Source organism: Papilio xuthus, unplaced genomic scaffold (genome assembly GCF_000836235.2).
Source record: "Papilio xuthus unplaced genomic scaffold, Pxut_1.1 DF824992.1, whole genome shotgun sequence".
NCBI classification, from domain to species: Eukaryota; Metazoa; Arthropoda; class Insecta; order Lepidoptera; family Papilionidae; genus Papilio; species Papilio xuthus.
The window spans coordinates 2553144-2612264 of record NW_013533657.1 but is presented as its reverse complement, the minus strand read 5'-3'; the positions used below and the strand labels follow the sequence as shown (position 1 = coordinate 2612264).

Sequence of the window (59121 nt, the reverse complement as noted above, 5' to 3'; positions counted from 1 at the left end):
TTTTTCCTGAAAAACCGAATAAAATAAACGGACACAAGTGACTCGTGTTTGCGCGCGCGCGGTAACATCCATAGCGCGGTAATATGTGCATAGTTGTTTACGTTTAATTTATGTTAGTGGACTAATCCAGGAAGAGAGCTCTGTTTTAAAATTCACTAAATTAATATAAACACAACATTTTTGAAATGTAATTCCTAGATTTGTATAATGATCGTGCATTATCGAAATCTTTGCAGTTAATGCCGAGTAATAAATTAACATTACTGATATATATATGCAAATATGACAGACACGGTGTAAATGTATGCATTACTACTCTTTACAATTACGGTGTAAGGGACGCCCATCCTCGTAGTAATATGAGTTTGGTAATGAAAGGCAAATAACAAGCGAGGTCGCCCGGCGCCGCTCACGGCTGGTTAACCGGCGCTTCAACATACTCCGCGCCCTCTTTGATCTCTGACAATCAGATACGGAATACCAAATGATATAGATGTGTAATTTATTACTACGTCTAATACTATTCCTCGTATACTTAAGTCGCAATTGGTATGTTACTTATTAAACTTATGCTTATATATAAAACAAGCTGTCGCCTGCGACTCTGTCCGCGCGGTATTAAAAAAAAACTTAATCAGTAGCCTATGTGTTCTTCCAGTCTATGTTCTACATCTATGCCAAATTTCAGCGAAATCCTTACAGTTGTTCTGGAGATACCTTCAAACAAACATACATCCATCCATCTAAATATTCGCATTTATAATATTAGTAAGATGTACCTATAACTTTACATTATTAAATATACCTTCAAGAAGCAAGCATACTATTTCCTTAAAGGCCGGCAAAATATCTGCGGTTCCTCTGGTGTTGCAGATGTCCATGGGTGTCGTTGATCACCTTGGTGTTCCCTCCGCTCGTTTGCCCCCTTTTCTTATGTATAAAAAAAAATACAAATGTCTATGAAAAATTCCATTTAAAGCAATAAAATAGTCTCAAATAAATCTGTCATTTTCGAATTTAAGTCCTCATGGATATTATTGGTAAAGTGACCAACGTTTCGCTGTTTCTGGCAACATAGCCTATCTATTCAAAGAAAATTCATAAATAATGTTAGCATATTAATAATGCCATATTAAATATATCATATCTTTTCTCAGAGTCAATATTGGGAGTTGCGAAGGCTTGTTACAGAAAAACATGAATATTTTATATTGTATTCGCTTGATCTGACACCCCGGCTCCTTCTGCCCTAGCAACTGATTGTGCGTGCTCTTTTGGTGCGGAAGTCACTTTGATGGTGCCTTTTTGTTATCACTAAATCAAAGTAACTCCTGCGAACGCACCGACTGTAAACTTTTGTATCGATATTGTAAAATGTACTTTATTTGCTGAAATTTATTGCTCTATTATTGGAATAAGTTACGCTTTTTTTAAATAACGATGTTTGTTACTTATATACATAAGTTCGCTCTATACTTATGAATTATTTCTTTGTGAATATGGTGTTTATAAAAGAAAATTATTTATTTTAACCACTGTACGACTAATTCACTAATTAAACTTTTCTTTGTTTTCAGATATTAATCCTCGATATGGCATCACTAAACACAGAAACCGAATTTCATTTAGATAATTACAAATATTACTACGGATTTAATACGAAACGACTTATTGAAATTATGTGACGGACGCTTGTTTATTTTGAAACTTTTGTTTTTTCTCGAGTGATGTATTAGTGAAAATTTTCAAGTGACTTGAGTAACATTAGACGATGCATCTGTCGAGTGAAGTGAGTTCGACAACTAATGGACTTGGGCACGAAGCGCCGTCTTCGAGTTACGGTGGTAGTGGTCTACCAAGTCAGCCACTGACAGCTGAGTTGCTTGCTGAGAGAACTTTGGAAGGACTACTTGCAGATCATCCTGGCGAACTTGTTAAGACTGGCTGTCCACATGTTGTAAGTACCCTATTTTTGATGATGTTTTTAGTCTGTCCCCTAAATATAACCATTACAATATTTGCTTTATATTCTTTTCTTTTTAAATTTTGACACAACGTGCAACTTTGGGGTTAACGCTGAGTTATCGTGGTACGGTATTACACACGAGTTTTTATTACTTTTTATAACACTTTAAGAATTTTAAAACCGATCTTTTTTGTAGGTGTGTACAGTTCTACCACCGCACTGGCGGTCGAACAAGACGTTACCGGTCGCCTTCAAAGTGGTGGCGTTGGGCGATGTGGGCGACGGCACGCTGGTCACAGTCCGCGCCGGCAACGACGAGAACTGCTCCGCTGAACTTAGGAACTGCACTGCTGTTATGAAGAACCAAGTCGCAAAGTTCAATGACCTCAGATTTGTAGGCAGAAGTGGTAGAGGTGAGTTCTTTGGATATCTTGACACTTTGAGCCTAAAAGGTAAATTAATGAAATTTTCTATTAACATCTAGGTAAACGTTGGTATTCGTTCGTTCATTGATAACTCTCCATCTTGTAGCACTTCAGATAATTCTAAGTTAGTTTTGGGCTAGGCCTAAGCTTTGCGGCAACAAATGTCGCTTAAACGTTGAAAGTTTAAAGAAAGCTTCTTTCTCAAGAAACAAAACATACTAATCATTAAAATTGTTGGTATATATTAAGTACGTTTCCGCTAATATGAATGATGATTTTTTTTAGCAGAAGTTGTGAGATTTTTAACAGATCAATTACCCTCATTGACTTAATATTCCAACAAAGAGGAGATCTGTTGAAATATTCAGCAGCAAAGGCGCCCGGAGCTTTGTTTTTTGAGTGCTTACCCTTGGGAGAGGGGGATTTTTCTATGAGTGGATGTCTGTATTTGAATTTTATTTTAAATATGTTTCATATGTAATAGAAAGTATTGATATGTTATTGAATTTCCGTCTTACAAAAAGTAAAGGGATGTTATCAATGAATTAATATCAAAGATAGAGAAAGATACTCATCTGTTACTTAGCAGTATCCGACGTTCTTACGGTGAAGGAAAACATCGTGATGCAACCTGCACATATCGGAGAAGAAATTCAAAGATATGTGTGAAGTCAACCAACCCGCATTGGGCCAGCGTGGTTGACTATGGCCTAATCACCCTCAACTTAGGGTAGGCTCCGAGCCCCTCGGTGAGGACGTATAGTGAGCTGATGATGACTCAGCAGTTATATTTTGTAACCAAGACTAACACTCAATAGACAATTACTAAACATGATATGTTTGTAAAAGAGCAACATGTCTCTCTCCATCATCTTCTGTGAAATTGAGATGAAAGAAACTAAAATACTCTCTAAATTTAAAGTCCGCTTTAGTTTCGTACGTTCAGTGCCCGGTTAATTCACATAATATTAGTTGACCATAAAAATAGGTCAATGAAGTTCGATATGAAACTTGCATAGGATCGCGTAAAAGTAGAAGCGGTCAATTGCTTCGATTATGCGTGGGTGTCGCGTCGCGACGTCTGCATTTTTAGTGATTCTGAGCCGAGCGATGTATCGGTCGATTGCACTAAAACGAGCTATATGTTTATTGCACATGAGCAATCCGCTTACCTCTTGTTAAGTGCAATCGCCAATAGTTCAGGTGCTAACTATATTTTCTTTTCCGGCGTAAAAAATATCTATTTAATATTCACGTATTTAGCTTATGTAGAAAGTTTATATATGATTGTAAGTTGAATATTAATCCTTTGTATGTAATTTCCGAACAATATGTCTTTTTAGTCTAGAATAGTACTGAGTAGTTTTGCCTTCTGATATTTATCTTGACTGTCTTCTGTATTTGGACAATCATCAGAATCAAACGTACTTTAGTCAGGGCTTAAGAAGAACACTAATCAGAATTTGAAGTGACATCGCTGGCGCAATTTATTCACTTACCGACGGCACTTGTAGCTCTTCGCAATTACGTCTCCACTTACCAAGTAAAGTCTTGTAAGCGATACTCAGCTATTAACCCCTTCACTTGAGAATAAAAGCCTAGCTATTAGTCAAATGACTTACTCAGATTAGAAACCTAATAGGAATTTATTTTATTAGTAGTTACCAAAATAGTGTATGATATTCAAAAATCCTAGACTGTTTGAAACATAATTACACATATGTAAGCACACAGTTACTAAGTTACTGTCATTGTGTCAACTAAAATTAACTCAAGTTTAAGTTTAACACGCTAAATCCAATTTGAACGAGTGAGGTGAAGCGAAGAAAATAGTTGTAGTTAAGCAAGGGTTGTGTATTCTTAAACTATTTCGATTTTATATTGAATAGCGTAGCGAGAAGCAAACTTTAAGTTTGAGGGTCGCGAGTATCGCTCAACTGTAAACTTGCCTCGCTTCTCATATTCAAATAGTACAGGGAGCTAACGAAGCGGGCGACTCGGGGGTGCGAGAGGTGCGGGGGGTGCAGGAGTATGCGCGGGGGGTCGGGCAGGGGACAGGGCGTGCTACTTGTATGAAACATCAACAGACTCCCGTTCTCGTTGTGATGAGGGCGCGATTACTGTGTCAGTTCATAGAGTAGGTAACGAACGTTGTTATCGTTATTGATTTACTTTTTGTAATTTACGCTGAGACATAGAACTTTATTCTTTCTAACAATATGTTAATAAATATTAAATTGTTTATGAATATTTATAAGTTATTTATCTCACATTTTTTTCTAAGGAATTCTAATTACATCGTTAGTAATTAGAATTTGTTACATACATTTTTGTATGAATATATATCTCTACTGTACATCTTCAGCAATGTTATAAAGTTTTTTCTATAAAATTAAATTTACTAGGACATTTGACCTTTAGAGCATTGATCGCAACGTATTGAGCGTTGTTCTCTGTTCTTTGCTACACTGTGCACTTTGTATTTGGTTTGCATTGGAATAGTCTTTTTTATTTAAAATAAAACATTTCTTTAAATACTGTTTACACTTGTTCAACATAGATATTTTACTAATGCTTCATAGTTCAAAAACGATGAAAATAATAGAGATATACTCTGTTTTTTTACTAATATCAATAGTGGCAAAACCATATTGTTTAAACGTATAACAAAAATATTTAACAAAAAATCTACCAAATCCTGTTTATTTATAATTCGAACATTAGTAATCTCATTAACATTCGTTAAAACAAACACGAGACTCGTCGCTGGAAAAAACCAATATAGTCCTGGACGTTGGCGGTAAAGTGGAAAAGAAGTTAAGAGGTGTCTATTTGTCACGTTCCTTCCTGAATGCTCTGCTTTCCAATTAAGGGTAAGCGCTCTCTTTGTTTATCTTAAATTGCGAGAAAATCTCACTCAAATTATCGAGCTAAAGGAGGTAGGGGAGATCGGTGCCCCGCGGAACATAACTTTTGTTTCTTCTCGGAATAAAAAAAAAGTTGCCTATCTAATGTTGACGGGCGGGCGTGGGGAATTTTTAATAAGCGAAAAATTTAATGAGGGCTCGGACCTTTTTGCTTCGGTCGGCCGTGTCAGCGTTACGCGGAAACGGACATTCGTCTTTTCGAATTTATAAAAGGAATTTATAATTTAACGCTTTGACCTTAGAAGATTGGTTGATTTGAGTGCTAAGATTTATACCCTGTGGTAAATAAAAATGTTATCAACCTTATTGTTGATGAATATTTGCCATCGCTTTTCAAAATTTTCATTTTATCATAAATCACGCACTCACATATTCCTCTCCATACTCCTACATTGTCTCTCGTAATTTAAAAATAGATGATTAAATTGATTTTGTATTGATATAATAAATTTGTTACCCTCTTGAAACATGTGATTAGGCGAGGCTTATTATATCCCCAGCGCGGGTAAGGAGCCAATTTAGCGCGCCAGTAGGCAAGACGCGACATCTGCTAATCGATTGATTGACCCTACTTTAGAACGATCGCGTCGATAAAAAATACGACTGGGGTCGTCTTTTCTAACTTATTTTGAACTTCGTCGAAAAAAATCTTTTAAAAGAAAGTAACTAATAAACAACAAAGGAGAATAGGCAACGACATATCAAGTCTACCTATATGGCATTTTTCTCAGGCCAATGTTAGAATAGGTATAAGTTTGCTCAAAGGTTCTCTACCAATATCTATCAGCGATATCAAACAAATTCTCTTTTTGTTTTTAAGTACACTAATACTTAGAGTGGGTTCATGAGACCAAAAATTCCTGTTTAACATATTGTTATGTGTGTTTTGTCTAATTCACCGGGCCGGCAGTTATCCTTGTTTGACGATAACTGTGGTTTGCTTAACTCATTATTGTTACACACATAAATATTGTCTCTGGTTTTTCAAACAGAATGTTAAGGTTGACAGTAAATGTCATTACAAGTATCACTGCAGCCGAAACCCACAGTAAAATAAGTATACACAAGCATACATGTATTCTTATAATTAACAGGAAAATACCGGATAAAATTGGTAATAGGACTCAACGTGTTCGGCCCTTCGGTACATAACTGCGTCCCTCACCCTACGACGTACGAAATTATTTTTTTATAAGAGTGGCGGCGAAAAAGATCTCGGCCTCACCTTTCGTTATTAACTGGAGAGATTCCCTTTGATACACAGCACCGGTGGCCCTGGTACTAAATAATGTTTTTTTTACCCATTTATTTTAAAACCCTCTTACTAAGCTTTCATATTTATCATTTTGAATGATATTTCACTTAAAGTTAATATACGGAAAGTTCATTTATATTATTTGTAAATGTTTATATTTTTCCTGTTTTTTTTTAAACCGAATTAAAGTGACTGCAATAGGCAAATTAAAAATACAGATATAAAATCGAATACTATAATAAGCTTGAGTTAATTCTTGTCAATAAGTTTGTTAAAAAATAGTAAACAAGTGATAGCTTTTCTTACCCTTGATATTCTTCAGATATTAGAAAACGGTAATAATTAAAGGAAAGTCGACTAGAATCCTCTGCGTCACCTTTGGGGGACAGTTTTAATATTCATTAATTTACAAGGCGATGTTAACCCCGGTGAAAAATAATAAGAGAAATTGAGACGTGCAAGCGAGACAAAACCTCTGACAAAAGGGAGATGAGCGAATCTTCTTTGCTACGTTCGTCTTTTTCAAGTTGTTCTTTCCGTTTTTAATTATTGAACCACTCATTCCTAATTATTGTTATTAGCGTTGGGGTGAGTGGTGAAAATTGAGGGTCTCGACGAGTAATATTGACCGCTCGGCCGAGGTGAGTCCCGGGGGAGATTTTTAATTGTACCGCCTTTTGACTTTGCTCGCGTTCTTTTAAGACGGTTCAATAAACTTGCATTTTACAGCGTCTCGCTCGCTTTGGTTAGCTCTCGTGTTTATGCTGTTTTATTTGTCTGACTGTTTAGAATTGTTATTACTAACAACTTGGACGTCAAGTATCGGAATATATTTTATGAAAATATATTTGAAATTAAAAATGATATTTAATTTTCAATGGATAAAATTCTTCATTAAGTCCTGTAATTCAAAAATCAAATATCCTAAGAGCTATTAAATATCATTCAAGCATTTGCGATTAATTTTCATCTCTATACAGAATACAAGATGTCGTCTCGACAAAGAAGACAGACAACGAAATTCAAATACATTACAGACGTTTGTGCGCTTCTGTAGGTTAGGATTAGCAAGCACCGCATAGTCAATTTGCTAATGTCCTTAATGCGTATCGGAGCACATTAGCTATTTTATATCGGAATTGCTGCTCTCGAAGCTCCAAAATCCCCAGTAAGCCAGGAAACCGAGATCAAAGGGGCTCGCTACCATTACGTTTGTGGCTCATTTTTTATTTAGCTTCCAAAGCGAAGAACTCTTATCTTAACGCGGCCCTCGCCTACTTTATGACGTTATAAAGCTGATTTTTAATCCGACATGCTCGCGGAATTGCCGGCTACAGTTCCATTAAGACGGGGGTTTGATATTGGTTATTTTTTTCTTTCAAACGAGTATTTTAAAATTCTAATTGTGATGTTTATAAAATACAGCTACTGACTTGGCGAAATAAACAGACTAAAAAGATTTCAGGAATTTTATATTGTTATTACTTACTGGATCTGATCTTTTTCACTAGATTTGAGAATCTTGCAACCAAACTAAAGATCTTGCGGAAATCTTTATATCCTGCGCGATAGCGTTTAGGCGTAAACGGAGTTATTTGATGCAAACATATTTTTATGAAGAGTCGCGCCGCTAGGGGGCGCCGGGATCAATATCCTCAGTTTATGAAGTGTGTCGCACGTGCTGTGTGCAATATGTTCAACAGGGGTGGATATTGTAATGCATTGCTTTTATTGAGCATTTCTATACTTTACGTTTTTTAATGTTCGTATTTTTACGTAAACTTTAAAAAATAGCTTACACTATTGTTTGGTGACGTGCCAGAAGTAGTATTTATTTGTAATAGTAACGTCTAAGCTTTCAAGGAACCAACTAACAAACAATTCAAAATTACTGTCCGAACACACGTATTCAAACCTCTTTAGCGACATCTGTGGTGTGTTTTTTTTTAATATTTAAAAACAATTAAATAAAGAACAAAAGTTCACCGACAATTCGAAACCTATATAAGTAAGGCCACGAAGTCGGTACGCGAGGGTAGACGCAAGTCTTTTATGAATAGCATAAATGATTTATGCTGTATACGCGCTGAGTTCCTTTATTTTCCTCCAGATGTTTTTGCCCTTTGATACAGACGCCACCACTTTTGTTATTTTAAGTTTACCTTGTGTGCAACTAGGCGCATAGAATAGTATGCGATTCTCTTTACACTTTTGTTCTGCCCGAGTGAATGCGCATGAAGATTTGCGTTGTGAAGTTTAGTGTTTGTAAAGGTAAGGCTTGGTGTTTTTTAAAGTTTAACGTTCCTAACTGTATTCATGATGGTATAAATTACAACATTAGTTAATTTAATAACATTTACTTTTCTTGACTGCACTTATTACATTTAATTAAATGAAATTACTGATTTCATATCACTATCAAAGTTTTTAGACTATTACTTACATTTGATGGTTCATGTATTCTACTTTGATGGAAGAATATTCTTGGTTATATTGAGGAAGTCGGTGTGTTTACGTGTGTTTTATGAAAATAAGTGGGTGGCCGCTCATTTCAGGTTAGCGGGGTGTAATGGGGAAGGGTAAGGGAGGGGAGTGGGTTGTGTTTATGTCGTTTTCATGGCCGAAGGACCACCGCCGCGGCTTTTGGCTACCGTCCAGACTCTGAGCGTCTCTCCTTTGTTTGTGAACGTTTCTCCTTTATTTTAGAAATGTAATGCAAATATTTAAATATGTTATAGTAAACTTTTTAATACATTTAATTCAAAGAGAAGGCAATATTATTTGGAAATAGAGTGTTTGGAGTGCTATTGCAAACCGCATACATCTTTGAAAGTATTACCTTGTGGATAATTCATTGCATTTTTGAGATTTACAAAGATGTTTGATATTATGAAAATTAATTTGGTTTCGCGTAACGCGTAAAAATATATAAAATAAGTTTAACATGATTAAGGCAAACACGGAACTTTTTACTGGTTTATTAATGAACCTGTTCTTTGTCATATGTGAGTGTATTAAATATAATTATAATTTCCTATGTTTACGCTTGTGGCACTTGAACGTGAATTTCCTTTACACTTGTACAAAAACCGAGCCATCTCTGTCATTTTCTTTGAAAAAACAGAGATGTTTTTGCAGTGAGCACCCACCCTTACGTTAATGTTATATTCCTTGCTGGTTGAGATTCCATATATTAAGTGTGGAGGTTGACTATGCATTGTATCAGAATGTTCTGTGTACCGATATGGTAGCGATTGTCCGCTTGCCGCCTGTTTGTGGCCGGTTTGCGGCGGATGCGTTACGAAACCAATTCCATTGTAATACTCCTTGCACTATAAGTTTTAGTATCCGAGTTTTATATATATCTTCAAACCCAAAGCATCTAAATTCGGTGTTTTTTCGCGAAGCTCTCCTAAAACCCTTAGATGGCCATAGATTGAGATGAATGATAAAAAAAGTTTTCATTACCTGACTGATTAGGTCGTAACAATGATTTTCTGTAAGGATAAATTCCTGAAAAGGATAGTTTTCTAAAATCTCTGTTTTCAGAAATGCATGTCTTGTTTCCTTTTTTGTGCTCAATGTTGATAGGAATTTGTCACAACGTGGCGGCACGCAGCGCGTCTTGCCCTGTCGCCACAAATCAGTCTCGGCAGCCTCGGCAGTGTCACGTCGACATAGAATAATTGTTGACAATCCCGAGCCGAATTCTTAATGCATTCCGAAAACCATGTCAGCTTGCTATGATCGTTTGACATGCCCCGTGGTAAATTTTTAAGCAAAAAAAGTATCTACGCATGAGCGTAGACCGTAGCAATTGCGTAGCATATACGGATTACGCTCAGTTTATAGCATTTTGCTACAAACGAAAATATAACTTAATGTTTTACTGAACTCACAAAAATAATTTAAGAAGATGTTGCAACGAAGATTATCTAAGCAAATGAATATTTTTCATTTGATTGTTCTCGTGTAACAATGATGATATACAGAGAGTTTTATTTGGTATTATTTGGTACTTTGGTATTATATTTAATAACCTTACAAAATGCTAACTAACTTATTTTCTTTTCGTGCAGGGAAATCATTTACGTTGACCATAATGCTGGCGACATCGCCACCCCAAGTGGCGACGTACCAAAAGGCAATTAAGGTCACAGTCGACGGGCCGCGTGAGCCCCGCTCCAAGACTAGGCACCACGGCTTCCATCCCTTCCACTTCGGACCTAGATTCGCTCCGGACCCATTGATGGGGTCTCTACCATTTAAATTGTCAGGTAAGAAATTCACTTTTGTTATAATTGAGACATATCAGTACTACTTCTATGTTTGTCAATTTATATTTGAGAATGCTTGTGGGTCTAGATAGAATATTTGTGAAAATCGCTTTGGTATCGTAATCGAACAAAAACTATGTTTTTAAAACATAAACATAGCAGAAAAAATGTTCACTACTCCCGTGTAGGCCAGGAGAAGGGTCGAACATTTCTATCTATTGGATATTAAATTGTCAGTAAAGACCGTTGTCACTTCTATGTCCAACGCTACGAGGGGATTTAATTTGGCCGAAAAGTTTCAGAGTAACAATTAATTATTAGTCCCGGCGCTCTTTTGACGTTTGCAAGTTGTATTGTAGGAATTTGTTGTACTATTTACTATCTTAAATTTCTTTAGATATTTGTTAATCATCAAAATTATGAGAACAAAAAGAAGGCGAAGCAAACTTACAAAATATGAGTCAGTAGAAAATCATTGAGAAAAGCTTGTCTAGCTATAAAACGTATATATTTGTATACACTAAAATCAAAATTCGTGTCTAAAAAGGAACACGGCAATCTGTTTACTATAGTATAACATATATTATAATTGACGAAATATTTAATTGTAACATTTTATCTCCTTTACGTATTTCTGGTCTATGGATTCTGGTAATAATGCCGTCAATTGGAGAGCCCGTCACCAACGCGACGGCCGTCGGAATTACCGCGTTGCTAGGCAGTACCGACCCTTAATGCCTTGTGCCGCCTGACAAAAACCTCAGTGAAAATCGAATAAATATAATGAAATACTTGACGCGGATGGTATCCAACTAACTAGTTACCTAAGTTTTTAACAATAATTGGATCGAATGGAGGAATTGGTTTTCATTGGTATAGTAAATTTAAATTAGCAGTTGACTATGACATCGTCTCCGTGGAATTAAAAAAAATGTAGTAATATATATGGCCTGTCACCAAGAGTAGTGCATCTCCGAACAGTAAAAGAATCGAGTCTTTTCTCTTTTTAATTTTAGTATACATAATATTATACATAATTTAGAATTAAATATATGTGTAGTAATTTAAATTAATTTAAAATTGTGTTGTCATATTAAGTAACCTTTTAAAATTCCTCTTGCCTGGTTTGTCTGTTTCTTTAAAAACTACATAGACAAAAAAACAAAATTTTGATTAACACTTCTTCTTATAAATTTCTCATTTCCATTTAATTTCACTACGCATGTAGAGGCATCTACTATGCAGGAAACATAGGTGTTATATGCTTGACTATGTATAGTGTTGTAACGTATCCAGTTAACCGAGAGCGTACGGTCAATACACGTAACGTCATCTTAGAGGCGAACGCACAAGACGCTACAGTATCGGATAGTGTGAAGCCAAGCGTGGGGGACACGCAAGTCGAGCAAACCTCGTTAAGGCGGGTGTCAAAGGCCCGTAACTCAATTACACACCTCGCGCTACGAAGCTACAAGGTGTAGGCGAACGTAGGCGTTCGTAGATGTCTCAAGTACCTATTAATTTATTTATTGAATGGTTTAATTTGAATTAATATTTAGTTTGTAGAAACCGTGATAACTATAATTTCTTTAGAAATTTTCCTTGGGAAGGATTTGAAATTTTTATGAATAACAATTAAGCAGTTTATTTATATCATTTGTCTAGAAATAAAGGAATTATTCCTACTAAATAAATTATTTTAGCAAACACCGTTGGTTACTTAAAATAAAATAACTGTTTCTAAAAGAAAACAGGACAATTACATTGGTCAGTATATCTATTATAAGATATCTAAGTTTGTCTAAAGTTCTGTTGTTCAAAAGCAGAAGTCGCGGAGGCACTCAGAAGTGCGAGCGGCAATAACCCTTCTAAAATCATGATGAATTATCCTCTCATGTTCACGCGTTGCTATTACACGGACGTCTAATGTTTAGAGTTTCATGTTTTGGATATGGCATTTTCTTTGTAAACTAGCAAAAATTTTATTATATAATACGTTAAATCTAAAAAATCGTATATGTTTAATTTTGGTATGTCTTATATTTATTAAAATTAATAATTGAATATTAAACGATAATTGGGCATATTGGAAAATATTAACCGTCTAATTAGATATCAACAAGAAAGATATTTGCGAAGTTTAGACTAAAAAGGCGAGTTTAAATTTATTCAGCGCATAAGTCAAGCTCGCATTAGCGTTTCATTTATTTTACATATCCTTGTAGCGCACCGTCGCCGTCGTGTGAGCGCCACTTAAAGTCGCAGCCTTCGTATTATTAATGAGGGAGCCTTAGAGAAAATTAAATATAGCATTAGGCCCCGGAAGCCCCGGTATTGTGGGGGGTTGTGTGGGAGTGAAGAAAGAGTAGGGAGGCTGTAACCCTTTCGCGGCGCGACAATGCGGGTGCATAATTACGCATTTGTAAATTTTAAATGTCCCGCCCGGCTCATACAGTCTTTTGTACGGCGTGATTCGCGCTTTTATACAGCCTTTAAACGCCTTTAAATGAATTCATATGATGATGACGCGCCTGCGATTAACTCTAAATGCTACGAGCAAATTGCTGTGTGAACAGGCGATATGTTTTTAATAAAGTTTACAACTAGACCCCGAATATTAAATGAAATATACCATTGAATTTTCTAAATACTGTGAATTGAATGGTATGTAAGTAAATATTATCAGAATTTTATTAATACCGAACTATTTTCTGATATGATCTTTGAGAGAGAAAAATACTTTTCTTTAGTATCTTGTATACCAAATGCTAAGTTATATCTGCAGTATTTTTAGTTTTAAAATTTATTATGAAAATAGTGGTATACGAAAACTTTTCACCTAGTTATTAATTTAAATTACGTGCAAAACTGTCAAGTCGTGTAACCTTTTGCTTGTCGCAACGTCTACGTCACTTTTGTACATCGAAAGGTTAATTAAGCAAAACAAAAAGGGGTTAAACAAAATCAATAGAGGGAAATTCATTAAGCTCTAAGCAGATTGAAATCCAACATGGCGCGCAAGATGGCGCCCGGCGGGTTAAGGCGCGTTGACAAAGCGTAGTCGTTAGTTCGCGAGCCCTCTTATTAACCTTATGATGTACGGAGGACATCAATCTCTGTTGCTCCACTAGTCGCGTCTTGGAACCGAACATGTGAGCACGCCTCTTATAGTTTGATCTAGTTTAAACTAAAGTAACAATATTTAATTTATTTACAAAATGTATAATAGTTTTGTATGTACTTCGTAGAAATATGTCTACGAGGTGTTAAGATTAATTTTATAACATAAAGTAACAATGATTGAAAAATACGAAATATATATTCAAAATATTTACGTCGATTAAATGATGTATTATAAATAAATAAAATATGTAATTTAAAAGATATTCCCACATTCTTGCATTATTTAGCAACATGTAAATAGCTATTTAAGTAATTAAAATAAAGGTATCGAAATGCAGCTAAGCAAAAAAGAAGACAAATAGAACAAAGCATTCTTAAAATTGTAGTCGATGTTAAAAGGGATGTAAAATAATGACTCGAAAGTGCTTTTACCAACCCTTTCGTTAATCGCCGCGAAGGGCTTCAGACAATCGTTTAAAAATTCCTCCCTAATCCCTGGCCATCGGAATCACACTAAAAACGCAAATACTTTTATCCGGGTAATCCCAGACGTCTTCGCGGATTAGCGACGTAGCGTCGGGAAATGTTAAAGCGGGAAAAATGCAAGACGCAATCTAGCAAATGGCATTAAAATGTTTCGGGTTCAACCCTCTCGCGGCGGAGCGCGATTTCTCAAAGTCCGCCAAGAAAAAATCCATTCGTTTGAAGCAATGTAGCGTACGGGCACGTCTTCGGAGACGGCCGATTTCTAGTACTATACTCCGAACGAGACTTTTTGATGCTTGCTTATTGAAGTTTGTGACCTAGTATAAAGATAAATAGGTATAATTGTTTTACACTATTCAAATACTATACTAAATATATTTGCAGCATTTATATTAACTTAAACTACAGACTAATTACGTTTTTAACGTAGAAAATCATTATAACTAATTGAAGTAGATTTTTAAAGTAAAAATTTGGTTTTTATGTTATATTGATAAAATGATTTGTTTTTAATAAAATTATAAGTTTTATTTTTCTTATGTATCTACATTTTCAGTCGTAGTATACAGCGATTACACACTGTGCACACAACAACAAAGAATTCCAACATTTTTAACGAATGCAAATCGTCCGCTTCGGCCCTTTCTTCTACAACTTTGAACAACGAATACAAAATGAAACAATGCCTTTCCATTTGTCATGTCAAAGATAAATAAATATCTTTTTGTTATCTTCATAACAAAAATATAAAGATTATTTTTATAAAGATAAAACAAATTTCTTATCCTTATAAATATTTATAACAATAGATAGGATACAAAATTAATAAACATAACTAAAATATGTATAATTTACGGGTGAAATAAAGGAAAAAACAAAATATATAATAAAATAATAAACGTTGGATAGAACATATAATACACATCATAATATACATACAATAGAATTTTAACATACTAACAAAATTAATAATTTTTAGGGTCTTGAACTTGAAATTTAATAAATTAATTTAAAGAATTCGTAATCAATTATCAAGAAAATGCTGTTTTATAAGAAAAGTGTAGTAAATGACATTGAATAAAGAGTTTTCAATAATCAATAATTATGATATAAATCCAAAGATTGTTTCGTACTGAAATTAAAATTACATTAGAAATTAAGTTAATGAATACTACTTCTCTTCTCTTAATCTATGCGACAAGGACTTCAGATAGTCTATAAAACGATCTCCAAAACGAAAGCCGCTTCAATATCTCGAATCGTTATCGTAAAAGCATCAAGCTGATTCGAAATAAACTGAGTAATCCCCAAAAACATCTTTTGTCTAATTGCAGCGGAGAGAGAGGCACTACACCTATAAAGGCTAAGCGGTCGGATTCAAAATAATGTGTTTTACATTTTCGCAGCGACGCTATCTGCGACATAAAACGGCCTGTAATTTATTCTATTGCTGAAAGGGTTGGGTTGGCTCGGGGTGGGAATTACCCAAGGTGGGTGCTAAAGGGTTAAGCCGAATATACGGGGTCGCGGAGCCGGCAAACTTCCTTAATTTATGCGCTTAAAAATGTCAACTGGAAATTATGACACCAAAACACATTTCCTATTTTACAAATATGTTATTTAATTGTCGTGTTTTGTTTTTTTTTATTTTAATTTCGGATTTCAATTATTAAACGTCGTCAGACTTTGATTTGTTTGCTTAATTTTTGTAATGATACATATATTATGTGATCTGGTTAGGTTAAGTTGGCTAGTTTAGGGATATTTTAGTGACTTACCAAGTAGTAGAAAAAGTTAAGAAAAAGATAGCTTTTATGTAAACGAAATTAATATTACGGTATCAAGTTGACTGTTTGTAGGTTGACGACTGTTCGGGCTGCGATAAGAAGGGAATTGTAACCGGCTTTGTGGGGGAGGCGGGAGTCGTCTCACTCATTATTTAAATATTCTGATGAGTGCGTTAAGCGCGCCGTTAGCGTTAGTGGAGCGTCTCGCGATAACTCTTACCATCAATGTTTTATTGATTCATTTGTTACGCCATCTCACTTAATATTTCATTGAAATATTTGCTGAAAAGTTTTATATGAAGCTACTTATACCCAACACCCTTAAACTGTATTTTCCAAAACATATTTTAATATTAACGCCTTCAGTTTTTAAGGTAAAGATTCCTTGTTACAGGCATAGCACATCAGCTAGCAGGTCTGCCGGGTGGCGAGTGGGGGGCGCTCTCTCGGCATTACCCACCGCCGATGCTACCTTCACACGCTCACTTCACCCCGCACGTGTTGCCAACTGCGCATACGCAGCTTCCGCACGTCCCTCCACCGCCTCACGAGACGGGTAAAGTAACATTAGATATATATTGTAAAAATATATATATTGAAAAAGATAACATTGTAACTTTACTTATTTTCCACTTTTTCTATAGAGGTAGCATCAGAGACGCCGACCACTATGAACGCGCACAGCACAACGAGCCCCGCGACGTCGCGGCCTGGCTCGCGTCCCGGCTCACCGCAGGACGACGACATCTCCGTTACCGCGTCCGATAGCCCCCCGCCCGACGACCGTCCCGGTGCCTTTACCTCTGTCAGAACGCGTAAGCCGCTGCAGCCCCTCCCTGCGCCATCTAGCCTATTCCATAGTGCCCTCGCCGCACAGCTCTTCCTAAACTCACCCCTCCTCCCCGCCCCACCCGCATGGCTCTACTCACAACTCTACGGCGGATACGACTGGTGGCTTAGACCACCTCCTCCACAAGAAGATTCAGGTTCCAGCCCTGACAGAGAAGATGAGGGCAGTTCCTCAATTTCAGGAATGGCGAAGAAAAGACCAGCGTCTCCAGAATGGCCCGACCAGGGCATCAGAACGCGTAGCAAGTCAATGATAACGCCGGAGAGACGGCCTATAGATGTTTGGCGTCCGTATTAGTAAGATTATGTTAAGAACTACAGGATGTTTTAATGTTGCCGAGTTCTGTGCGGTCGTACCGTCCGGTTTGACGAGTTCTATTGGACAATTATTGTATTGCGTAGAACTGTTATAAATTAAGAGATTCGTGCAATAGTGACGTGTCTATAGATGTTTTTACGTTAGAAAAATGAATGTGAATTACGTACGGTAATTAATTGTTGACTGTATTATAAAATAATGCAAAAGTCTGTAAATAAAGTTACTGAAATTTTTAATCAGTTCTTTTATTTTACATATCTATGGTGCAATACAAAATGACAATACAATTTAAAACTTGGCAACGATAGCCGCGAATCAATAAGCCAGTGTTGAGCATAATGTAAAGGCAGGTTGCGAGGGACAATTTTTGGATTGCTTCCATAATATATTTTAAAAGCTGATTTTATTTTAAAACATATTATCGTATTAAATACTTTTATCCTAGTTGCACAAGTAATCCAAATCTACAATACACACAAGGGACTCATTAACTAAACGTTTCATTTAATTTAGAACTATGAAACAACTAAATGTAAAGTATTGAATAAAAATATACCGTCTATCTACAGAAAGAACCTCCTTATTGAACAACTAATTTCAAGTTCTAGATCAAATCGTTTGCAGGGCAAATATTGTCATTTTAAACCAGACATTATTGACTGATTGCATTGTCTTGGGGCGTTGAGTTTCGTTTATAAATGAGACAATAAATATTTTCTTGATTAGATTTATTTAACACTTGTATACCAATTAAAAAATATTTCAAATCTATGATTTCCAAGTTTACATCAAGTCATCGATTGTCATTTCTTTTACTGTCATCCGCTAAAATTGCAAGGTTTGGTCGGTGAACTGCGGCACTTAGAATGTGCGCTGTCGCATTTCTGAGCGTTACAACTTTGTCGCGAATGAGATCTTGAGCACGAAGGTGAACGGCTGCTCTTACAACAGGACCTTGAACTCCTACAGGAGTGGCATCTGGCACTAACCCAAGATGGCGTCCGGGGAACTTTGACCGTATAGGACGGCGATTGGCAGGACTCAACACTGATCGCAGGAGTTACTTTGTTAAACTTTTCAATGTACTCCATTAACTTTGATACACCGCATAACACCTCTATGGATGTGCAAACTATCTCTTCTTTAGGTAATAAGAAGCGATGTCTCTTGCCCCTCAGTTCCACCATGTACGAGTAAGGAATGTTTGCGACGGCGTAACTCCAGTCGGTGCTCGTTCCAGACGCATAATACATGAGATCCTTTGTACTGCCCACTTTGTAAATGTGACCACTCGCTTGCTGGATAGCCTGTAAACAATTCAAAATTACAACCATTTTACATGTAAAATTGTAACAAGACATATTTGGCGTATCATTTATTCATAGTGTAAACAAAATAATATTGCAGGCACTTTTTTTGTCTTACCTACTCCACTCTAAGTCCTCTATTGCCTTAAAATTAGTAGGGCCCGATACATGACTAATTATACGTAAGTTTTATTGCTTATATTTTAGTTTATAAAAGTCAAATACCTTAGCCATAGCTGTTCCTGCTTCCAGCATCTGCACGTAATGAGGACAGGGATCTCCCGTGTATCCCCAGGGGAAGATAATCACCTCGCCGTAGCTATGGAACGACAGGAACACCTTGAACTTGGTGCCCGCGCTGCAGATTGCTTGCTACAAACATACTTGTATTAGAATATTTTTAAATTTTGAGTTATAATTTATTAAATAAAATATTTAGTACATGATGTGCGGCCATTTTTAATAAGTTAAATTACAATTTACAATTTAATTATCCTCGTAGTTAATCAGATGTATTACGTAGTCGTTACTAAAGTGTAACTTTTGTTTAGTACTTAAAAATATTACTTAGAAGCTTTACGATATATTAAATGTTATCAATTAAAAAAGTAAACTGTACATTTGAAGTATAAATAAATAAAAATATAAGACAATGTAGATACTAACCCTAATCGCTGCGGTTTCAGGTTCAGAAAATGGTTCAGGTCCTCTGTAGAAAATATTAGCAGGGTCATCAGATGATCCTTCTTCGTCACGTTCGCCCCAGCCATAGCTAAAAAGGTATAGCATGTTTGTTTAAATGTTCGTCATTAAAGTGGGTATGCTAATATTTCTTCGTATCTATTAAAGTTTTTACCTAAAGTTCCTGTTAAGATCTACGCCGTAGCATTCGCCGTACCGCGCCCTGTTCTTCCGCCACATTCGATCATGGGTATGAGTATATTCATATCCATCGGGATTCACCACGGGTACTATAAACCTGCCAAATAAAAACATAGTAAGTCCAAAATGAAAGATCGATCAAAATATTTATATTAAGTATATAAAAAGTTTGGCTAAGAACTGACAAAAGGACGGGAGAAAACAATTAAAAAATCTAGGGCTACAAACAAATATTTCTAGAATTTATGAGTTCTGTCAAATATTTCGCTTTCCAAAAGAATTCCGTAGTCAATAAAGGTTGAGACGTGATACCATTAACGACACTCAAGAGGCATAACATAGTTATTTCCTAAGTGCAGATTAATCATATTAAATCTACGTTGAGTCCATTGCAAAGAATTGTAATATCGTACCAATCTTTATTTGTTATGTAATCCGGCTGCTGGTCGTATGTCCTGACTAGTTGGTCCGCGACGTATGTGAGCACCGCCGTACTGATCCATTCGCGGGGATGTATCGCTGCGTCCATCCATACGCCTTCATTGTTGCATCTCCCGTTAGATATCTTTAACATCTAAACAACATAAATGTTTATATGAAAACAAAATCTCAAATAAATAACATCTCCAAAAAAGCATCTAGAAAGAAAACTAGTTATTGCCACACTGAATAATTTGTTGGTTATTTATCAGTCTTAATTAAAAATTTACGATTAGAAATTACCATATACTAAAATTAGGTTAGTCAAGAAAAAGCAAATCTTTAGAGCAAACATCTATATTTACCATATATGATTAGACTTAATCAAAGCTCTCTTACCTTTATTGCGCGCCCTTCAACAGATCGTCCGATTGTACACACGCTACATAACGTAGGCCATTCTGCTGCCAGACTTTCCATAAACTCATAAATGACACCCAAACGATGATAACTCTTCCAATCCATTGGCACCTCTAAGCACGAAAATAATTTAAAAATAAAAAAATGAAGACGTGACAATGAAGATCCTTTCTCAATGAAGTACGTCTATCAAATGCGAAGGTTAAAATAAATTTGCACAGTTTTAAATGCAATTAAAGAATGTATTACTAAATTACTCAGGAAGTTCTTTTAAGACTATTTTTCTTTTAAAAAGTTAATTAACCTTTAGTTATAATTGTTAGTTATGATAATCGGAATACATTATAACGATTAGCCATAATAATATACTAATGACTTTTGGAATTTGAGAGATAAGTAGCTATCGTAGTACGGATTATAATTACGTCATTGGTTACGATAACAATAGGAGAGAATGACTTAATTCTGGAACGGAAATATTTGAACTTAAGAACTGAGTCATACTTTCACTGTGACCGCTTGATGTATCACAACTTATTCAATAACTTTGTTTCATCGCTGGTTTTTATTACAAAATATGGAAGACAATATTGACTGAATTGAGTAATATACTAATATTATAAAGCCGAGGAGTTTGTTTGTTTGTTTAAACGCGCTAATCTCAAGAACTACTGGTCCGATTTGAAAAATTATTTTTTTTGTTGGAAAGACCATCTGTAGAGGTGGGCTTAAGGGTAAATAACATTACGCTGCGACCAATCCTGTTTTTATTTCCGCGCGGAAGGATTCGCGGGCGACAGCTAGTACTCTACATATAGTGGGATCATGCAAAACAGAGAAATGAAGAGGCAGAGAGGATGAGGAATCTATTAGACAGTACACAAAGAAGAACCATTGTGATACTATTGATTTTTAAGGAAATTAAAAATAAATGTAATGAGTTGACAACATACTTGACCCTGTACCACATTTTCGATGTTTCGGCTTGACTCCCTCCCGGTCCAGCATGGGAGCCACATCGCCGATAGCTACAGCGAAGGGAATGCTGCGCTCATACAACAACTCAGCTACCTGAGTTGACTTCGGCCCTTCCACCATTATATCCATTGAGCTGCGTTCCTCTTTCCAGATGTTAACCGCTGGAAAATAATGTATGAATTACGTTTATGAGTAAGAAACAAAACTGTTATGCAAGCATAGGAATAATAGAATTAATGGTACAAAAGTAATTTTCATTGAAATTAATAGTAAATGAAGTCGACTAAATAGACGGCATTAGAATATTTTTCTTTCCAAAAAAGTAGCGTTAAAAGTAGGCTAAGATAGGAAAATTAAATAGTTCATGAAAATGGTATCCATCTTGGATGCGAAAAGTTAAAATTTATAGCTTTTTAAATTTATTTTTAAATCTAATTATCATAGAGAAGACTGCGTCCAGCATTAGATTTGAAAGTGTTTAGCGTCTAGTAATTAAAACTTAATTTAAAAGATTTTTTTAACATGTAATAATTTAAAATGTTATATTCTCGTAATCTACCTCCAACCGTGTCCAACGTCTTGATGAAACACCTTTGCTTCTCGCTGTTAAGTTTCACTTCCCATACTTGAGTTTTTCCCCCTAGCGCCTTTACGCATGGCGGTGCCACTTTGAGCGAATTAATGAAACTCTCAGATTAAAATCATAGATATTATTGTGTATAATCGGAATGTTTGAATTAAATTATTACTTGAAATTTATATATCATTTGCGAAACATTTTAAAACGAATTCATATTTTTTGACATTTACATGACAATTGTTTTTCTTTTTTGATCTGCTGTCTTCGCGTAAAACCTTTTTTTTTTAAAGAAATGTAAATAGTTCTCATTACAAATACTCTTTAAATATAATTTTTGTTTTTTTACACAGTTTTTCTTCTCGATATTCGTCATATATTTTTAATCCAAAAATACCATTGTACTTGCCTTTATCTGAAGTTTATTAGTGTCCTCAGAAATTATCAATATTCTTTGCATATCGAATTTTCATACAAATTCTTACTTCTCTTTGTTTATTCCTTATAAAATTGAATTCGAACTTATTGTTCTGAATATTTTCTTAATAAGGATGTCCACAAAGTTTTTTTTAATGTTTTTTGCATATCATAACTTCTTTGCAAAGTTTTTTTTTATTTCTTGAGTCCACTTTACATACAGTGATTTCTGTGTTTTAAGTTAAAACTTTATGTACAAAATTTTGAGTACTTTTTATATTTTACATTTTTTTTGTTTTTTTCTTCTTGATTTTAGCCTAACTTGGAACTGGACTCAAATTTGTATTTTCATTATCAACAGGATTTTTGTCTACAAAGTCCATCAATGCATGAATACAATGCAAAACTTCTTTGCAATTCTCTTTAATTTCTTCTTTGGGTAGTTCGAATTTGTGTTCTTTGCTTCTTAGTTCGATCAAATAGCAGTATGGTATTTTCGCTGCACCATAACTCCAATCAGTACTCGTTCCAGAGGCGCCGTACATCACGTCCCTTGATATGCCGACTTTATAAACGTTTCCTGTAGATCTAAATATAGCCTGAGGAAAAAAAATATTTTCATAAATCACTAAAAGGTTTTAAAGGTCCTATAGGCCTTTCACTTTGGAGCTGGAAATAGGCGTGAATTTACATCTGATTCAAACAAATTAAATAGAGTAGGTATTTACATTTTATAGGCTACCTAAAAAGTCTTCGTATTATTGATCTTTGATTCATCATCATCAGTTCACTATACGTCCCCACCGAGGGGCTCGGAGCCTACCCTAAGTTAGGGTAATTAGGCCATAGTCAACCACGCTGGCCAAATGCGGGTTGGTTGACTTCACACATATCTTCGAATTTCCTCTCAGATATGTGCAGGTTGCATCACGATGTTTTCCTTCACCGTAAGAACGTCGGATAAATGTACATATGTAAATCGGAAATCGGAAAACACATTGGTACATGGCGGGATTCGAACCCAAGACCTGCAGATTGCAAGTTAAGTGCTTGACCCCTGAGCCACCGATGCTCGATCTTTGATTACATCTACAAAAATCATTAAGTATGGTTTTAATTTAGAGGGATATCATGTTGAAATGAATGATGGGATTAGAACATGACAATTTGTTAACAATTTTTTTATAGCAATACTAATATTGAAAACAAATAACCTTAGACATAGCAGTAGCACCTTGAAGCAGTCTCATGTAGTCAGGACATAGCTCATCTCTATATCCGAACGGAAAAACTATCACTTGACCGAAACTGTGCAACGTAACGTACACTTTGAACTTGATACCGGAATTCATAAGTATATCCTACAAAAATATGTTCCAACATAACTAAAGCCAATGGAAAATACTACAAAATAAATTAAATTGAAAAACATATGAAATTACGGCTCATATTATTATGATGTAATCAAATTTCAACATTATTTAAAATCAGGACAATACATTAGTGAAACACAACAACTAAATTTATGTACGCGCATTAAACTATTTAAAGTATTATTTTAACGCTGCGGATAGATTTAAAACTGATGCATTGCAATTGATTTACGACTAAATCCTATTTGCAGTTTAATCTCTCCGTCCATCGCGGATGACACGATTTTGGTATCAACGGTATATTACATCTAAATAATGCTGAATTTACATATTTATTGCCGGATATATTTTACAAGTTTTTTCTTACACTCACATACAATCTTATTAATATTATAAATACGAAGGTGAAGACGGATGGATGAATTGTTGTTAGGAATGAATTGCTAGAAGGTATCGACCAAAACGGCTGAACAGATCTCGATGAAATTTGGCATGGATGTAGAACATAGTCTGCAAGAAAACATAAGCTACTAATTAAGTTTTATTTAGTACCGCGCGGACGGTGTCGCGGGCGACAGCTAGTAATATAAATGTGAATGTTTAGATAGATAGATCGACGAGTGGACATTTGTAAGTAGGTATCTCCAGAACGACTCAACAGATCTCGATGAATTTTGGCATGGTTGTAGAACATAGCCTGAAAGAAATCACAGGCGTCTTATTGAGTTTTTTTTAATTCCGCGCGGACGGAAGCGTAGGCGACACCTAATTTGGGTATAAAATGTGATACAAAAATATATCCAGTGGTAGTTACTGCATCATAAACCTATTGGTATATTTTGAATGTAAAAAAATTTGGTACTTACAGACTTGCGGTTATTATTATGTAAAATATTTATACGTTACTTTCATAGCAGTGCTTTCCGGCTCTGAAAATGGTTCTCGGCCTCTAAAGAACGCACTCGAAGGATCAGTTGATGAGTGTCTACCACCCCATCCAAAACTAAAAATGTTAAGACACAATTATCATGCTAATATTATAAATGCTAATGTTTAATTAGACGGAAGGTTGGATATTTTTTTAGGGGATCTCTACAACAACTGCACGGATCTCGCAGAACTTTGACATAAATGTAGAATATAGTCTGGAAAAGCACATAGACTACTAATTAAGTTTTTTTTTTTGGGAACGGAGTCGCGGGATACAGCTAGTAGTACATAAGTTTTTTAATTAACTTGGATTTTTTTATTTGATAGTAAAACTAGTATTGTAATCGATCATCGATTACAATTTTCGTAATTTTAATGCAATTTAATTTTTGGATCATTCCAGTACATTAAACATGATCGACGATCTTCGTGTAATTAACTGACATGAATTGTAAAGCGATAATTTTATAGGACAATAAATAATTTTATTCAGAGAAATGAAATGTTTGAAGTGTAAAGTCTGGTCTTGTTTATATTAAATGTATTTTTTTATAAAACTCACCTGAAATTTCTATTTAAATCAACGCCGGTTATTTCACCACCGTACGCCGCTCTACTTTTCCTCCACATGCGATCTACTTTGTGCGAATAATCGTATCCGTCAGGATTTGCAACTGGCAAAAAATACCTAATGGCGTAGGAAAAGAATAGAAGACTTTACACACATACAACATTTGTATATAATATGACCGCCATCGTCCATAAATCTTCACATCAGAGGAGTTGGACTTCTTAAGTAAGGAAGGAGGCTGAATAGTATAGGATTTGAGGGAACCAATTTGACGATTGTCAATTGTTATTGGATACACTTGTAATTTAAATTCACTATCCTTCGGTTTCTGAGATCTAAATCCCCGATTAAAATATATTGTTATCTCTATTTTGTCGAAGAGGAAAGACAGGGATGACGATATACTTTATACAGAGATTTTGGTGTCAGAAGCCCATAGTAAGAAAAAGATTACTAGGAGATTACTTGCCAGTCCTTATTAGTAAAACATGACGGAAGACTCTTAAAATTGAGCACAATGTAATTAGCAATGAAAGTGTTGACGGCGGGCGCTATCCACTCCCTGCCGTGGATACCGGCGTCTATCCAAACTGGTTCATTCTGAACGTCGCTATTGGAGATCTTCAATATCTGTATATTATTATCGATTAATAACTTAAAAGCAAGAAATATATAGGTACGTGTCCATTGGCCTGCGCCGGACGCACCGTGTGCACGGCCCGCAATGGATTTTAGTTTGCTTTGTATGATTTTACATAGCGTTGCGTCCATCATCCGCGCCTCCCGCATCGCATCGAGACAAAAGCACATTCGTTAAGTCCGTGCGTTGCGTCCGGCGCGGGTCAATGTACGCGTACCTTATTAGTTACATACGTGGAATTATTCATAACTAACAACATACTTCTAATAATCGTTCATGGTCCGTTATAATAAAATAATGGTATAATGACCAGTAATAATGCGCTAATTTATATTTAAAAAGAAATAAACATTGTGCTGATGATGTATTATTTAATATAAAAATGCTTACTTTCATCGTCCGACCTTCTATTGTTATTCCGATTGGTATAACGCTGCAGAGTGAAGGATAATTGTATTCCAAACTCTCCATCCATGCGTAGATAACGTCTAAGTTGTGATATTCATTCCAATTCATCCCCTGATCGTTTGCTTTTTGTTTAGCTAAAGGAACCAATAAAAAAGGTTAGTTTTAATGACATGAACAAATTATTGTTGGTCAATACTATGTTTTATTATTCAATTAAAAAAAAAAACAAAACAACAACAGAAATAAATGTTGTAATATATAGTACTGTTTGAAATGCTTGTACTGAGAAATCCTGCAATGAACATATTAAATGCTTCTTGGAAATAAGTAATCCTCATATGATAATATCAATGAATTTAACGATTCAAAATAAAAAAGCTTGAAATGTTATTAGAGTGGAAATGAGTATATGCCATACTAACTAGCGCGTATAATCTTTTGACCACATGATGACTTAAGACAAATGGATTGTCAAGTGCTGGCTTATTTTATATATAATATATATAAAATAAAGTCGAGTTAGTTACACTATTTATAACTCAAGAACGGCTTAACCGATATGGTTGAAAATTGGTGAGGAGACAGCTTAGTGCCAGGAGACGGACATAGGATACTATTTATCCTTTTTTTTTCCGAATTTATGCCTTGAAGAGCAGCTTTTTATTTAACTTACTAATATTATAAATACGAACGTTTAGATGGATGTGATGTGGATGGATGGGTGGGCTACACTTATTAAGTTTTTTTATAAATCCACGCGGACGGAGTCGCAGGCGACAGCTAGTTATAACAATGATGAATTATAAGAAGAGATGATAGAAGTTTTAAGAACTGAATTACTCACGTGTGTCAAGAATTTTAAGCGAATGAAGTTTGTTATTTGACTCAACATCTTCTATTAGTGGTTTCGCATTGTACAAATCCAGATTTTCGTTGCGAGTTATAAGATTTTGATAGATGAAATTTGAATCTATTATTCGCAATATTTCACCTGAATCATTGTACATGTCTAATAATACATTATTTTTATAGTTATCTTTTTGATTCTCGTCCTTTGTATAAACTACCATTGTTTTATCCTCTTTGTTTTATTGAAGAAATATATAAAGTTAGCATATACCACTATTTTTATTCTTTTTCCTTTTACATACAATTTTTTTTGTGCACCGTACATAATTACAAAGAGAAATTATAGGTTATGTTCATTTCTTGTTACTTAATATTAATCGTAAGTATTCAAATTGTTATTATTTTTGTTCCTTTAAAATTTAGGATGTTGTCAATATTTGGCTAAAATACAAGATAACAAAATTATTAAGCAGATTTTATTTTATTTAAGGCGCCAGTTTTTGTGTAGGTTTGACAGGATTGTTTTGACATAATAGAAAATTGATAATGACAGTTTAAAATGTATAAAAATAAATATTCAGATTATATATTTTATAAGCATTTAAAAGAAAATGGATCGATAAAAAATTTATCGATAGTATAATAATTAAGTTTTATTAATTAGTTAGGTAATAAAATTGTAATAATATTACGAAATAAATTCCAGTTGAATACCTTCACGCGTTTTTGAGGAAAAGGGTCTTGACAGACAGACGGACAGACAACAAAGTGATCCTATAAGGGTTCCGCTTATTTCCTATGAGGTACGGAACCCAAAAGTAAGGGTTTTATTAAAATTTGCTACGTCAAACTTCCTTACACCTACGAAACCTCATAAACTAAGTTAACATAAGCATATAGATTGAATTTTATACGGTATAAATATACGTAAACTTTAGAGACGTGTCTAAGTACTTTACACATTACTAAGTCGGGGCGACATTTAGGTGCGCGTCGCCGGGAGCAGTGTCTAATGAAAAACAAAGTTGGGGTGTCCGAGCACAAGAGCCCCACGCTCCCAACGCATTTAGCGACTAATTTAACGATTAAACAACAATTCTACGAGTTATTGTACCAAAAAAAATATTCCAAATTATATAGTCTACATAGAATTGTTCTTCTTTTGTTTTAATTTTCTAAAACCCGTACCAAGTTGGTTTGAACATATATTTAGCTTTACGGTGCATTTATAAAACTACATTTATTATTTCTGGAAGATCTTAAACGACCATTTTTAGTATTATACTAAACTTTGAAATGATTAAACATGTTATGTAACATTTTTACTTAGTATTTAGTAGTTTAGTAGAAACGTTAGGGTGATCAGTATAAAATAAATCTAAGTAGCGCGTAACAAGCAGCCGTCACTGTAGGGGGCACAATTAAAAAGATAAACGCCGTAAGACGAAGTCGAGGCGACATCTCAGCGGGCGGGGCGGCGCCGTTTGGGGTCCAACGTCTGGTTAGCTGGTTACCCAACTTACTTGCGTTACCATTGGTAATATTCGAGTTCTTTACGAATTTAAATCGTTATTTTTTTTAATTAGAATTAAAAGTTTTGTATCAAAATTAATTTTATGATTAACATACATAAAAAATGAAATAATTTTAATGAATCGATAAAATAGCTGATACAAATTAATATCTCATTTAATGACGATGATGATGGCGACAGAAAAGAGTGGTAAAGATAAGAAAGCTGAAACAGAAGGTATGATTGGTTGGTAGTGGTTTTTTTATTTACTTGTATGTGTATATGTATATATATTGTGTTAATATGTATATTATTTTCAATAAAACATAAAACCGAGGTGACACTAACACAGGTCTAACATGTTTATGTGGTTCCTTTTGGCACCGGCAACTTTACGAAGCATCAAATGATTACGTTAATAAAAAATGCGGATTAAATTCTAGAGACCATTATATTCATTATGTTGGATAAAATTGTGTATGTTTAAGTTTTTACAACTCATACAAAATAAAGTTGATTCGAGTTATAAAGTGAGTTACATTCGTGTTTGTGAACAATGAGTAGGGGTAGCTATTTCATTAACAGGGAGTGCATAGTCGGGGCAAGGGGAGGAGGTGGCGTTTACTGAAAATATCTGATTACATCTAATTATCGAGCGGGGCCGCGCGACTTTAGCGCCTTCGTCCTTTGACTCACTCATCTTGATTACAAGCGCATTGTTTATATAACCGTTTGGAACTATGCACTGATTAAAAATTTTCTTAAGGAAGCTTTTGCAATATCGTCTTTGTACACAAAAATGTTTTACGTAAGATACAGAGTTATTCTAGAAATGACATGTAACAAGGGTAAGGGACAAGTATCTGTATTATTCTATAGTATCAGTCCACTATGTTCCAATTATTGTATATTTTAATTTAATTAATATTTAACCTCATTGATGGTTTTAATGCAAACCATGAAGTTTATATGTAGATTTTGTAAGATACAAAAAAGTTTGTGTTTTGTGTGGTTCAGGTTGGTAAAACATATTTGTTGTCAATGTTGGCCCCATCTGTCAATCATTTGGTTCCCTAATTTTAATCCGTTTCGTGAAATGTCAAACGCAAAAATTTTTCGTTTAATGAATTAAATAATTTCCAAAAATTATAAAAATCTAAAAGTTTTATTCTATTAAAAATCACATATAAATTGTCAAGGTGTCACAAAGAAGAACACGTACTTATCAAATATGGTCTGTAAAAAATGTAAAAGAAGGGCAAAGGGCTTTCCTCAAAAATTTGGATACAAAAGGCAGTAAGTTACTTCTGCCTTTTACAATTTTAGAATTTGATTTAAACCTTATAGTTTCATCTTGATTTTATCCATTGTACTCGTGCGCAAAAGCTTTGTCGATGGGTTCATGACGTCACACGTTATCAGACGAAGACGAGCACAAGTTAAAAGGACAATCATCGGCAAAACTTCTAATAATCTAATCTTAGAACAATTTGTAATAACGTTATATTTTAATAACAAATTGTAATAACACCTTTAGAAAAGTCTCGCTTGGAGTACAATCAAATGTTTGCTAAATTAAAAATACACATATAGTAATTTTTGAAATAGACCTTTTAAAATCATTATATTTTCAGCTATAAACATCTGCAGCGAAAATAAAGATGATGTAGATGTAACTGTCGAGGGCACACGAGTAATGCAACTGGAAAAATTACTCCGAAACCGTAACATCGTTTATGAAGTGACTGAAACAAGTGCCGATGCCATGGGGAGGCTACGACTTGCTAGTCCCACACCTTCCACCTATTCACCCAAATCACCGAGAAGTAAGCACTATTCATCTATACACTATCGAATAATTCAAATTAAGATTATTGTAATTAACTACTTTGAGATGTTGTACATATATTTCCAATTATGTATGTCCCTAATATATAATTAGGTTTGTTTTTTCTCGAACTGTCATCTGGGTACGATGACTAAGTATTGTTTGCATATTACTCTTTTTGATATTTTGTAAGTTATTAAATCTTTGAATATGTTTTTTACGGCAGGAAGCGGAAGGAGACTGAATGGATCACCCGATGGTAAGTGGTTATTTTTATACTACGCATAATAATCCAATCGAATGCGTTGCGAATCTTCGTTTTTTGTGGCAATGTTGTAAATTGATTTGTGTACTTGGATACGTGTTAAAACATTTCTAATGCTTCAGGTCGTAGTATGGATTGGATGGATTATCATCCTTTGAACGTAATCTATAAGTATTTAGTGGACCTTGAAGCGCAGTGTCCATCTACATGTACTTTGAGTGTTATCGGTACATCAGTGGAAGGCAGAGATATAATGGTATGCAAATTTAACTGATTTTTAAAAAAATAATCTTTTTTTAAAGTAAAGGCAAGCTTTTTCCGTTTGTTTTTATACAAGAATTAAAATCTGCATGTTAATAGTTTTGTGTCCTTTTTAGTTGCTTAAAATTTCTAATAGCAATGCGAGCAACACAGGAGTTTGGTTGGACGGTACCATACACGCGCGTGAATGGATCAGTGCATCTGTTGTCTTGTACATAGGCGAGCAGCTTGCTAAGAATTTTGACAGAATGCCAACGAGCATAACTAATAAAGACTGGTAAACATGTCGTGTTTTATTAGACTATGTATCAACTCTACTACGATAATAAGAATGATTTATTTTAAGGTATTTAGTGCCAGTCGTAAATCCGGACGGTTATGTTTACTCGCACACGAGTGATCGAATGTGGAGGAAAAATAGATCGCGCCTTGGCTCGACTGTAGTTGGAGTGGATCTTAATCGTAATTTTGGGTAATTATAATTTTATTAACCTTAACCTAGATATTCCAGTTCCATATAACAAATGTAGCTCAGTGATTATACGTAAAGAATAAATATTAAGATTATTAATAAAGGTCTATGTTCCCAGAGTAAGATGGGGTGTAAATGGTACAGAGTTCTCGTCTGGTGATCCTAACCATAATAATTTTAGAGGTACAGGTGCATTCTCCGAACCAGAAGCAGGTGCTATTAAGGTATTAAAATTATTCTAATACTAGCTGTCGATCACGACACCATCTGTCAGATTAAATAAACTTTACTAGCCTATGTGTTCTTCCAAACTGTGTTCTATATGTATGCCAAATTTCATCGAAATTCGTTCAGCCGTCCTGGAGATTCCTTGAAACAAACATCCATCCTTCCAAACATTCGCATTTATAATATTAGTAAGATTAATAATTAAGTGTTTTGTTTATTGAGTTTGAGAATTTAATAAAAATCTTAAACAAATATGTCCACTTGTGTCCAATATGTAAAGCTAGAATGATACAAATAATTCAATAGTATCATTTTTTTGCAGGATTTAATTTTGTATTCGTCGATACCGTTTAAGATATTTTTAACTTTTCACTCGTACAGTGAAGTTATTACTTTTCCCTGGTGTTTTACGACTGACCCTTGTCCAGATTATGTGTATTTACTTGAAGGTGCCACTGTTATGTCAAAGGTAATTAAAAACTATAATTAGAAAAAAATGAAGTGACAGTTTTTTGCAGTTTTTATTCAATCTAGCTTTACTATACGATATCATTCATCCTGACAACCCTTAAAGATTGTAGCTTGATATTTAATAGCGTTAATCCTTCCCTGATAAAACCTATTCAATTACAAATGAATTATTTAAATCAGACCAGTATTTTTTTAGATTAATAACTCTCCGATTATAACTTTTCTTTTAGTAACGTATATGGCTAAATTTCAGGCTATTTTTGATACAAGCGGACGTCTGTATAAAGTCGGTAACTTCAGAGATTTAATGTATCCTGCAAGTGGCACGAGTATCGACTGGAGTTACGGTATCGCTCGCATACCGTATTCATATTTAGTCGAGTTGAGAAGTAAAGAACATAAATTCGCTTTACCCAAAAAACAAATAATCGAGTGCTGTGAAGAAATATGGAATGGTGTAAAAGCTTTAGCTGAACACGTCGATAAAAAGAAATGTCTAAATTGTGAACCTTTAAAACATAAGGAAATGCAATAATAAACTCGTTCAACCGATTATCGTATTTTTTATTTACGTTTTCAATTGATTTATATATACAATATTGTATTACACAAACATTACGAAACAAATACATACATTGGTTAATACAAAAAACATTAAAGAAACCGACATATGACCAATTACATTTGTTAATATTGATCTATAAATTCCATAAGTTTGCCCACAGCGTTCCAAATTTCTTTTCCTGTTTCTATAATCTGACTTCTAGGGAGTCTAAACTTATGTTTTTTGCTTCGTAACTCTATCATATATGAGAAGGGGATATTTGCTATTGTGTAACTCCAATCTGTGCTAGTTCCGCATGCGCTGTATGTCAAGTCTTTAGTACTACCCACTTTATAGATCAAACCACTGCTTTCGTAGATTGCCTGAAAAAATCAAATAGCAATTGTTATTTTACACATCATTGCATAAAAATGCATAAACAAAAACGTTCTTTTCTGTTTTCTTTGAAATGTAAAATGTTAGTTTATGTGTATTTTTCAATTGATTAGACAATAATTTATGTTTTTACGTTGGTTAAGTATATTTAGCGTTGTTTTACTTGTAACATAAAAGTATTTTTACCCTTGCCATAACCGCTCCACCTTCTAACAATTGAAGATAATCAGGACATGCTTCAGCCTTGTGGCCCCATGGAAATATTATTAATTCAAAATAACTGTGAAAGGACAGGAACACTTTGAAAGGCGTTCTTGAACCCATTATTGTATCCTGTAAGTTACAATATTTTCTTTAATTAACTTTTTTTAATTAAAATCATTTATTTTCAGTGAGATAAGGACAGATAGATGATCATTTATTTTATTAGCAGAACTGACTTGGGACAAATTCTCATTTAGCATCAATTCTTCTAGACCATCTTATTTTTCTTCAAGTATGAAAAGTTAGTTGGATGTATTGTATTTCAAGCCTCACTTAATGCAGTAACTTTAGGTTTGTGCATTGTTAAAAGAAATTATTTTTGATTTGGTTACCCTAACGGCGACTGTTTCAGGTTCAGAAAACGGCGCTGGACCTCTGTAGAAAACACTATGCGGTGAAGCGGACGATCCTTGGTCACCATCAACACCCCATCCACAACTGTAGTCAACACTAGAAGCTTATATTTGCTACTTACATTATTTATTTAATACTAGCTGTCGCCTGCCATTCCATTAGCGCAGGATTTAAAAAAAATAGTAGTCTATGTATTCTTCCAGGCTTTGTTCTATATCTATGCCAAATTTCAGTGAGATCCATGCATCCGTTGATACCTCCAAACATCCAACCATCCAAACATTCGCATTTATAATATTAGTAAGTTTGGTAAACAGAAAATAATTATACCTAAAATTTCTATTGAGGTCAACTCCAACACATTTTCCTTCGTGCATCGCGCGATTTTTCCGCCACATGCGCTCATGACTATGAGTATATTCATATCCATCCGGATTTAAAACAGGTACAAAATGCCTATAATGTTGTACAATAATTATGATATTTTTAAACACTGGTATCAAAATATTTGTAGATCTATTTTAATAAAAGAATATAAGTATAATTCAGCTAACCAATCCTTATTGGTAATTGATTTCGGAAGGTTATGGAAATTTTTAGCAATGATGTTAGCTATATAGGTGACTACAGCAATGCTGATCCACTCTCGAGAATGTATGCCAGCGTCAACCCACACGGGCGAGTTGCCGGCATCACTGTTGGAGATCTTTAGCATCTGGAATATGATAATTCCCGTTAAGATCTAGGATATCATCAGGAATCTAAATATCGTACAAATAAATTATGCCGTTGTCGATGGCACACATTCAGTGTGTTACTGGCTTGACATAAATTCTGGCTAAAATTAATTTGGAAGTCTTTTAGAAGGCCTTTTCTTACCTTAATGTTTCTACCTTCAACGGATTTACCGATTACTGACACTGTGCAAATAGCAGGATAATCTTTTTCTAAATCATCAATGAAACCATTAATAACACTTAGTTTATGGTATTTCTTCCAATCCATGAACGTTACTGTAAACAAAATAATTATAAATCGGCTGTACAAAAAATCAAATATCCATCAAATAAATAAGTATATACCTCGTCTTCGCTTCGGTCTCTGTGAAGGAACCATTACTTTCCAAACGTGATGTCTTGTTATGACGCCTGGATAATATTTACCTACAACTAAAGTTAAATCAATAATTTAAATTAATTATTTCATACAATTGACACATCTATTTTTCCCCAATTACCATCTCCTGAGTTTAGCTTTTAATTTATGTTGTCTAAAAATCGTGGCACTTCTTTTGGTCGTACCTTTATCATTATGAAGTGTTTATTTAAAAGTATAATTCATGGCAGGTGGCATATCCGGTAAAACTCAACTACCCACAACTAACTATATCTTGGCAGTAGCAAAGTTTGTTTCGGGATTTCACGTTGTGTTTGTTGTTGGGTCTAAGAATTTTATTTTTTCGTCTGTGTCAATATTAGGAAGGACATTGACTTCATCTACAATTTCTTAAGATGAGTAATCTATTGAATATTTATAAATTCGGTTCGGAAGATATTATGAAAAATAATCACCTTTTTTCTGTCGGTTGCTAACATTTGTTTGAGTACTAACATCGCATATTTTCTCTTCCTCCTCTTCATAGTTTTTATCAATAACTTTGTTTATGTGAAAGTTTTCAGCTGATACTAACGAGAAATAATCCTCTAAAATTCTATTTGATTTAGTCGCCATTAACAAGAGTTTTAATAGAAAGATTTTTTTATTGAGTTGCTGAACTTTTAGAAACACATTAGATTTCTGTTAACTGTTCTTTTAATACAGGTATGTAATATTATATTGTATTAATTCTAACCAAAAATTTTGAAATTATACTCTCGAAACGTGAACGATTCAAAACAAATTGTTGTCATGTCACTTGACAGTGTTATGTCTAATGAATACAGATTATTTTTTGCTCTTAATTAAAAAATCTAAATAAAAAAAATTTAAAGAAATATTTTAATATTTTTCTATCTTAATATTTACCACAGATAACGGTTGAAGCGATTTATTAAATTATTTTACACATTTAAATAACGAAAACAATGAATAATTTAATAAAAATATATATAAACTAGCTCCAAATAGAATAAATTCCTTGAATAATTGTAAGCCGCGACAGAAACTGAAAAGCGCGTTGGACACTTCGTACTCAGTTAGCCACAATCATGCTCCTAGCTTATTCTGAGCTGTCCAAACGATATTGTTTCTATGTCGCGTCTAGATATATTTTGACAATACAATCCTTGCTCAAATGCCTGCGAATATTATAAATTTCTCCCACACATGCTTACTACGTAACCAATTAAGTCATCATAAACTCGAATAGAACGAAAATACAATGAGAGAATTTGAAAAATGTTCGATTTAAAAAAGCTAAAAATGACAATTATGTTTTCTTCAGGTGTATTGGCAGTGAAAATCCGAGGTAAGCAAGTTTTCTGCAATTTTTAATATAAATACTATATTCTCGTTAAAATAAATGTGTATCAGAATAGTGGTAGAAACTTTTCCTGTTGTAGTTTCAACACTGCGCGGCGGCAGTGTGTCTAATTTCGGACAAACGAGATTGATTGTAACGGACATGCGGTTTAAATGTGTAGACCGACTAGTTTTTACACTTCTAATTTGCTGTGTAACTACGTGGCTAAAAAATGACTTCTTTCAATTATTATAATATTTTTATACTACCAGTCGTATGGTGAAGAGGCGGTAATTAACGCGATTAGCATGAACATAGCGCTGCGAGATCAGCTAATTGAAACATATGGCTTTCTTGCGTAACGTTTAAATGTTCTTTTGATACATTGCGCAGTTATATACACTATTAAATCTCACAAAGACCTTGGGCTACTTAGAATCGTTAACCTATTTCTACCTTTATTAACTTTTGACTATGCTTTATTTTGTTTATTCGATTGACAGGAGCATAATGGTTTTAGAGAAAAATATATGTAGGAAAATAAAAAACGTCACTATTGTAAACTATGCTTAACTAACAGTTTAACCTAAGTGTTTTTTTTCAAAGACAATTGTATTCTATACATATTCTTGTCCTGTGTACTAGTTTGTAAATTCGTGAACAAGATACAGTGAACATATTTCAATCGACAATACTGTAGTCTTATTAGCCTACTGCATTATGGACTCCCTTACCTGTATTAACTGGCGCTTCAATTCCTGTGGGAGAGAGATCTGTTGGCCGCAGGTAGCCGTTGCATTGCATCATTTGCTCGAGTAATTGATCAAAGCGCGCCGACTTTATCACTACATCGTAACGTGATTGAGGGCAGCACTGCGCACGAATCTTGTTCAGGCGAGGGTCAAATTGCGTTGAATACATTGTACCACAGCGGAGATGTAAACATGTAAAATTGTTGTTAAAAGTACATGAAAAATTATTACGACTAATAGTTACTAAGTTAACTTAAATTATCATCAGGATGTCATATGGTATATTTAAACAAATGAATTCGTTTTTTGGGATTACCACTTATTAGAATTATCAAGAGTTAAAAAAGCTCATTTACAAAACCCTTCAGGGCTCGGAAGCGACAAAAACGCAACATCGCTTTTGACAATCCGATACTATAATCCACAATGGGCCCCTAAATGCCTTAAAGCGACCGGAGTCTGTTTTAATGCGAGCTTCGTCGTGTAAACAAGCTTTTGTTGGCTTCCTCTGCCTTCGGCTAGAGGGGCTGCTGAGAGGGGAAGGGGAGGGGATCAAAAAATTCCGCTTCCAATAAGGGACATCATTAATTCTCGGCAGTCGCCCGGCCACGGCGGGGGATTGCCCGCATTACTCTAATAGCTTCTGAGAAAAATAACGGATCAATATCCGGTTATACTAGTCTCATTGTCACGGCTTATCAATGCTTGCATACGATTTTTTTTATTATTGTCACAATACAATTCAAAGAATATATTAATTGACTACTGGCAACCCATTTACAAACACTAATGAAATAAAAACGTCATGGTACGCCTAATTCTCGGCCTACATAACCATTCCTAACGAATATTTACATATGCAATTAATAGTAAGTATGTTTAAAACTGATGAAGTAGAACTACAATAATCCAATTAGGTTAAACGTTCACCATTGCATGAGGACTTATAATTAAAACATCGCAAACAAAAAGAATTCGAACAAGAAAAAACATCACAATATTCCTTTCAAATAATTATCCGACAAAAACATGCCAAGATTGTTGCGGACTTCGTTAGGATCTTACAGGAGCCCTCCCTAAAAAGAATTAATGATTCCCTTTATTGAAAGTTCAATTTTTTGATTAGTAGTCGAGCGGCGCGGGTGAGGGACGGGGAACGCGGACCGACGTGTTCAAATACCGGATAGCAAGGAATTTATTTGCATTCGGTCAATATGGTTCTGATTTGGGTTTGAAAAGGCTGTACGTTTTGCTCCCTGAACTGTTGAGTGTTTACTGTTTAATCGGAATTTTTGGGACGTCTAAATTGGGACATAGCCCTTAAAACTACTTAATATGTAGTAATTTTTAGATTCACATTAATTGCCAAAGAATATCACAAATAAAAAGACATGGATAACTCATTGAAGCGAAGCTTTTCTACGTGAGTTTAATAGAAATAGTTGTGTTAGTTTTAAATCGATACAAATTGCGGAGGCCGCATCGGTCGACTTCCGTAATCTGTTGGTGAGCGGCGGGCGGTGGCGGGCGACAGCGGGCTACGGCTACTCCGGTGCGAATTTAATTTAGTTCCGTAGCCGTCGCTCATTTGTTCAAATTACACCCCGCGCCGCCGCACCCTCCGCCCGCTGCTGGTGTTCCAGACATTTTTAAGCCTGAGCACACTGTACGCTATATTGAAATTTTATGCTTCTGCTCTTGTTTGGTTGTGTACATGTAGCTTTATTTAGAATTGCTTACGATAGCTTTAATTCAACAGCAATCTTTAATCACGTTAGTTGAAGTTTTTATATTGATAAAATTAATTTGTTGGAAAACTTGGCGAAACGATGTATTGGTCAAGTTTCTAACAATTGCTTTAGGTATTTATTATATCCAATAATTACTTCACCAAAGGGGTAATGATATATCGAAGGATGTTGATATTTAAATATAAAAATCCAGTATTATCAAAAAGAAAACCAGGTCAACCAGGACATCGCGTGTATTAGGTGCGCAACTAAGATCTCGCTGTTTGTCAGTAGATGGCTCTAGCAGTAAGAACTGGTTGATTTTGACATATCCAAAACGTCATGAATCAAGCTTAGACATATGGTAAACAAACCAACAATACATGGTTAGCAATTTGACACTTCCCCATATTATATAATATGATAACAACCATAAAAACTCGTATATTCCGTTAATGGTTTATTTTTTAAATTATCTCTATGGTTTATTATGTTATTTATTCTTTTCCTTTGTAAATACGGCTTAATACATACATATGTCGCTTTATGATGGTGTTTACAATGACAAATGTTTTAAATCCTTTATTACTACCAATTATAAATATCATAAACCAGACATTTTTTGGGGTCTTTAAACTTGTCTAATCTCGTCGTTAAAATACAGCACATACCGTCTAACTTGGATAAGCAAGACTCCTCTATAAGCGAGAGGTGTCACGGTGAACGACCTTCGTAAGCGAGAAACTCGGGTTTAAGAGGAGCGAGAAGAATAGCGCGGTTTTTTGAACTCTCGCTTATACAACAGTATACCTTTGTTTATTGTTATGACCATAAACTAATTTTAATGATTACTGTCAATTTAATTTGAATGTAAAATCAAAACTTTAATTTCCTCTAGTTTAAATATTTACCCTCGTTAGCCGGTAGTAAGATAAGAGTTTTACTCAAATATTGATGTTAGAGCTTCCTTGTTTTTCATTGAAGGAAGAGAACTCGGCACAGGCCTTACTAAGTCTATTGTGTTTAAATTTAAAATATTCATTTTTATAGATGTACCAAATATTTATAAATAATATAATTTAATTAAATACTTCAAATTTTAAATGAATATTTAACTGAGTCTAGTCTAACTGTTTTTTTTAAACAGCCAACGAACGTATTCGCTTTTGAGATTTTCATTAAGTATTGCGGTGAATTGAAACATTCCTTATTCTATTTCTCTGTCATCTGGTTGAGCATATGAGTATATAGTTCTTTCCATTTTTTTAATTGTTTAACATTTTGAGTAAATTTATCATCATCATCAGCTCACTATCCGTCCCCACAAATGGGCTCGGAGCCTACTCTAAGTTAGGGGTGACTAGGCCATAGTCAACCACGCTGGCCAAGTGCGGATTAGTTGACTCCACATATATCTTTGAATTTCTTCTCAGATATGTGCAGGTTGCATCACGATGTTTTCCTTCACCGTATGAACAAGAAGAAGACAAGAAATATTATATACTTATGTAGTATTATTGTATGTTCTATAATAATCCACTGATACTAACATTGAACATTAAATGGTTCTAGTTATAGTCAAACTTTTCATAGTTAACATCCGACAGAACTTTGACGATATCCGCACTAACATAACAAGATGTGTTTTATGCACCAGAATCTCTGACCTGTCGTGATCCTTTTAACTTTGGCGTTTTGTTCAAAGATTGGAGCAGTGTATGATAGTTGAAAGGTCCTATTTGTTTGGTCATGAGAAATAACAGTGGTAATGCGTTGGGGGTGTGTTTTTGCTTTATGTCGCGTGAAATTTTATTGTCACGGAGAACGTCGGCGTCGCGCCAGCCAATATCCGACTGCACGGCTATCCAGCAACCAAATTATAGTCTGGTGATTATGAATTAAAGATGCGAAGGTCGGGTGATTAGATGCTGTCGTTAACTTTTACTGCTAACTAGAATCGTCAGTAAACTACTCATATTATGGTTAAAATTTTAACTTACAGTAGTTTTCCTTACATGACAGGTTGTAGAATTTGTACGCATGTTAACTGTGCTTGAAACATAATAGATATCCGAAATATTTATGTATCTGTCTTGATGGGGAGTCTTAATTTAATTCAAAATTAGCTTTTAATTTAAATTCAACGTGGTATTGCGATTATATTAATCACTAGCTGTCGCCAGCGACTCCGTCCGCGCGGAATTAAAAACAAACTTAATTAATTGCCTGTGTTCTGCATCTATGTCAAATTTAAGCGGGATATATGCATTTGTTCTGGAGATACCTTTGAACAAACATCCATGCAAACATTCGCATTTATAATATTATTATATAAAATCTTATAAAATACAATAATTTCTATGATAAAACAATTGCCATTATAAAATTTAAACAATTAAACTTGGAGTGCAAAAGGGTTCCAGTTGACGGTATCTACGTATTTGCATAGCATTATCCAAATGAGACGGCAGTGGCTTTGTCGGACGTCTAACTCGCTAAATGAGAGATTCGTTAGCAAACAGGACCGGCCACCGGCCACCGGCCACGTCAAACATCCCGACCTCGCGCTTGCGACACAATGACAAGGATTTATTCCTTCAACCTTTATACCTAATTACGTATTAATGATTGTCAAAGATAATTCAAATTAATACTTGACCATGTCTTTATCTATAGCATGAATTTTAGCTAAATTTATATACGAAATTCATCGATTTTTTGAAGGATTGTATGCCTTGAAATAAGTTGTTGAACAACGTATGTATTTTAACTTTTAGATGGGACTATACGAAATCAAAATATGTCTACTCGTTTATTACTAGAACGTAAATTAAACATGACAGTGAGGATCATATGTTAGTGAGTCCGGGATTGGAAGAATTCGTTTGAATAATCTTTGTCTACATTATACAAGATTACTTTTACTTATCAAAACAAAAAAAAACGTTATACTATTCACGCTTGTATCATTGTAAAACGTTGTGAGCCAGAAATAACCCTGGGGACAGTGTTCGATCACTCCCCTCCCCTGGCATATCTATTGTAGCTGAAATTAAATGCCTCGTTGATCTAACAGGTTTGGAGTGACTCGCTGGAAAAAATGTATTTTACACTGACATGTGATCCTTTACGTAAAAAATAAGATTTTATCGGTCTTCAGATAACTGGAATTGATTAGTTTGAATATAAAGTGATGTTTGTTAAAAAAAACTGGTTACCTACCACAGCTTTGCTAAGCTTTTATTATTTTACTGTCGCAATATTTTATTGCGTTTTCTACGATAGTTATTGTTTAAAAACGTTATTGAAATCTGTACTAATTCAGTCTGTAAACCTTTTTAATGAAACATTGCGTCTATCAATAACAATCGTGTGCTAATCTTTCATTATTATCAAGTTTGTTGTAATAAAATTTGATAGATTTTACACTATAGTTCAAAAATAAATTCTTCCCAAACTATAATATACTCTAGCTATATAAAGATATCAAAATGTATCCGGAATACAAGCAAGAATAATAATGTGAGTTTAAATTGAAACGTTGTAAATATTTACAACAGTTAGTGACGGGAACCCTTCGACAAACTAGTTCGGAACTTGTCTTAAAGTTGGCAACTGACAACCTCTCGGATATATTGGGAATATAAATATCCTCAAACGCCCCCAGCCCTTTCTCAGCCACTTAAGACATCCGCTATCGGCCCTTGCGTCCTGTTATCTGCTCTTATTGCGAAGCAAACATCTATTTTGAGATATGTGCAACTGTAAGCAACAGCCCTTAAGGTAATATAAGGTTTAAGAAGTTTTGAATATGTTTGTTAAACTGACTATTTTAAGTAGAAAGATGCTTCGTAGTTTAAATTGAATAGACCATACCTTCTTGTTAGTTCTTGGAATGTATGTAGTTATTCATTATTGTTGTAGATGGATGCTATAATATGTTAACTTATCATACTAGTAGGTATTATAAATTTTAGAGGGATGGATGGATTTTTGATAGAAGTTATCTTCAGAACGGCTTAACGACTGTGGCTTAAATTTGGCTACTTATTAAGGTATTTTAAACCCGCCGAACGGGGTCACAGGCGTCAGCCAGTTTAAGGATACATGTAACGTTACATTTCTGTTTGTCAAACTATTATATCTACATAAAATTAATTTGTGATTTTATTATTATTTATTATTAAAATTCTTAAACACTAATAAATAAGCTACAATCGTAGAAATTCACGCTACAAGTCACCGGATATGGATACGTGAAAGTTGCGTCGTACCCGGATATCTTGTGAATGCAGCCGACGTCGGCGAACTTTGGATGTGTACGGCCACGTGTCAAGCACGTGATCACGCCAATTTCCTCGAGACACACCAATATCACTAGAACAAACGAAAATGAATCTTAAGTCAAAGTGATAAGGCTTACTGTAACCGTAAGTTAAAGTTTGTAGAACTAAAACGAGTATAGACGTTCGGCGTTATATAAATGGACAGTGGATATTGATTATCGGCAGTGACTTGAGGTTTCTTAGTTCTGATGATGAATTGAAAACGATAGCTGTAAAATTATAAGTTATTTTTTATGTTATTTTCACTTGTGATAAGTTCGATGAGCTTCCGCTGTTTAAACGCATGTACAAAATTATCGTATCGTCGACTTCGTTTCCTTTAAAAACAATTGAGATAATCTTTAATGGAATGTTTAGATGGATGGATGCATGGATGTTTGATTGATGTACTTATTAAATTTTTTTAAATTCAACGCGGATGTGGTCACGGGCGATAGCTAGTATGTAATATAAAATAATAGAGAATATACTTAAGTTGCTCTTAAAATTATTGTTCAAATGAAACGATTACAGATTATAATACAACTAATTCCTTTACCTGACAATCGTAATTCTTACAACCCTCTGTATTCATCAAAGTTTGAGGCCAATTTCACAGAAGAATGGACGTTAACGGCCGCCTCTTGACTTTCAAGTTATAGGAAAAACTTGTCCAATCAGACTAAGTAGCACTTTGTGACCGGTATCGTACTGAAATCTAGAAATATGGATACGGTATAATAAACATACATTTACTTAAACTAAAATCTGTACAATAGTATTTTAAGGCTTTCTCCGATAATATTTTACATCTAAGTAAGTTTACCTTTAAAATGTTTTGTCAATCGTTTTCTACTTTTCCATAGATTCGAATTTTCGAAAATTATTTTTTTATTAGTAAGACATCTTGTTATTTGTAGTTTATTTCCATTTGTAGAGTTGCTACGATATTATCCTAGCACAGCTACGAAGACTAAACCTGACATAAATGAATACGTACAAGTATTATAATGAATACAAGTCTGACTCAAATAAAATATATCTCTAGTAATATTATAAAGAGGTCATATTCGATTGTTTGTTTTCATTGAATGCGCTCCGAAACTACAAAAATGATTTGAAAAATTATTTCACTCTCGGGAAGCTACACTAAGTCCGTGTGACGTAAGCTATATTAAATACTAGATATTTTTTTAATTCCGTGCAAACGAAGTCGCGGGAAACTGTCAGTTGTTCAATTCAAAACAATTTCACCCAACACAAAGCTATAGTAGTATTTCGACTACTTTCGTAGCTTCTAGTTAGTTATTGAATTAAACGCATGCCCGGACACAAACTGGGAAACATAAAAGAATAAGAATTAATATCCGTCAACTACAATCTGCGCTGAGGCGAGTCGGGACGGGTCGAGGCTTCAGGGCTGATAATAATTACGTAGAACTTTTATATATTTCGCAATTGACTTAAATAAATTAAACTTTGCACAAAAATGTAAACAACGCTATATTAAGCGATAGCAATAAAATTAAAAAAAACTTTTCAATACCTAAAAATAATAGTTATTAATAAAAATGTATAGTTTATAATTAAAAAAAAATCTAATAACAGAATAGTTTTAAACTAATATTTTAATTTTGTTATTATAATTTTTGAAATTATTTGAAATTTTAGTTTTAATATAATTTTTTATATTAATCGATAATGATAGATGTTCAAATAATTCCGGTATAGAATCATAATGCGTTCGGCGTGGAGAATGCGCGCGGCGGCACATTCCGCGCGTGCTTTGAAGTGTCGGATGTACCGCTATTTAAGATATGCAGGTGGATACTGACGCTGATTGGGGAATGCAGATCGTGCCATTGATCAATAAACATACGTATTATTGAATTATCAAATTGTTATAGTGTATAAGGCTTTTTCAAACCAGTACGATTTAGGTTCCTTCAAAATGTAGTTCTGAACTCTTTTGTTCTCCTTTATCAAAGGCAGGCTTCTGCAGTTCCTCAGAAGTTGTAGATGTACGTGGACGTCGACTATTAACTCCGTGGTTTCGCCGCTCGTTGGCCACCTTCACTTATAAAATAAAACGCATAAAAAGATCAGGGTTAAGGCAGCAAAAAAGAGTGTACAAATTTCTTCAAGAGGTGTGGTAGTAACACACAATATCGATCGGTATTCGTTTCAAAGATCTCTTTAAGAAGCTCGTGAAAAAGTAAAATTTAAGACGTGCAAACTTTGTAAGTCTTGGCTTTGAGTAAGTAAAAGGGGCTAAAGCTAAAGAAAATGGCATGCATCCATTATCCTTTAAGAACGAAGCAAAAGCAAAAAAAAATCTAAGCTTGTTCTATAAGACTATGCAAATGTAGAAAGGTCTTGACGGTCGGCCGCCTGAGGCCGGAGGGGGGCGGTGTAGGTGTGTGGGAGGGGGTGGAGGTCAGTGGACAAGGGGCAATGGGCAGGGGGCAAGGGGCAAGGAGAGAAAATGCCATCGCTTTGTGCCCCACGCTAATCCTTTAATAGCAATCGAGCCGTCCGCCGGCCGGCTAATAGTACGGGCCACGGCGCGGTACAGCCGCCATAATGCTTTGTCTTTTATAATCAGATAGCTTAAGGAATCAAAGGAAGTCGTAGGCTTGAGAATTTAATCTCCCGATCAGTATGAATGATTAACAAAGGATCGAGACGAGGTCAACGTCTAAATTATTCTTAGCAGGACCAGCTTTAAAGTAAATTGTATCTATTATCTTACGTAGATATACCTATTGTATTAAAAAAAACTTCATCGTATTTGTACAAAATAACCAAACTTATTCGAGTACTAATAGAGTATTATTACGCCTTTTCCGTTAAGGTGTTCAATCTTACTAATGCGAATGTTTGTATGTATGGATAGATGAATGTATTTTAGAACGTATCTCCAAAACAACTGCATGGATCTTAAATTTGGCATATATGTCGAACATATTCTGGAAGAATACATAGGCTACTAAGGTTTTAATTCTGCGCAGAGCAACAGCTTTACATATACATTTGCCATAAAAAGCACTATTTTTTACGGAAAATAACAATAAACTGGTGGAATTATCACGTACAGGTCAAGTAACACGAGAATATGTTGGATGTTAATTGTTTTCCTAAATATATTATAAAGACTCTGTGAGCTAACATCGCTCAGTAAATCATCCCGTAGTCATAACTCACACGCACGCGCCTGTATTTATCATTTCTTTGTCCACCCCAGAGATTTATGAACTTACACGAACCTTCACTCCTCGGGGACACAATACTATCGCAATAACTCAACGACCGTTATATTTATTTCCTTCTAAAACATTTCTTGTATTATTCGGCCTCGTTTGATTCGTATTAAGCTTGACCAATAATCAAAGTAAGAAGTAACTGACTAGTAGACAAAAAAAAAAACTATATAATTAATGCGATAGAATTATTTATAAAATAGGATAGATGAGTGTTTTTATTACATATCTCCAGAATGGCTGAAGGGATCTGTATGAAGTATGACACAGTTAGATTACAGACTGGAATAGCATATAGGGCTACGGATAACTAATTGAGATTTTTCTTTAATTCCGCGCGGACGGATTTGCCGACGAAAGTTAGTAAATAATAAAGTACGACTTAGGGTCCTTCAAGAAACGAGCTTATCACCACCTCAAAGGCCGGCAACGCATCTGCGGTTCCTCTGGTATTGCTGATGTCCATGGGCGTCGTTGAACACCTCGGTGTTCCCGCTGCTCGTTTGCCCCCTTCTGTTATAAAAAAAGTACCGTTATGAAAATGCAATTTTAAATTTTCAATAAGAATTTATATTTGTTTATAATTTCTTCAAAAAAACAAAATGTTATTCGTCTATAAAATACTAAGGAGGAATATCTAGTTAGAAAAAAGAAAAACAGCAAAAGTTTTGGAGGACGTTTGTAATCGTAAGTTACAAGAGTTTGCCATCAAAGCGGAAGTTCACTCAAAAAGACGTTACGCAGTGAAGTTCCCTTAATAAGCGACCAACTTCGCCGGAAGCTACTTTTCATATCATCCCTACTAATTAATCAGGTTTGAATCGAACAACAAAGTATTAAGTTACGTTACTTAACTCTGATCCTCTTAATTTTAATTATATACATTTAAAAGTCTTCATTTTCTGTTTACATATTAGTTTAATATATATTTAGTAAACATTACTTATTAAAATCGTAGTTTTAATAAAATAAAAATTGAACAGGTGTCATCTTACTTCTTACTAATATTATAAATGCGAATGTTTATATAGATGGATGGAGATTTGTTAGAAGGTATCTCCGGTGCGGCTCAATGAATCTTGATGAAATTTAAGACAGATGAAGAACACACAGGCCACTTGTTAATTTTTAGGGTTCCGTACCTAATAGGAAAACAATGGGACCCTTATAGGATCACTTTGTTGTCCTTCCGTCCGTCTGTCAAGACCCTTTTTCTCAAAATCGCGTGAAGGTGTCAAGCTGGAATTTATTTTTAATTCTGCGCGCACGTAGTCTCGGGAACAGCTAGTGACAAAATAAATCGAATATATTAATTAGAAGAGAATATATTTATGCTATTGTAAAATATAGTCACGTATTTTAGTTTCTTATATATATGATAATAAGAGAGAAGCAAAAAAATATTGCACTAAAATTACTTTCGTGTCAGAAAAGACACAATTTGCGTTACATTAAGATACGTCGTGTCCACCCCTGATACGTATCGTGACGCTATTTTATAAACTACACAGAATATTAAAACATTTTCGGCTAAATATATCAAACAAGAAATAAATAATTTTACCTCGGAATGTTTTCGGCATAGTTAAGTTTATTTTACATTACGTTCATTTAATATAATTTAGATTAAAATGAAATAAATTTAATTTTTTTTATCTTAACTTTTTACCATATTTTTGTAACTGAAATGCAATTGCTTTGTCACTAAACCACACACCATATATTTTTAAAGATAAAAAACAAGTACCTCTAAAACTAGTTTATTTAATGGCTTTACGAAACTTAGATTTAGAATATAGTCTGGAAGAACACAGAGACTACTAACTTATTTTGTTTTTATTTTTAATTCCGCGCGGCTGGTGTCGTAGGCGACAGCTAGTACTAGCATAAAGGGTCGAAAAATAATTACATACAAAGTAGCACGAAATAAATCATACAAACCCCTATTCCATCCCCTGAGTCCATGAGGGCAGAAACTTTGCAGTCTTAATATACTCGGAGAAAAAGTATCCCGACCCGGCGCCGGACAAGGGAATACACTTAACACGCCTCACCGGGGAAAGTACAGCTAAACCCTTTTTTGTAACATTATATATGTAATTTACGAATTTACATTGACCATAGCTCTTTGTTGCTTAGACTTCATATTAACATTATGTACAAGGTCCTTCGAGGAAATAAGCTCCTTAGTTCAGCTAATCTTGTATACGAATCTTTAAGGAAAATAAAGGTCAAAAATTGCTCTAATTTGGTAAGGTGTGTCCCACAAAGCTATTCTAACTTAATCCCAAGTTACATGTACTTTTGAATTTACGTATTACGGTATTGTGTAGAAAATATAAAGAAAATTTTTACTCCACATGTACTTCCATCAACGCCGAGGTTTCCTTAACCGTAAGAAAAACTACCCTCAATCCTTTACCGCGTGTCAGAGATCGCAGGCGGTACCTCGCGGCCTGGCCCCATAATAAATCAAGTCTCGAGGAAATTGCAGACGACATAGGGGGCGGGGGAGCGCGGGGGCGTACGGAGGGGATTTAATTAAATCTTGCATCGAACTCCTGAGGCCCACCGCCGCGCCGTCCTAACGAACGACCATTGTGTTTAAATAATGCGTGTATTGACTTTTTGCTGATCGAATAATGGGAATAGATTTTGTTATACCAAATTGATTTAGTCAAGTAGTAATAAAACCAATTTCCTAACTTGTATCACAATGCAAATTGTTTTCTTGACTTAATATTTCTTCTTATTACTAAGCTTGTCTAAAATTCAGGAGAAGTTGTCACACGATCATTAAATTAAGGTAATTTTAGATTGCAGTCACAATCAGAGCAATTCATAGTTTTGGTTTAAATTTATGGCTATTAAAGCTATATTTTAACATACTTTGATTTAGATTTTATTGATATTCACAGTATTTCAGTTATTAAACAATTGTGTATTACAATATGACGTCAGCAGTCAACTCACGTGTGATGGTACACGGAGGGATCTCTATCTCGAGGTGGTTTTAACGGTCGTGCTAAGTACTTACTCTCCTCAATTGCTCATATTTCATTTGAGGGGCACTAAATAAGGCTTTATTACGTAAATAATATCCCCCAAAATATTCTCACTAATTAATTTAAGGGTCCCGCCGGTTAAAGGGAGTTGAAATTTGCGCGGCGGCTTGTTAGACGCTTTCTTGAGCAAAGCCTTCTTTGTGAGAATTATTGGCGGTGTTGGCTGATTTTATTTAATTAGTATTAAAGTTTGAGGATAACTTTACGCACTGTTGGATGCGTAGATCAGAATATGCAAACAGAAGATAGTAGAGTAGAAAAATCACTTAAAACTTTGACGGTAAAGTTATAGTAAGATACATTTTTTTTTTTCAATTTTCTTACGATTCAAGATAAAAGTAATCTGAAGGATAAAGGTGAAGACATAAATCTTACATCGCTTTTATAGGGTTGTATATCAGACATAGAGGTAGAGGATGGCACGCAAAGTAACTGTTAGTCCCTTTTGAATAATGAATGTGTACGGTCACCTACGGGACAACTCAAACATATGTAAATCGCTTACAAGCACCACATGAATAACTATCTACTCCAATGTATTACTCAATTTACTTGTTTATGTACTTGTGGACCGAATTGTTTATATATAAAGTTTACACGTTACTTAAAGATCAGATTATTTACCCCGCAAGCTATAAAAATCTCAATCATGTTTTTCTGTCGGACGTGAACACAAAAATTATATATATATTTGTCTAGTGTACTATCGACTCTATTCTTGCCAATTAATGAAAATACTCCCAATTTTCTTTAATTATTATATATGAACTTTCGTAAATCTTTTTCTTAATACAAGTAAGTTATACGTAAGTCAAAATTAAACAAGTTCATAGCGATTTGACGTTATTGAGTTCAATCTTTTGTATAAAAGTTCACAAAAAGGGAAGGCGAACGTAGAGCAATTAAACAACAGAGATTTCTTATTTTTTTAGACATTTTAGTCAATTTTAGAGTTTAAATAGGCAAAATATTAAAAAAGTTCAAAACAACAAACGTAACATAATATAAAAATGGAAATTAAAATCTAAGATATAGTTACCAAAGTTACCTTAAATGATACGTTGAGTATATTATTTGTTACCGTCTAGTAACTCCGAACAACATTTATAATACGGTAGTAAATTTTTATATTTTAAACATACTATCGTAATGTCAAAATTCATTCATTGCTACTAACTTCATGTGATAATGTTATTATTGAAAAATTACAAGATTGGAATCTATTCTAACCATTGGGTTATATGAGGATGAGTAGGTATAACGCCATACAGAAAGCCTACAAATAGTTTAAGTATCATCACCTACTATCCTCTTAAATGATAATCACATATCTCATATCTATCTCTAGAACGCTGTACGTAGTATGGAAAGCGATTGAATAATAGAAAGACTGTATAAATCCTTCATGGTTGAAATTATACAATTATTTGAATAATTACAATATCTTGTATTTAATGTGATGCCGGATATTAAAATCCTGTTCAATGTACCTTATTAAATAGTAAACCAAGAACATTAATTATTTAAAAAAACTTAAATCGTTTGCTCTATTCATTAGGTAGTCTGTGCAACACAGTACATTATACAATGTTCGTAGGCGGCGGGGGTAGGTGTGTGTATAGTTCACAAGGCCCGACTCTCGCCGACATGTCCTCTGATGAATTCTTAATGCGCACTCAAATCACAATAAGAATACGAGTTTCAAAGGAAACACTCTTGAATATAATATTACTCCACGTATCCTATATGTACTAAATTACGTTCTTGGAATGTGTCTATGAGTTTACGTGAGACATGTTATATTGAAAATTCATTAGACATTATGTATAAGATGTCAAATCCAGGTCACTTGATTGAAAAACTTAAATAAAACTTTCAAAAACAGAATACAATATTCACTTTCTTTTAAAGAGTTTGTGCTACGACGCGTAGTAATATTAAGGCCATGTTCTATAGACAAGAAATGATAATACTGCGAACAATCCTACTTTGATTCTTGATATAGTTTAGTCTTAAATGTCTTTTGTTTACTCTACAATAAACGTTATAACATCTTAAAGAAAATCCATTCGCAAGTTTTCATGTGGATTAACGTTTATCGTGTTTCTCCTCTGTTGAACAGCTTTCTATGTTTTTAATCAATTTTTTTAAAGTTTTATTAAGTTGTAATATTTAGGGTATTTTCTTTCTCGTGGCTAAGTTGTATTGATCCGCTGCGGCCACAGACGCGCCACTTAATGAAATAGAAATTGGCGACCTCCCGAAGACAAACTCCTAGCCCGCGCCCGTCCCACTCCCTCGCCGCGATACCCACCGCTCGAGTGCCGTGCCGCGGGAACGAGACGGAATATATTTATACAAAGTTAAAGACGGCCGCCGAGTGGGACGGCTGTATTCATTATGAATATAATGCGGTCGCGGTTGTGTCCGTGCATACGCATGAGGCCGCGGCACGTGTGTGCGTGCCTTTCTCAACATCGCTACAAATCAATATTTTCATCCTTGTGATGAACGACGATGACCGGTTTTAGGGTTAGTAGTAACACCTGATCAACTGTTTTGTCTATGTCACTATGATTGCTTAAGACTTCAAACTGTTTAGATAAAAGTTATAAAAAAAGGTGTTGTTAAAGCTGGTACATAAAAATCATAAAATATTCAACTAAACGACAGCGGCAATATAAATCGATAATAAGATGTGTGCGTCTCGACTTGTGGTTGGTTTGCGGTTAAATGGGCGTGGTTTGTGGTCACATTTACGACCCGCGATTGGTCGATCACCTGACTGTTTGCGGTTAGTCGTGCGGTTTCTAAGATTTTCACCCTCGGGAAAAATAGATAAAGGAAAATATATGGTACGTCGACCGCGATTGGTCGCCGGTAATTCTGCGGTTAACCGCGAAACGCGATTCGCTAAGATGATAATAGGTTGTTAACGCAATTGGAACGATTTGTCGCCCGCTTGTCGAAGTGCCGCGGATTCGTGTTCATTCCTGCGGTTACTAAATTTGTTTTAACCCTTCTAGGTATAACATTAATGCAACCCTATCTAAGAAAAACATACTAAATATATACTATTTAGTATGTTTTTCCTAGATACTACAATTGTATTTAAAGACTTTGTATCAACACAAATATAGTATGATAACCTTATTTTAATAAAAATATTTTACTTCCAATTTACTCTTATATTCCAAAAATAATAATTTCATAATTCTTTTTTAAAAATATGAAACGCGCCCTCTCGTGGAAACATGCCGTACTAAGAAGTGACTATTTTTAACAAAACGCCTTCAATTGCAAACCTTTCCGTTTTCTTCGCCTTCTTAAGAAAGCGTAGCGACTTGAGAAAGTTCCTTTCCTCACCCCTGTTTACGCACACATAAACTCAACCCCATGTAAAAGCAATAGGGGTCGCGCTTGACGCCGAGCTTTCAAAAAGGTCTTAACTGAAAATGGGCCCATGCTACCTTACGCTCTTTTGTAACGAAGCTCCCATTCGCTACGATCATAAATGCAAAACGGCAGTCCACTTAGGGGAAGTATGAGACTTACTACCTTTTATCTTTGGACCTCATTTAGAATTTGTTCTTACATTTGTAGAATAATATAAAACTCTCAAAAGCTTTTGCGCCAAAATAAACCTTATACAAATGCAGTAAAGTTTAAATTCATTTAATTCTACATTGGGTAGTTGTTGCAAAAATACCGTACACATTTTTCACATACTTTGCATTTCGTTGTGTGCGTTGGACGGCAAGAATTGTAATTGTGTGAGTGGGTGGCGCTAGTGTGGTCGTAGTACTGTAATTATTATATAGATGGCGCTAAGCGTTCCGGTCGCCTGAAAATAGCAGCTTTAATTCAGTCTCGAGTATTTTTTGTATTAACAATTAGTTACTTGATCCGTTTACTAAAATTGTACGGTTTAAATATCAGATTGTGCCTTTGTAATGACAACAAAAATATACAAAATATAAAAAATAACAAGGTATTAAGTAAATAAATTAAACCAAAAATATTTTGAAGTAAGGTAGAATTTTTGTAAGATTTTAGATAGTAGCTAATCCTATGTATACGAAGCCAGGACTTTTCGAATCACTGTGTGCAAACCTAACCGTCTTAACGTCAGTTTAATCTTATCTGTTACTTCATAATCTTCCAGTTTTAAAATATACCAATAATTGTTATCTGACGAATAATTACGATACTTATTCTGCACTCAATACCGGCAATTTCGATAACTATGCTCAGCGTATTATTTTAAATTTACGATAAACTATAACTAGCCGAGTGTAATGTGCCGGGTGGAGGTCGTGTCCGTGGGGGGAGGGGAGAGCCGGTAATTTTCAGGACTATTTATTTCCCGTTGGTCACATTAAGCGATGCCCGTGCATTATATGTAAAGTACAGTACATAAATTGTAATTATCGTAACTAGGGTCAAAAGTTAATTTAGTTATTCTTTTGTTTTATTACTGAGGACGCATACAAAGTTTATATTATAACTAGCTGTCGACCGTGACTCCATTCGCGAGAAAAATAATAATAATTAGTAGACTATGTGTCCTTACAGTCTGTGTTCTACATCTATGCCAAATATCAGCGAGATCCATGCACCATACCTTCTAACAAACATCTATCCATTTATCCAGTTGTTTACATTTATAATATTAGTAACATAGCACTACTGTTACTAGTACACTTGTTTATTCATTAGTGAAATACAGGGTGTTCGAACATTATAATCTACAACAAAAGAATTACCGGATACATTGTGTATGTAGTCATCGATACTTCATTTACTTATTTGTATAACGAACTAAGTACGGAATACCGCCTGCTACTGCTCAAGTAATAACTTCACCAGTAGCAGGCGAGCAACCTTAAGAATATTCATATCTCGCCTGCTTTTAAAAATTATTCAAATTATCTTAGATGAGGTTATTACTATGACAATACACCAATTGTACCTAATTCTTTAAAACTACGAGTACATCAATAGGTATTCTTGACTGTATTCAATCCTTTAAAACCCTGAATCGGACTTTAATTATGTGGTTTATTGTAGCGCTGATTAGTTTCGCCACGGAGCGTGAAATTAAAGCACTGTTGGAGCTATTTAAAGAGTAAAATATTTCTTTTGCCAGCCCTATAGTAGAGCGTAGCTAAAATTCGTCCAGACTCAGTAAACAACGCATTTGCGGAACGGACATTAAGCTTCCGTTGGCTATTTAAATTAAGTTTAATCAACATAGAAGTCTCTTATACAACACAATGCTATTTAATTTATAAATAAACTATGTAAATAGTAAAAATTTTACTACAATTTTAATAATCATCCTTAATAATCTTTGTTAACTTAAGTATGACTTAAAATTAACTTGAACTTATAGTACATTGGAATACACAACAATACAATAAGTGTTAAGTTTTTTTTTTTACATAATGCATTAATGTATTCGTAAACCAAACCTTTGCAAATAGGGAAAAATTTAACGAGTTTACCCGTGAAGCCGTGTAGTGTTGATAATGTCGAAGGGCTCGCAAAGGGTTGAAATCAAGGCGGGGACGGTAATCAGCCGGCGACCGCGTAATGGCCCCGCCGGGACACGCCGACGACGACTTGAGACGTCGCTTTTCAGGGCTGTCCCTACCCAGTAACCGACATTCAGTGGAGAAAAATGCTGCGCCCATTCACCGAGTCCTTTTGGTTTCAAAAGCGAAATTTCCGTGTAAAAAATATCGTCAAGCCTGTCATTATTTTTGATAAAACAGAGATAAAAATAGATTTTAAACGAGAATTTTAGTTTCAGAAACCCACCTTAAGTCAATCATAATAACGAATTTTCTACACCTTGTCTGTTGTCCGTTCCGTCGCATTAAGAATTACTTTCATTGAAGTAATAAATAATAAGATATTTAATGCAAATGTCTATAATCGTAATTAAGAAAAAAATATATACCTACTTACTACCGATATTAATAGAACTCATGTCTCAATGTGTCACAGGATATTATAATAGTATTCAAACTACAAGCGATTTAATATCGAATTCAGTTCGGATATAATATATCCGTTCGCAATATCAAGGCTTATAGAACTTAGAAATAGAACTCAATGATATCAGGTATTGTAAATGAAAATTTATAAGTTTTTGTATATACTTACGTACCTCGACGATAGGTTACACTAGAGTAAAAATAATCATCGCAGTTTTCATATACATTCTTATTAATTATTAATAACATAAGCGTTGGTAAGATTTTCAGTGATTAATTTTAGTAAACAAGAGTTGTTTTTTCACAGCCCTATGTTAAAAAGCAGTATTTCTTGTCTGGGGCTGAGACAATGCCGATGTTTATTCTTTATCGCAGTCGTGGGAAATTTACGCCCAGGGCTGGCGATAATTAAAATATTCTCATTCGCAATGCACCGCGCCTTGCTCCTTGCGAACGTCTCTCGATCTATTTAATTAGAATTGCTCTAATTATTATTATTATTTAAGACCGAAATAAGACGGTATTCCCAAATGTTAATTAACCAATTAATGCTAATAATACTGTTCGACTTCAACAATGATTGCATATAGTGTCATATTGTCATCTCTTTTATTGTCTTTGAAAAAATAGAGACAATAATATGTGTAACAAATAGAGATATCATCTTATAATACATACTTAATACATTACCTTAATAGCCAAGTTGTTGACCTCTGACTTAGTAAAGGATACGTGCAACTTCTGAAAAAAGGTCAATTGAAATACTCTGTGTTATAGACTAGTATTTAGGGCTGTAACAATATGACTATGATTGTTATTTGTCTTCACTCTTATTTTTGTCTAATTTTACTATATTTCAAGACGAATATAGTCGAAGTTCATTGGCTAAAAGGTTTCCTTACTTTATTATAATATTTATCTTTAATTGTTATTTTACGCATCATATGTTACTTCTTACTAATGTTATAATTGCGAATGTTTAGATGGATAAATGTTTGTTTAAAGGTATCACGGGAACTACTCACCAGATCTTGATGAAATTTGGCACAAATGTAGAACACAGTCTGGAAGAATACATAAGCTCATTTTTTTTATTCCCCGCGGACGGAGTCGCGGGCGACAGCTAGTTTGATTTATAAATGTGTTGTACATGGAGTAAATATCTACAAATAACTCTTTTCAGTGACTGCAATACGAATGTATAATTATTTTAATTAAGTTCATTTTCTCCCCTCAAAGCTTCGTCTCTAAGATGACAGAGTAAAGTCGTGGAGACAAACGATGCGAACACAGTTATTGCAATAATTGGCGTTTTCACATAAACAAAAGCACAAAGACGTCTGTAAAGGGTTGTATGAAAGGCACGTAATTACTCGCGTCTTGTACCAAGCTTTTGTCTATGGTGTGTTGTAAAACATGTATAGTATAGAAAGACGTGTGTGTCTGACTTAAATATATTTTCAAAGGTTATGTTCCCTTCAGATGGTATTAGAATTTCATTGATAGATGTACATTGAATAGTCTTAATTAGGTATGCATTTCAAGTAATGTAGACAATGTTACACTTGTATTTTCCCATGAGTTTACAACGTGCAAGCATTACGAGTTTTTTCAGTAGAACCCATCGGTAACAAACATCAATACGTATAGATGCATTATTATTATAATGACCAAGGAAGAGCATTTTATTTTGGTATTGGAGACTAGGTCTATTGTAGATAGTACTTACTCCACTGACGCGGCTCAGATACCGCTGGATAGACTCCGTGGATCCAAGTAGTTGACTGGATAAGATGGCGCAATACGTTAGCTATCTCTTGTGTCGGAGGCTAGTAGAGAGAGGCTAATCGTAAGAAGTATAAACATCTTATTCATAAACTTTATTAACTTCGAATAATTCGAAGCGTACTTGTGTTTGGTTATGCATCTTGTGCAGGTTGTGCTGGTTACATAGTGAGCGGCTACGGTGAGGCGAGGGCGAGACGAGGGCGAGGCGAGGGCGACGCTACGGCGACACGATACAAATGAGGCTTCACAATTAAGGCGGGTACACACGGTAGGCACGGCGCATTTGCCGGTGTCACGTACCGACCGCCTAGCACTTAATTTTGCCAGGGTGTAGGGGGTGTGCGGTGCGGTTTTAAATTACGCCCGGCGCCCCCACGATTGAAGTTCGACAGCCCGTCTAGTTCTGGATAGTTGCGATGATTCAGTCGGGGAACTTACGATAAAGTGTGTTTTTGGCAAGCCTTCTGCGATTTTAAATTCCTTACCTAATTGTAGAAATGTGCCCTTCAAGATATATTACATTATTTTTCCATTAAAAAAAATAATGTGAACCAAAAAGGTTGTTCATATAAACAACTAAGATGAATACTAGAACGAAATAACGTTACTAATATTGTTCTATCGTTACTTATATCAAATGGCATTTGTTTAAAAAGTTTTTGTTTCTATTTAGGTTATAACAACGTAAGTGTAATAAGTAATATACACGTTCTGGCAATTAAAAACACAGGAGTACTTTAGTACTTTAACGGATATTCATCATAATATTGATAAATAAATATCACAGATAACAATTAATCCTTTGATCTTTTACCTATAGTTGTCGATGGTATTGCAACAGTACATAACATAGGGCACATAAATCTGGCACGGGGCGGCTCGGCCAAAATGCCCGTGTGTTTAATGCTAAAAATCAATAATTAAACGATATATGTAATTAATACGCTGTGTCCGCGGCGCGCGCTCGCATTATGGCCGGGCTAAATGCACGCCGGCTGCATTATGAAAATGACTGGTTGATAAGCCCGCCGTCATTTAACTTGCTATGTATTTAATACGTAATGATGGCGGCTGACAAAGAATGTTTGATGCCTGATAATGTTCCCTTATTTTGGAATATTTGCTTAACAATACGAAAAAATCATTCGCCAATTTCACTAGACTTTTTATGTCATTTTAGGGTATAGAATACTATTCCAAATGTCTAAAAACAGAGTTTATGTAAGTACCAAGACATTATTTAGAGATAAAGTAATCGACAATTAGCTTTGATTATTATGAAATTATTTGCATATTTTATAATTTTTTATTTGCTTGTATTACAAGAAAAAAAATTGTTTTAAAAAAATTGCAATACTGTATTTAATAGCCTTCTATATAGCTTAGATATGACAGATATTTATCTATATTGCGGTAACAGTAGTATTGTAACTAAATAACTGTAGATTGTTTAAAATTGATATTCATTTTATCTGTTCAATGTTTGCAATTAATTACAACAATCAATAATTTCGTGCTCCGTCGAGCGAAAACTACAACACAGTCTGGCCGGCACCAGATAACGGCCATCACTGACGCCCTTATAATATTCTATCGTGTATTTCGGTTACAATAGCGTACCCATATCATCATTATGCACAAACAAATATGTATTAATATATCTAAGAGAAATTGTACTTAAGACTATTCAATCATTTCAACTTACAACTATGGCGCAATCAACTTAAGTAAATATACTTTCTTTACTTAACTTAAGTAAAAAAATCTTTTTTTTTTCATAATTTTTTTTTAAACAACTTAAAATATAAGTACTTACTTTAGATGGCGCTGATAACAAATAAGGGAAGATATGCGGGATCTTAGTGTATCATAATAAAATCATAACAAAAAAAACTTTGTAAGTAGCCTATGTGTTCTTCCAGACTATGTTCTACAAATAAGCCAAATTTCAGCTCT

General features: G+C 34.6%; 5 protein-coding genes across 5 annotated transcripts; 2 read left to right on the top strand and 3 right to left on the bottom strand.

Moving 5' to 3' along the window:
- Positions 1 to 1771: 1771 nt before the first annotated feature.
- RunxB (RUNX family transcription factor Runt related B) lies at positions 1772 to 17393 on the top strand. Its single transcript, XM_013324232.1, has 5 exons — positions 1772 to 1957; positions 2163 to 2379; positions 10653 to 10850; positions 16641 to 16802; positions 16891 to 17393. The coding sequence occupies exons 1-5, from the start codon at positions 1772 to 1774 to the stop codon at positions 17391 to 17393; spliced, it is 1266 nt and encodes a 421-aa protein (XP_013179686.1).
- Positions 17394 to 18125: 732 nt separating this feature from the next.
- Positions 18126 to 22217, bottom strand: LOC106126845 (carboxypeptidase B-like). The gene is made up of 8 exons (XM_013324726.1): positions 21981 to 22217; positions 21397 to 21582; positions 20423 to 20556; positions 20017 to 20177; positions 19578 to 19700; positions 19388 to 19493; positions 18947 to 19093; positions 18126 to 18721 (listed from the first exon to the last, which is right to left on the bottom strand). Exons 2-8 carry the CDS (start codon positions 21548 to 21550, stop codon positions 18233 to 18235), a joined length of 1314 nt encoding a protein of 437 aa, XP_013180180.1. The 5' UTR covers positions 21551 to 21582; positions 21981 to 22217; the 3' UTR covers positions 18126 to 18232.
- Positions 22218 to 22338: 121 nt separating this feature from the next.
- On the bottom strand, positions 22339 to 27705 carry LOC106126846 (carboxypeptidase B-like). Its single transcript, XM_013324727.1, has 7 exons — positions 27182 to 27705; positions 26320 to 26471; positions 25759 to 25919; positions 25281 to 25406; positions 24695 to 24791; positions 23630 to 23776; positions 22339 to 23014 (listed from the first exon to the last, which is right to left on the bottom strand). The coding sequence occupies exons 1-7, from the start codon at positions 27405 to 27407 to the stop codon at positions 22733 to 22735; spliced, it is 1191 nt and encodes a 396-aa protein (XP_013180181.1). The 5' UTR covers positions 27408 to 27705; the 3' UTR covers positions 22339 to 22732.
- Positions 27706 to 29761: 2056 nt separating this feature from the next.
- LOC106126848 (carboxypeptidase B) lies at positions 29762 to 32777 on the top strand. The gene is made up of 9 exons (XM_013324729.1): positions 29762 to 29995; positions 30334 to 30525; positions 30754 to 30786; positions 30915 to 31048; positions 31170 to 31330; positions 31400 to 31525; positions 31644 to 31749; positions 32076 to 32222; positions 32478 to 32777. The coding sequence occupies exons 2-9, from the start codon at positions 30396 to 30398 to the stop codon at positions 32757 to 32759; spliced, it is 1119 nt and encodes a 372-aa protein (XP_013180183.1). The 5' UTR covers positions 29762 to 29995; positions 30334 to 30395; the 3' UTR covers positions 32760 to 32777.
- Positions 32768 to 35660, bottom strand: LOC106126847 (carboxypeptidase B). The gene is made up of 8 exons (XM_013324728.1): positions 35354 to 35660; positions 34865 to 34951; positions 34662 to 34795; positions 34337 to 34497; positions 34113 to 34238; positions 33761 to 33866; positions 33351 to 33497; positions 32768 to 33151 (listed from the first exon to the last, which is right to left on the bottom strand). Exons 1-8 carry the CDS (start codon positions 35511 to 35513, stop codon positions 32912 to 32914), a joined length of 1161 nt encoding a protein of 386 aa, XP_013180182.1. The 5' UTR covers positions 35514 to 35660; the 3' UTR covers positions 32768 to 32911.
- Positions 35661 to 59121: the final 23461 nt, after the last annotated feature.

Excerpts from the sequence above, each read along its gene's own strand:
- RunxB (XM_013324232.1), top strand. The coding sequence starts at position 1,772 with ATGCATCTGTCGAGTGAAGTGAGTTCGACAACTAATGGACTTGGGCAC. Across the intron at positions 10,851-16,640 it reads TCTACCATTTAAATTGTCAG|GCATAGCACATCAGCTAGCA; the intron begins GTAAGAAATTCA and ends TCCTTGTTACAG. Across the intron at positions 16,803-16,890 it reads TCCACCGCCTCACGAGACGG|AGGTAGCATCAGAGACGCCG; the intron begins GTAAAGTAACAT and ends CTTTTTCTATAG.
- LOC106126847 (XM_013324728.1), bottom strand. The coding sequence starts at position 35,513 with ATGGCGACTAAATCAAATAGAATTTTAGAGGATTATTTCTCGTTAGTA. Across the intron at positions 34,796-34,864 it reads GAGACCGAAGCGAAGACGAG|TAACGTTCATGGATTGGAAG; the intron begins GTATATACTTAT and ends TTTTGTTTACAG. Across the intron at positions 34,498-34,661 it reads TTGAAGGTAGAAACATTAAG|ATGCTAAAGATCTCCAACAG; the intron begins GTAAGAAAAGGC and ends ATCATATTCCAG.
- LOC106126848 (XM_013324729.1), top strand. The coding sequence starts at position 30,396 with ATGCAACTGGAAAAATTACTCCGAAACCGTAACATCGTTTATGAAGTG. Across the intron at positions 30,787-30,914 it reads ACTGAATGGATCACCCGATG|GTCGTAGTATGGATTGGATG; the intron begins GTAAGTGGTTAT and ends CTAATGCTTCAG. Across the intron at positions 31,331-31,399 it reads AGCATAACTAATAAAGACTG|GTATTTAGTGCCAGTCGTAA; the intron begins GTAAACATGTCG and ends ATTTATTTTAAG.
- LOC106126845 (XM_013324726.1), bottom strand. The coding sequence starts at position 21,550 with ATGGATATAATGGTGGAAGGGCCGAAGTCAACTCAGGTAGCTGAGTTG. Across the intron at positions 20,557-21,396 it reads AAAATGTGGTACAGGGTCAA|AGGTGCCAATGGATTGGAAG; the intron begins GTATGTTGTCAA and ends TTTCGTGCTTAG. Across the intron at positions 19,701-20,016 it reads TACATAACAAATAAAGATTG|GTTTATAGTACCCGTGGTGA; the intron begins GTACGATATTAC and ends TTTATTTGGCAG.
- LOC106126846 (XM_013324727.1), bottom strand. The coding sequence starts at position 27,407 with ATGGTAGTTTATACAAAGGACGAGAATCAAAAAGATAACTATAAAAAT. Across the intron at positions 24,792-25,280 it reads GATTTAAATAGAAATTTCAG|TTTTGGATGGGGTGGTAGAC; the intron begins GTGAGTTTTATA and ends TAACATTTTTAG. Across the intron at positions 23,015-23,629 it reads GTGCTACTGCTATGTCTAAG|GCTATATTTAGATCTACAGG; the intron begins GTTATTTGTTTT and ends TTTTTTCCTCAG.